This window comes from Pseudopodoces humilis, chromosome 4 (genome assembly GCF_049639895.1).
Source record: "Pseudopodoces humilis isolate 2021_Gansu_Grassland_sample_001 chromosome 4, ASM4963989v1, whole genome shotgun sequence".
Lineage (NCBI taxonomy): Eukaryota > Metazoa > Chordata > Aves > Passeriformes > Paridae > Pseudopodoces > Pseudopodoces humilis.
The window spans coordinates 23704040-23776128 of NC_142203.1; the positions used below are offsets into that span (position 1 = coordinate 23704040).

General features: G+C 41.6%; 1 protein-coding gene across 1 annotated transcript; it reads left to right on the top strand.

The window, feature by feature from the left end:
* The first annotated feature begins 16159 nt into the window (after positions 1-16159).
* On the top strand, positions 16160-53749 carry FEM1C (fem-1 homolog C). The gene is made up of 3 exons (XM_005528109.3): positions 16160-16263; positions 16809-17537; positions 31294-53749. Exons 2-3 carry the CDS (start codon positions 16994-16996, stop codon positions 32601-32603), a joined length of 1854 nt encoding a protein of 617 aa, XP_005528166.2. The 5' UTR covers positions 16160-16263; positions 16809-16993; the 3' UTR covers positions 32604-53749.
* Positions 53750-72089: the final 18340 nt, after the last annotated feature.

Below are 72089 nucleotides of genomic sequence, written 5' to 3' on the forward strand. Positions count from 1 at the left end.
TACAAAAGGAAAAACAGGCTTGGACCAAATCTCAGCAACCCAGAGACTCCTGTTCTTGGGCTCCTGAGCTGTTGCTCTACTCTTGCTAGTTATTTCTTCCACCTCTATAAAATCATTCCTTCTGTGTGATCCCAGAATGTACCAGCTGTTTTTCTGGTGAGAAGCCCATACTTGCAGGTAGTATCCTAGGGTGCAGCTCTCAGCCAATGTTTGGCAGTTAAAGTCCTCAGGTCATATACACTTTAATGTAACTCTCTTTCAACAGCTAGTTCAGAAAAAGTGTTACCATAAGTGTAACTGTCTGCTCGTATCACTGCATAGTGCCTTCAAGAACCATACCGACAGCTATCTTGAGCACTAAGAGCCTGCAAATAAAAATTACCATTGAATTTCAGTGCTGAGATGTGTTCCTTGCCACTGCCCATCTCCCTTCCACACTTACCAGGACACTTAGTGTGCTGACCTGCTGGCTGACTACTGCTGCAATTCCAGCCAAATTAAGCTCTGGTTACTTGTCTGAGGCTGTACTCACTGATGACTGCAGTTCTGCCATACCTCTCCCAGGCAGCTGCCTTCATGCTACATGCAGAGTTTCCTCAGCACTGCAGCAGAATGCAGCACTAAAAGGGTATGCAGGCATAATCTGGCAAAGGGTGGAAATTTGTGTCCTTCTACAAGAAAAATTTAAGAAATGAGCATTTCATCCTGTGACCTGATCCTGCTCTTGCAGTCATTAATGCTAGGGGAAAGCAAGGTAAGAAACCCTCCCCTGTGTTTGGAATGGTGAAAGAAAAAGAGTTCCAGAGTTTTGACTACAAATCAAATATATGGAATTGTGTCTAAAGCTGAATTACTGTTCTGCAGGAAAAGCTGAAGAAAACCGTTGCCATGACTATTGCATTTGCAAAGGAGACTCTTTTCTGCATCTCAGAGTACTCTGCAACCAGTAGCCTACACATTGTCTCCTCTCTCTGGAGGTTCCAAATGTTACCTTGATAACACCTGTTTGTATCCTGGCGGGAGTGAACAAAGAGTCAGAGATAGGGAGAGACCTTGGGAATGCTGAGCATCATGTGGACTTAAGTGAAAGGATACGGGCCATGGCTGGCACAGGCAAGGCATGGTAGTCACCTGGTTCAACAGCAGTGTTTGAAGCAGGTGCTTTATTAATGGTTGGAAATCCAAAGCGCCCAAACAGATGAGGAAAGGTAGTGGTCACGACAAAAGAGATGGGCCAACAAGGCAATACAGTGGAAAAATGCTCTCTGGCTTCAGTCTCAGCCCCCTCTCCCCAAAGCAGGTTAGGTGTTCAGAGACATCCCCATGCTTTGCTATGCTCAGCTTTTAAGTGAATACAATGATCTTTATTAGCCACAGAAGGCCACACATATTTTATTTGAAAGTCTTGTAAGCATTGTACAATGGAAAGCAGAGTTAACACACTCCATATGCATGATGGTTTGTCTTTCTCTGCAGCTGAATATGTGTGATCTAAATTTTTTCTTTGTTCTGCCTGAAGGCCTATATGGATTTCTGCAAAAGTGCTGAGATATATTAACTGGAATAGACCATTTTCTGGGATTTTTTTTTCTCTTAAGAATGCAATCCTATTGCAAAATTTCTGGCATTCATTTTACATGTTTCTTTCTCTATCAATTTGACCTGTGAAAAATGTGAAGTCTTGCAGCTGCCACCTCTCTCCTCACTGTATTTATCCCTTGCCCTAGAGAAAGGGCAAAGTTAAAGCAGCATGTCTTCCATCTCAGTCTTGTTTGGTGTAATCACTAAATTGGAGAAAAAAAGGCAAAACCCAAAGCAGAGATAAGGTAGCTTCTCCTCAGATTTCACTGCTAGAGTTCAGGGCACCCCAGGCACCAAGGACAGTTCCTGGGTACTCAAGGTGCTAGCGGCCTATATCCCAGTGTTTTATTATTCTTAAATACATGAAGGCAATCTGTGGGGTACAGCTTTAATGAGATCAGAATAGTTAGCATTAAAAGCTAAGCAAACATCTCCACTCTGCTCTGCTCGATTCTGCTGAGGCATGCTTGCAAGAAGCCCCGGTAAAATGCATCTAGCTTGCAGAAGAGAATGGAGCACATGCTTATACCCTACAGCAATGGAACTGGAAACCTAAATAAGGATGGAATTGGTTACATGAGTACTTCCAGTAGACTAATGCAGACCCATTACTAATGTGTAACCCATTGTCAAAGGCAAGTGCTAAGAGCTTGTGGACTTTCCTCAAGCAGGCTGGTTGTCTGGACAGGAGGATGTGAGAAAATGCCAAGGGGATGTCTGGGATCAACAGCAGCTCCACAAAAAGAAGAACTACCAGAACTACAAGAAATGAGACCGGTCTTATGAGAAAATAACCAGACAGGCAGAGACACCCCTGCACAAGGGAACTGAGAAACTCAGTAGCTGAACCCCAAGTCATTTAAAAAAAAACACCAACCCTCTGCCTCCTAACATAGACTTAAGCCAGGTTTGGAAATAGTTTTCCTGTTAGTCCATGCCCTGTCCCTCTTCATGGTCAAGCAAGAGTTGTCAATCAGAGATAGACTAATGAGAGAGTCCCTAGTCATGATTTAATAGGAAGCTACCTCTAGAGAACTCCTCACTAAAAGGCCACACGTTTGACTCTGACCAGCTGCTTATGGAAATGGTTAGAAGGCAGAAAATGAGAGCAGAATTTTCCAAAGCATATAACCATGTGATGGTGTGCATGCATACTCACACACACACACCCCCACGTGGCCAGAAACCACTGGGAACCGGGATTCTTTCTGACAGACAGAATGGTTTCAGGATATATATGGCAGTGTAAAAGGTCATGGCTAGTCTGAACAGCTTGATGCCTCTGCAGACTTCCAGTGACAGTTACAGCTGCAGACGACTAAAATGCAGGGATGGTTACAGCTCTCACATCTGAAGCCAAGGACTGAAATACTACCCGCCTGCTCCCTTCTTCTTGAAGGAAGCTTCTGTGAGAGCTGCAGCGCGTGGCGTGCCACAGTCCAGACGGTTGCCTAGCACTCATACTCTGTTTTGTTTGCTCTCTCTGATTGTGCTGGCTGAGGCTTAGGATAAATGGGGTATTCATCCAATTAGCCCTCGGCACCCCTTTCTACTGACATCTATTTGAGGAAAAGTAGCTTTACCACATGGATGTTTGCTTTTCTGACCCCCCAGGAGACTTTAGAACATTCCATTAATCCAGAGTGCCTACTTAGCTGATCAGCTCTGTAGTTTGTCTCTGCAATGAATTAGTAGAGAGGTCTGTGCAAATGGTTGGGAGTTAAGTACACATATTCCCAAGTATCATGGTTAGCCTAGTAGATTTCATTGTAGGTGAAATGTCTGTTCTATACTTGGAAAGCAGAGGATGTAAAGTATTTTTTGTTCCACCCACTGTGGAAATCTTGCAAATTCAATAGCTAAAATTCTGTTTATCAACACTGTTGGGTCCATCCTTTCCTTGGCCTGGGAGTTAAGAAAGGAAAATAAGAGGGGAATAATTTGTGTTGTTTCAAAAAAGGGCAGCAAGGAGACTGTGAGCAGTCTGTTCTGAAAGTTTCAGAATGGGTACAGACTGAGGGACACCAGAGGCTCCAGGTGCCAGAAGGGCATAGGTATTAGTCAAAACAATCAACTGTAAAAGAAATCACAGTACATTCCTAACATGTCCCTGGTAGAAGATCACAGCTTGGCAGAGCACTGTTCAACCCCCAGAATGACTAGCAAAATGAACACCCCTGGCTTTACCTAATAATGGCACAGTTAAAGCATCATGAGCTAAGCCAAATAATTTGTAAAGCTAGGCACTAATTTTTTTTTTTATCTCTATCTTAGACAATTGTCAACTTTAAACCACAGTTCTGGTGAATCTGAGACTATCTTATATTTTGCAAATGTTACTTTTGGTAGTGAAATTTACTCTCGTAGTTGATTTTGCTACATTTAAATTCTACTTTGTAAATTTACAAGTCTTACTGCTCAAGATCTGCTATGGAGTCTAGGGCAGCTTCTACTAGAATGCCATACTGAAGAGGCAGTGTATGGTCATGCACTGGTTAGCAGGAATGTCTTAGGGTATATGAATTCAGACGTGCAGGTCTTTTGTTATGCATTCCAGGGATTGCCAGGAGAGGGAGAAAATTTTGTCTTCTGGGAGAGAAATTCAGTTTTCACAAGCTTAACCAATACTGCTTTAAAAGCTAGGTGCATCACTGCTGCTGATTTGAAAGACATAAATGTTGAACATCTGAAAATTGCAATCTCTTTTCAATGTACTTTCAACCTCTTGAAATAACACTAGGGCAATGTAGAGAGGAAAGGAAATTTTGCAACTTGCACGTCAAACAACAAAATAATGTGGAAAGCTGTAGGTTAATTAGAATGTATAAAACCTCTGAATTCATTTAAAATTTCCTTATTTATGCCTATTAGAAATCCTTGCATCATTTGAAATAGCATCTGTGTCCTGTAGCATATTTCCATTACTAAACTACTGTGTGTATTTGAGGGAAGTTAATCTATAAATTATTGTATGAAAATGTATATGTATAGGCATACAGCTATACAAATGCATAATTTAAAAGCTATAAAATAAGTATTATTTGTAAAACTTTTTACATATTGTGAACAAAACTAGACCATTATCTTCTTATTTCCCTGTTTTCATAGTATACAAAAAAAATTAGAGAGACAAATACTGTTACGGATAGTTGGGACAAAACCCTGATTGCCCTGGGTTCATCCTTACACCTCAGGGTGAATAGGCAGAGATATTAATTTCCTCATAGAAAAGAGGCTTCTCTCAAGATCAGACTTCTCTGTCCCAGCCTGTATCCACAGGCACACTGCAGACAGTTTCTGGTGTCAGCTGTGAGTTGAACACCAAGGGACAGGAAAAGCTCTCAGCTTGCAGGAGTTCAGCAAACATGCCAAAACTTCAAATCCTGCCGACTCACATCTCCAGCCATCTCATAATTTCTCACGACTTTAACACCAATCTGCACAAGTCTGTTTGCTGATATAAGAACTAATATTCAGCTCCCAAAATTTTACCATCAGGAAGATAGAAAAAAGAGTTTCCAGTTAAAGAAACTTTGTCATCTGGCTGGTCCAGAGTGCACTTCCATATGAAGGGCTCGATTTTTAGACCAGAACTTGAACATGTAGATCATTGATGTTATGTAATGTGAGCAAACACAGTTTAGGAGACTAAGCCCATATATGGAACTACCTCATGCATACAATCTCTCCAGCCTGAGGGAGAGATGTGCCTAAGGCACATGGTGCTTGCTGTCCTGAGGGAGAGAGGGGTATTTTGTGGTACAGATACAGCAACACAGATGCTGCTCAGGCATAGGCAAGGTGAGATGGTTCTTTGAGCCCTCATCCTGGCCCTAGTCCAGGGGTGCAGATTTGCATCCTTGGTCAGCCAATGCAGGGATCTCCCTGCTGTGTCTCAGCCCCTGGCAACAGACATTTCCAGCACAGGTGTCTCTGCCCTCACAAAACTCTTCTTCTTTATATGAAAATACATAAATACTCATGGTTAAGAGCAGGTTCAGTGATTTCATGTAGTACCAGTGGTGGTATTTGTGGTACCACTGGGGCTGCCAGAGTTGTGGGTAAGTACTGGCAATCAGGAAAGGGCTTTACTAAGGTAAGTTTGGCAGCAGTTGACAGGCATTTGCCATCCTTCCCTTGTTGCACAGCAGTTAGGCTACCTCAGGGAAGACCTAGGATTCAGGCTATGCTTGAACAGGTGCTTTAATTTATTGAACAATTTAGCCATAGCTCACATGCAGGCAGTTGCTCAAATGCTCAAAGCTGTCTGCTCAGCTTGCCATTTTCTCTAGCTCCCCTTTTTGGGGACCTGCTTGATGTAATATCCTGTATTGTCTTCCTGACCCTACACTGAGCCAGGTCTGTGTAGGCAACTGGGTGCCAATTTAAGGAAGACACAGAATGCAGACATAACACAGGAGTGCTTGTCTGCCTTGCAAAATGTAACACTGATTTTTCTGAGTTAGCTTGGAGCCTGACAGAAGTATAGTCATGCTAGGGATACCAACCATTACATGAACAAAAGTAGGATAAAGAATTTGAAGAAATCACTGGATTAATGAATATATATGCCTTCTAGTGCCAAAGCTAACAACTGAGATGTGGACTAGATTAGATTTCTCTTTGCTGTATTGCTGAGCATAGTCTGCCTTGAGGATGCAGAAACCTCTGCACCTTGTATCATAGGGATAAGGAAGTGAAGGGTTGAAACTGAATACAGCACTTTATAACCACATCTCTTGCTGAAGTTGCAATCTGACTTCCAAAATATTATCAACAACTATCTTGAAAACCCTTCAGCTGGTTCAGACTAAGAACTGCCAAAAACTATTTAGTGACCTGTGACTTTATTCTTATGGTATTACCATTTGTACACAAAATGAGTATCAAGTATCTGGAATGAGGGATGTAAGTAAAACAGTAAAGCACAGTTGTATGAGACACAGAGCTGCAGGGCTGTGATCCAGACACTGAGGGGACAACTGCTGCACCAGATGAAACCAGAGGTGCCTGCAAGGTGGGTAGCATGTTAGGCCTTTGTGTATGTAACAATCCCTTCTGCTGTCTACTGTGGACAGCTGTGAGGACAAGAAAACCCTGAGGTGAGAACTAAGTAATCGCAACACTATTATATCACTTAACATCATTCTCCATTCACAGCTTTCAAAACCAGAGTGTTTTGTGGAGGGAAACTGCAAAACTGAACAAGCACCAAGACTGACTTGTTCTTTTCAATGTCATGCATTGCGTTTGTGGCACCACCAAAGATCCCAGCCTGACATCAAAACCCCTCTTCCCCATGGGGGAAGACAGGGGGAGGTAAGACAAATGAAACTGTTGGTGGCACTGTGTGCCCATGACAGATTGACTAATTATGAATGATTGAAGCTGAAACCTTAAAGCGTGGATTGCTATCTCTTATTTTTCATGGTGCTTCTGTACAGTGGGTCAAAATATTTGCTTTTTACCTCTGGGGAGTAGGGCTTAAGTTAATTCTGGGAGCCAGACAATAACTGCAGTAGGGCAAGCTGAGGCCCTACTGTGCTGGCTCTCAAGGCTCCCAGAGCCAGGTACTGCCAAGCAAGTGCTTCCTCCACAAGGCAGTATGAAAGTGTGGAACTCATAGAACAGCAGTCAGGAGGCAGCCACATTGTCAGAGCTCCTAGGACATAGTCCACTTATGTAATGAGAATGGCCTTCTTAAAATATGATTAAGTTATTCTTGAAGCTGTATATATAATGAGATATGAAAGAGAAAAATGGCAGCAGGACACTGTCCTGGGGTGACTTTATGATACTGGTATCCCCAATCGTCTGGTTTATGTTATATATTAAGTTCTGCACCTTTAAGACTGGCTTTGAGAGCAAGAGAGGGGGAAGAAGAAGCGTGCAGTTTGTGTTAAGGAAAAACATCACTCCCACACATCCCACTCCTGGACTGTGGTGTCTGCAGCACGGACAGACAGCGGGACAGAGCTTCTCTCTGGCTTTTAGTTAGTTTTAGCTAGCTGAGGCAGAGGAGTTCCCTGGACCTTTGTTTGTTTTTTTCCCAATTTTCTTGGATCTGTGCAAGCCTGCTCTGGACTGAACACCCAGCCAAACCCCGGGAGCTCACGCCTGTGGCCCACCGGGGCCTGGGCCTCAGCACTTTCCAGCGCCGGAGGGACTGATAAGAACCTGAGCGAGCCGAGCTACACCACATGAAAAGGACTTTTCTTCCTAGACTTGCCATCCCATCAAACAGCAAGAAGTTTTATTATTTAATATTACTCAATTTCTGTTAAATAAACAGCTTTTTCCACTTCTCTCTAAGGAATTTTTTTTTCTTTTCCCGGACCAGTTAGTGGGGAGGGGCATTTCCCTGGGGAAATCCCCATTTGGAGTTTTCCTTCCTAATTTGCCCTAAACTAAGACAAATACAGTTTTTTGGCGCCTGAACAGGGGCAAGAGAAAGTGGAAAAACCTGTACTGAGTGTTGGTTGTATTTATTCTGTATTGGGATAAAGCAGTCAGTAGCCATGTTGTTTGGATACATAATGTCTCTTGGGGTGGAGGCCTTCATGTGGACCTGGTCCCTAAAAGTTTTTGAAGTTTTAATACCTGTCTTTGCCCTCTTTCACAGTAGAGGGGCACGGATTAGAATGGTTATTGTGCTGGGCTCGGTGATAATGATTTATAAGAAGTTTATAGAACTACTGAAGTTTCTGTCAGGTATGTTTGGTTTATGGTTTCTTCGCCCGACCCTGCCTCCCAGTCCCAGTAGCACATTTTGGGAGTTTATTGGTAATTGCACACAGTTTGTTAGAGGAAGACCAGGGGATGAGGCTTTTCAGCCTTTTCTTTCCTTCTTCTCCTTTGAATCTGTTATGTCCCTCTTTGAGAATATCCAGTTTCCCCTGAGTGTTAAAGATACCACATTCCTGGTCACTTTCCTGGTAGTTCAGCTGTTGAGCTTCCTCTATATAGTCTGCAACTTCTCTAAAGTGAGGGCTGAGATATCCAGAAGAGCCAACGAGACCCCTGCCCCAGAAGTAGACTCAAGTGTGGAAAATCCTGAGTAGTGTAGAGAATGAGAGAGAATGGGCCGGACTCTGAAAAAATTTTCTGATCCCCCAGCCTGGGAATTTTCACGTGAACAAATTCAGAACCCAGATGAAGTAGAGAAATATCTAGAAGATAATTGCTGTGATGATTCTAAGAAGAAAAATATCATTGCAATAAGCTGGGCCCTAGCGTATGCTTATCGCACGCTGCTAGATACTGTAGGGCAGGCAGATAAATCAGCAGCTACCCCAGTCACTCAGGCTGCAGCCAAACCAGACAGTGAGCCTAAGCCAGTGTCTGTTGCTCCTGCCACGAGAAGCATGAAATTCAAAACCAAAACCGATCGGCCAGTAGATGATGATAATGGTGATGCGAGGGAAGGACCCTCAAGACCAGCAACTGATCAAAAATCAGAAGGCACTGGTGAACCTTTCTCCCTGAAAGACCTTCGTGGCCTGAGAAAAGATTACACTCGACGACCTGATGAATCTATAATTAGTTGGTTAGTCCGTCTGTGAGATGCTGCAGGTGAGACTACAGTTCTGGATGGCACTGAAGCGAGGCATCTGGGGTCCCTGTCACACGATCCAGTTATTGACCAGGAGATGATGAGGGGGGCTGACCCTTATAGTCTCTGGGAACGGGTCCTAAGAAGCGTGGCACAAAGATATCTGTGTGCAGACGATCTCTATATACAGCAAACTCGTTGAAAAACCATAGAACAAGGCATTCAGCGTTTGAGAGAAATAGCAATAGTAGAGATTGTCTTTGTAGGTGACTTAGGTACTAGAAATCCAAACTTGGTGCCATGTACATCTGTGATGTGGCGAAAACTTGTTCGACTTGGGCCACAAGAATACGCTTCTGCTTTAGCAGCAATGAAGCGGGATGACCGGGAGGAGACTGTGCTGGATATGGCGAAAAAGCTTCGAGCATATGCAGATACCGTGCATGGCCCCATGCAGGCAACAATTGCAACTGTGAGAACAGATATGCAAAACTTCCAAAACAAAATAGAGGAGAATCTCAAGAAACTCAGGGAGGACCTTCTTCCAGTCTCGGCAGTACAGACCAGGAGCCCTGGTACTCAACGCAGAAGTTCCCCAGATAGAGAGAAAAAGCTACGAGCTGAGCTGTGGTTTTTCCTACGTGACTGTGGAGAAAACATGAAAAGATGGGATGGAAAATCTACTGCTGCTCTGGCAAAACAGATGCTTGAATTAGAAGACAGCAAGACTCAAGGGAGATACTCTACCAAAAAGAAAGCCGCTCCAGTAGCCTGTAGTCAAACTGACAAGTATGATGATGACATGTCTGACTCCCTTGAAGAAACCTCCAAGACATATACCCAAGAAAAGAAAAATAACCAAGCTTAGAGGGGCCCTGCCTCTAGCCAGGTAGAGGCTAGGGAAAACCGTGTCTTTTGGACTGTGTGGATTCGTTGGCCTGGCACATCAGAACCACGAAAATATGAGGCCTTGGTTGACACTGGTGCACAGTGCACCCTAATCCCATCAAGATATGTAGGGGCAGAATCTGTTTCTATTGCTGGTGTGACAGGGAGATCACAGGACTTTACTTTAGTAGAAGCTGATGTGAGCCTGACTGGGAATGAGTGGAAGAAACACCCCATTGTGACTGGCCCAGAGGCCCCATGCATTTTAGGCATAGACTACCTCCGAAGTGGGTATTTTAAGGACCCAAAGGAGCTTAAGTGGACATTTGGGATAGCAGCTGTAGAGACAGAGGGCATCAAACAATTGAACACTTTGCCTGGACTGTCAGAGAACCCATCTGCAGTAAGACTCCTAAAAGTGGAAGAACAGCGAGTACCAATTGCCACCTCAACGGTGCACCGCCGACAATATAGAACAACTCGAGATGCTGTAATTCCCGTCCACAAAATGATCCGAGAGCTGGAGAGCCAAGAGGTGGTCAGCAAAACCCACTCACCCTTCAACAGCCCCATCTGGCCTGTGCGTAAATCTGAAGGAGAATAGAGATTAACTGTGGACTATCGTACATTAAATGAAGTGACTCCACCTCTGAGCGCTGCCGTGCCAGACATGCTGGAGCTCCAGTACGAGCTGGAGTCCAAGGCAGCGAAGTGGTACGCCACTATTGACATTGCCAATGCATTTTTCTCCATTCCTCTGGCAGCAGAATGCAGGCCTCAGTTTGCCTTCACGTGGAGGGGAGTGCAGTACACCTGGAACTGACTGCCCCAGGGGTGGAAGCACAGCCCCACCATCTGCCATAGACTGATCCAGGCTGCCCTGGAAAAGGGTGAGGCTCCAGAACATCTGCAGTACATTGATGACATCATTGTCTGGGGAAAGACGGCTGAAAAGGTCTTTGAGAAAGGAGAGAAAATCATCCAGGTTCTCCTGAAAGCCAGTTTTGCCATCAAGAAGAGCAAAGTTAAGAGACCAGCTCGTGAAATTCAGTTCCTGGGGGTAAAGTGGCAAAATGAACGGCGTCAGATTCCTACTGATGTCATCAACAAGATCACAGCAATGTCTCCACCAGCCAACAAGAAAGAAACGCAAGCTTTCCTAGGTGCCATAAGTTTTTAGAGGATGCACATTCCTGAGTACAGCCAGATTGTGAGCCCTCTTTACCTGGTCACCCGCAAAAAGAACACTTTCCAGTGGGGCCCTGAACAACAAAAAGCCTTTGCTCAGATCAAACAGGAGATCGCCCATGCAGTAGCCCTTGGCCCAGTCAGAACAAGACCAGACGTGAAGAACGTGCTCTACTCTGCAGCCGGGAGCCACGGTCTGTCCTGGAGCCTTTGGCAGAAAGTGCCTGAGGAGACTCAAGGCCGACCACTGGGATTCTGGAGCCGAAGCTACAGAAGGTCCGAAGCCAACTACACTCCCACAGAGAAGGAAATCTTAGCTGCCTATGAAAGAGTTCAAGCCGCCTCAGAAGTGATTGGCACAGAAGCACAACTCCTCCTGGCACCCCGACTGCCAGTGCTGGGGTGGATGTTCAAAGCAAAAGTTCCCTCTACCCACCACGCCACCGACGCTACATGGAGCAAGTGGATCGCCCTCATCACGCAGCGCGCCCGTATAGGAAACCCAAATCGCCCTGGGATTTTAGAGATAATTACAAACTGGCCGGAAAGTGAAAACTTTGGTCTCATTGATGAAGAGGAGCAAGAACAAGTGACACGAGCTGAAGAAGCTCCACCGTACAACCAACTGCCAGCAGAAGAAACACGCTATGCTCTGTTCACTGATAGTTCCTGTCGCGTCGTAGGGATGAACCGGAAGTAGAAAGCAGCCGTATAAAGCCCCACACGACAAGTCGCAGAGGCCACTGAAAGAGAAGGTGGATCAAGCCAACTTGCTAAACTCAAAGCTGTTCAACTGGCCCTGGACATTGCTGAAAGAGAGAAGTGGCCAAAACTCTACCTCTACACTGATTCATGGATAGTAGCCAATGCTCTGTGAGGATGGCTGGAAAAGTAGAAAAAGGCCGACTGGCAACGCAGAAGAAAGCCAATCTGGGCTGCTGATGAGTAGAAGGACATCACCACCAGGGTAGAGAAACTGTCTGTGAGGGTCCGTCATGTAGATGCCCATGTCCCCAAGAGTAGAGCTAATAAAGAGCACCAAAACAATGAGCAAGTAGATGAAGCTGCAAAGATAGAGGTGTCAAAGATAGACTTAGATTGGCAACACAAAGGAAAGTTGTTCCTAGCTCAATAGGCCCATAATGCCTCAGGCCATCAGGGTAGAGATGCCACCTATAAGTGGGCACGAGACCGAGGGGTGGATCTAACCATGGACAGTATTTCCCAGGTTATCCATGACTGTGAGACGTGTGCCACGATCAAGCAGGCCAAGAGGTTGAAGCCGCTATGGTACAGTGGGCGGTGGTCCAAATATAGATATGGGGAAGCCTGGCAGATTGACTACATCACACTGCCCCAAACCCGCCAAAGCAAGCACTACGTGCTCACAATGGTAGAAGCCACCACTGGATAGTTGGAAACCTACCCTGTGCCTCATGCCACTGCCCGGAACACCATCCTGAGACTTGAAAAGCAGGTCCTTTGGAGGCATGGCACCCCTGAGAGGATTGAGTCAGACAATGAGACTCATTTCAAGAATAACCTTATAAACAGCTGGGCTAGGGAACATGGCATTGAGTGAGTGTACCATATCCCCTACCATGCACCTGCTGCGAGAAAAGTAGAGAGGTACAATGGACTGTTAAAGACTACCTTGAAAGCGTTAAGTAGGGGATCTTTCAAAAATTGAGAGCAACATCTAGCAAAGGCCACCTGGATAGTTAATACCCGAGGTTCCACCAATCGAGCAGGCCCAGCCCAATCCGAGCCCCTGCATAAAGTAAACGGAGACAAAGTCCCAGCAGTACATCTCAGAGGTTTGTTAGGAAAGACAGTTTGGATCAATTCTACTTCAAGTACAGACAAACCCATTCGTGGAGTTGTTTTTGCTCAAGGACCGAGTTGCACATAGTGGATAATGCGAAAAGATAAAACAACACAATGTGTACCTCAGAGAGATCTGATGGTTAAGTGAAAATCATGAATAAATGCCCTTGTCTGTATATAATGTATGTGTTGTAGGGTTAAAATATATATATATTAATTTTGATAATAAGTTGACGATATGAGGATAAGGGGTGGAATGTCCTGGGGTGACTTTATGATACTGGTATCCCCAATCGTCTGGTTTATGTTATATATTAAGTTCTGCACCTTTAAGACTGGCTTTGAGAGCAAGAGAGGGGGAAGAAGAAGCGCGCAGTTTGTGTTAAGGAAAAACATCACTCCCACACATCCCGCTCCTGGACTGTGGTGTCTGCAGCACGGACAGACAGCGGGACAGAGCTTCTCTCTGGCTTTTAGTTAGTTTTAGCTAGCTGAGGCAGAGGAGTTCCCTGGACCTTTGTTTGTTTTTTTCCCAATTTTCTTGGATCTGTGCAAGCCTGCTCTGGACTGAACACCCAGCCAAACCCCGGGAGCTCACGCCTGTGGCCCACCGGGGCCTGGGCCTCGGCACTTTCCAGCGCCGGAGGGACTGATAAGAACCTGAGCGAGCTGAGCTACACCACATGAAAAGGACTTTTCTTCCTAGACTTGCCATCCCATCGAACAGCAAGAAGTTTTATTATTTAATATTACTCAATTTCTGTTAAATAAACAGCTTTTTCCACTTCTCTCTAAGGAATTTTTTTTCTTTTCCCGGACCAGTTAGTGGGGAGGGGCATTTCCCTGGGGAAATCCCCATTTGGAGTTTTCCTTCCTAATTTGCCCTAAACTAAGACAGACACTTAGAGAAGTATAACTCCTATAAAATTTTCCTTAATAATTAATTTCTCTGCTTAATTCATAGATGACTGCACCTAGTTACTCTAAGGTAGATTTTGGAACTATCAAGGCAGACTTATTATTTGTCACAGGAGTATGATATTTTTATATAAAGAAGAGGCCCAGTAGTCTGACAGGTAGTGTCTAAACTCCCCACCAGTGTGCCTTGCAGTTGCATGGAAGGATTTATCTTTCACAGTGGTCCAGAAGCCTCTCTGCATAAGCCATTCCTGTTCCCCTCTGGCATACTTGACCAATATTCCTCCCCTGGGCCTGTCCCAGGACCTTGGCCTAATTCAGAACTGGGAGGGGTGGGGACAGGCTGTGTTTGACACCCACAAACACATTACTGTGCCCACTGCCCTGTAGTTTGCAAGCTCATCAGTGCTGACTGCTTTGCTTACTGCCTGTCCCAAAAACTTCGGAGATTGAAGGGGGAAGGTCAGTTAGGTTATCATCTCCGTGCTCCCTCCAACACAGAACTGTTCCCTATAGTACCTTATTTTCGTGTGCTATGATTTACACAGCCCACCATGACTATCAATTAGCTCCCACAACTTTCAAATTATTTTTCTGGCTTGGCAGAGCCTCCCTACCAGCATGTTATTTTTGATGCTAAGTATGCCCTTTCATCTGTTCATTTTGTTTCCAATTGCTGTTGACTCCACCTGACAAAGCTCTTCAAATAAAGCCTCCATTCCACTGACATTTCTTGAAAATGTTCTCTTTTCTTCTTTCCCCCACTTCCTTTTAATTTAGCATTTTCACGAAGTTAGGTCTTTTAATGCCTATCCCTAAATGAATACCACCACTTCCTTAAAAATTGTAATGGCTTTACTCTAAATTCCCATCAGTTTCTTATGACCTTTCTTCTTCTGAATCTTGCAGACAAAAAAACCAGCCTGTGAGCCATCTTTCCAGCACTGGGTACAAAGGGACAAAAGGCCACCCAGTCTTTGATACATTGCTTTTGTACATAAAATGACAAGTTGAACTGTTTTCTCTCTCTCTCCCCCCCCCCTTTTTTTTTTCCTTTTTTTGAAGTGGGGAAGTGACTAGATTGCTTTTCAAATATATGTCCAAATTACTGCCATCTCATACCAAGAAGGTATGCTTACATACCTTCTCCGAGTTTGTTTCTGCATGTGCTTCCTTTCTGAAATTTCCAGGTAACATACTTGGTCGTGACAGAATTTACAATCCCTTGCTCAGGTGCAGCTCTTTTAGGATGTTTTTCACTTTCTATTATCATAGAAGCACAGCAAATGCCACATCCTAAACCCATAGCAAGCCACGTGCAATCTCATTCAAGCAAAGCAAATTTTGCACCAAACAGCAACGCTGTCCAAGAGCCAGAGCACCCTCTGTGCTGTAAAAATTTGGCTTTTAATCCATTTTTTTTTTAATTCATGAAGCATGTATGTACAGAATTGCAGAATCATAAAATAGTTAGGGATGGAAAGGATCTCTGGAGATTATCCAAATCCAATTCCCGGCCAAAGCAGGATCATCTCCAGCAGGTTACACAGGAATGCATCCAGGTAGGTTTTGAAGGTCTCCAGAGTAGGAGAACCCACAACCTCTCTGGCCAGCCTGTTCCAGTGCTCTGCCTCCCTCAGTGTAAAGTTCCTCCTCAGGCTGAGTTGGAATTACTTGTGTTGTAGTTTACGGCTATTACTCCTCGTACTACCGCTGGGCACGACTTGCCACCATCCTCTTGGCACCCGCCTTTGAGATATCTGTGTGCACTGATGAGATCCCCTCTCAGTGTTCTCTACTCTGGACTACACAAGCCCAGTTCCCGCAGTGTCTCCTCGTAAGGGAGATGCTCCTGATCCCAAATCATCGCTGCGGTCTCCGCCGGCGGTCTCCCGCAGCTCCTTGTCCCCCTTGTGCTGCGGAGCACAGGACGCAGCAGTGCCGGCATGCAGCACAGATGTGTCCGTACACAGCCCACGGCGTGCCTGTGAAGTGCATTCCCAAAACGTCTCTGTGGGATTCTGTGGGATTCCCTGGGACCTTTCTGCTCCCCGCGCTGCTGCTCTGCGGCGCCCCCTAGCGGCCGGCTGCGTCCTCACGGCGCCCTCGAGCGGCGGCGTAGTCCCGCCCCCGGGCGCTCGAGGCGTGGTTCTGATTGGCCGCGGAGGAGCCGCCCCGCCCCCTGCGCAGGGCCGGCCCTGGCGGCGGGGCCCGGCTGTCATGGAGGCGCCGGACGGAGCGGCGGTGGACGCGTCCCTGTCCCTCTGAGGGTGGCGGCGGCGGGAGACGGCTCGAAGCGGTCCGGGAAGGTAACGCGCTGCCTGGCGGGCTTTTCCGTCTGGCTCTGAGCAAGGCGGCCGTGGGGGTTGGGTGCCGTGAGGGAAAGGAGGGGCGGGGGGATGGGGCCGCGGCGCTCTGGGTGCAGCGGGTCCGATCGTGAGGCGAGAGGAGGGCTTGGGCTTTCCCGGGCGCCCGGGGCTTGGCCGGAGTGCGACCGTCGCCTTCCCCGCCCGACTGCCCTGAAGGTGCGTGTCTGCGGGTTTTCTGGCGGGAGCCGGGGGCTCTGTACTTGGGATATGCCCCGAAACGAGTCGGGAGTGCAGCTCACGGAGGAATAAGGGAGAAGAGGATCGTTCTGTGTCCTGGTATGGATAACGCCCTGGTAGGATCAGCCCCCTCCTCCCCGTAGCTTTCCTTCAGAGGTTACTGTGCGGCCCGGGAGAGTCCCAAAGAATGCAGCTGGACACCGGCGCACCACAACAGCGACTTGTTTGGGTGTAGCTGTGGGAAAATACAATGCGGTTGCTTGTTTGCGAAGTAGGAGGTGAAAACATCGAGAATTCTCCTTTTGCAGATTTGTGATAAGCATAGCCTGCGCTTCGTTAGGAGCCTGTTCGGAGTCTCCATGTTGTCCTATGTGGATGAAACTGATCTGAGAAGAAGCTGGGGACATTCTGTTTGGGCTAAGCACTTCCAGTAAACTCTTGGCTGAAAAGAATCAGGTGTGTATCCATCGGGAAGTAGAAAGGTACAGACTAAATGGATCTAAAGACAGCAGTCTTCAATGCAGCTCGTGATGGCAAGCTGCGTCTCCTTTCCAAGTTACTGGCAAGCAAAACCAGAGAAGAGGTGGCCTTACTAATGTCAGAAAAAACCAACGGTGCCACACCACTTTTGATAGCAGCTCGTTATGGGCACGTTGACATGGTCGAATACTTGTTGGATTATTGCTCTGCTTCTATAGAGATTGGTGGTTCCGTTAATTTTGATGGTGAGATCATTGAGGGAGCTCCACCATTATGGGCAGCATCAGCTGCTGGACACTTGAAGGTGGTTCAGTGTCTGTTGGATCATGGTGCATCTGTCAACAACACAACTCTAACAAATTCAACTCCGCTTAGAGCAGCCTGTTTTGATGGCCACTTGGAAATAGTAAAATACCTTGTGGAGCACAAAGCAGACTTGGAAGTATCAAACCGTCATGGGCATACATGCTTGATGATCTCATGTTACAAAGGTCACAAAGAAATTGCTCAGTATTTACTTGAAAAAGGAGCTGATGTGAACAGAAAAAGTGTTAAAGGTAAGTTAGTTTTTTCACTTCCATTGTGGTAAACAGAGGTAAAGTTACTCATTTACTTCTTTAGGAGTCTGACTGAAAAAAAATTTTCTGTTCTCATAAAGATGTAAAGTGTTTATAGCTAGGCTTTTACTTTTTAGTTTGCTCTTTTTTAACGTGGATTATAAAATTTTGTTTTAAACTGATACATTTTAATCTTGAAGCCCTAATTCTTAAAAGACTTAGTCATATGAAATGTCACTTTATGCATGTTGAAAGCTAATAAACTTGCTTACTACACCCTGTGTAGTAGGTTGGTTTAGCAACGTACTCAAACACATGAGCATATATTCTTGGTTTTCATACGATTTCTTAACAAATCAGGTATGCTGTATACATAACTGATCTGTGCCAGTAAGGCTGGTCTGAGGAAATACTCATATAGTAGAAAAATTACTTTCTGCACTGGAAAATGTGTAGCCACTTTGCTCTTCACCTACTCCCTCCAAACTACTGAGTAATTTTGTACCCTTCTAAGTTTTAGTAAATAAACATATATATTAGGATTAAAGAAGTGAAGATGCAGGTGACTGTGATCTCAACAGAGGGACTTCCAGTGGCTCACAGATCTCAAACCCGTTTGCCCCTGTTTACAGTTGCCCTTGTGTTGCCACTCAAAGTGAAGATTTCTGGGTTTTTTTCCTCTGATCATAATTAGTTGGACCTCTACATTTTTTGTTAAATTTCAGACTTGTGTTTAGTCGTGATATTAGCCTGAAAAGCACACCAGTTACTGCAAGTTACAGTTAATTTTTTATCTCACTAAAGCAGGATTATATTTCAGCAGGTTTTGGGCTTTTTAATATATATCTATATATATAAAAACTAATCTGCTAGCAATTCTTTTTGTAGCATACTTCTGCCTTTTTCAGACTAATTACATTTGTAACTGTATACTGTACTTTCCAGCTATTTGTGTTAAAATATCTTTTGCGTCTAGATTATTGTGTGATACTGGTAAATACGAAATGTGAGAGTAATCTTTAGAAAAGCTGCTTGGTTAATTATGCCTTTTTACAGCAAATCATGCAAATATGTGGGTTTAGCGTAAAGAAAGCTGAACTACAGATTTGTCATGGAGGTGGGCAGAGCAAAATAAATCTTCCTTTGTAAGGGTTTGAGGTTGCTTATGAATCATCATGGACTTGTGGTAGGATAAAAATGACATTTTTCTAAATAACGTTCTGGGAATAGCAAGCTAAATATAAAGAGTGTAAGCAGCTGAAAATTTGGGGTTTAGTTTAAACCTATCCCTTTATGTGATAGGTGTGAACCAAGCAATGCTGTTAAATATTTGATTTAATAGGGAAAAAGATGTAATTCTGCAGCTCTTTTTCTCCCTCATTTTGTGTTGGTGGAGTAGGTTTTACCTTACTCATTCTTTTTATTCACTTTATTAGTGAATTAGCACTATTTGTCTTTGTTTAAATGACTGAGGATTTTCCCAGTGGTGTCAATTATTATCTTAATTCTTTTCTACTTCCTTTAGTTTTTGTGTGACTTGCATCTAGGCACATGAGCAAAGGTTCTTAAGGTAGATAAATGATCCTTAATTAAAGAAGTTAGAACAGTTATGGTTCAGTTCATTAAAACTCATTTTATACTTCAAATTGTTACGTGTATGTAATGGCTATCTGTTGGTGATGTGTGGAAATCCCCTCTGGTAGGACAGGAGCATACTTTTTGGTATCTGAAAGAAGTCTGATCTCTGAAGTTACTGAATAATCAGTGATGAGGTGAAGCAAGCAAGTACTATAAACTCTGAAAGTTATCTGTGGAAAGGCAGAGCTGGGAAAAATTGGTAGCCATAAGTATTTTAACAGTGGCTAAGATTCAGCAGGTAACCTCCTCAGTTTTGTTTTGCAGAAATGCTATTGATTTTAAAATCTGTCCAACAGGATTAATTCTACATTGTCACCTCCCCTTCAAAGAGTCTTGTGTATTACTTTCAGTTTCTACTCCTCCCTGCTATGTACTAAATAGCTGACAGTGTGTCCTGTGCTTGTAGCAGGAAGATAACAGGGCACCTGAGTGTTCTGCTTCTGCGTAGTAGAAGTTGTTGCTGCCCTTGAATGCGAGTTCTTTTTAGACAGGTCCCTTCCTGAGTCATGTATTGAGAAGCCTATTGTTCCGTGAAGGATGTAAAAAAACCCCAAATTGTTGCATGTAAACTTACAATGCTCCTTGCATTGCATCTCCTCTCTACATAGCAGAACTATGGAACTCCAGTAGAGTTGCTGTTGTGGGAGATCACTATGGATCCTTTTTCAGATATTATTCTTACTTGTGTGAGGGTGGGAGGCAGAATTAATTGAACTATGTTTTGTGGTTTTCCAGTGGATTTTCATATTGCAAAATAGAAATAGAATAGAAACTTGATACACATTTTAAATCTTATGAACATTTAGATATGAAAATGTTTCAAAGTGTTGACAGTTCCAGGGAAAAATCTTGAACTTTGATAGGAAAAAATAGGTACATTCACATGCGTCTAAATGTATGAAAGAGTAGGTGAAAACCTGTGGTAAAATCCTGCTTCTAAAATTCAGAATCCCACAGCTGTGTTTTGGACTATGGAAATTCAGAATTCAGAGGTTCTTAAAAAGATACAGAAGTACAGAAATACAGCCAGTAAATTGAGTTTCTAAAGATTTCAGAGTGTGTCAGGTTAAGATGCTACACTGAGGTGAAGTGTAGATCTGGCAGTGTCGCATGGTAGATGGTGCTGAAGAAGGATATTTGGGGAGATGAATCGTCAACTGTGAAAGATGGCAAATGATTCTGAGTTTAAGGTATGAGCCTTTAGTGGTATTTGTTTCTACTGTTTTGCAGATCTGAAATTTCTCACAGTTCCCCTGAACTTCTGTGTAGGACTTAGGCCATAGGACTGTGAGCAAAGTATTTTTAAAAAAGTATTGTAGGTTACGTGAATAGTGTAAGCAATGGGGACAGATTGGTAGTCGGGGTAATGTGGGATGTGGGGTTACAATTGTTGAAGTTGTTAAGGCTTACACTTACCAGAAGGCCCCGTAGGGAAGGCACAGCTGCAGGCTGGACGGTTGGAGATCTGTTGAGGGCTGAGACAGCTACGTGGGGACAGCAGACTGCAGCTGAGCCAGCCGGTGAGCACCCTTCTGTCAAGTTTGGGTTTTGTCTGGTTGAGATTAAAGGTGTAAAAGGGAGCTGATTTCTACAGTAAAGTGATCTCCTTCGGATGCAATAAGGGGTCCCTGTCTCTTTGTTCCCCACAACTACAGGGTAAGAAGGGTGGATAGGTTTTATTATTTTGTAATTGTGGAAAACAGCAAAGATATCTGTAAATAGGAAGCAGCTTAAGCAATGCTTCACAAAGTGAATTAATATACCACTGTCTCTGATTCATAGCTTTCTCCAGCGTATTACTGTCATGGTTTAACGCCAGCCAGCAGCCAAGCCCCAGGCAGCTGCTTGCTCACTTCCCCACCAGTGAGACCAGGGAGAGAATACTTGTGGGTTGAGATATAGACAGTTTAATAGGGAAAACAAAAGCAGCACACACAAGCAAAGCAAAACAAGGAATTAATTCACCACTTCCCATGGGCAGGCAGGTGTTCAGCCATCTCCGTGAGAGCAGGGCCCTATCACATGTAGTGCTTACTTGAGAAGACAAATGCCAAATGTCCCCCTTTTTCTTCCACTCAGCTTTATGTACAGAGCATGATGTCACATGGTCTGGAATATCCCTGGTCAGTTGGGATCACCTGTCCCAGCTGTGTCTCCTCCCAGCGTCCCATGAACCCCCAACTTCTTCCCCAGCATGGAAGTACAAACAGCGGAGAAGGCCTTGGCTCTGTTTGCCCTGCTCAGCAATAACAAAAACATCTCTGTGTCATCAACCCTGTGTTCAGCACAAATCCAGAACACATCCCCATACCAGCCACTGTGAAGAAAATTAACTCTACCCCAGCTGAAACCAGCAGAATAACTCCTCGTTTAAGAAGCTGCAAATTAAAAATAAAGTTGAGCGAGTTTCACTTGTAGTTAATGGTCTCTCAGATGGCAATTTTTTTTACTGTTCCTAAAAGTAGGAAGAGTGTGGATAATGTTAGAGTAGCAGAAACACTATTTTTTTCAGAAGGTGGAATCCTAGAACTAAAACCTCAGATGAAGCAGTTTTGTTTCTGTGCCAGATGAGGAGCATGTTCTGTGTCAGCTGCATGTTGCTTTTTGTTCTGCTGCATTATGATGCCTGCCAGTGATTTGTTGTTAGAGTGGTGCTACCTTGCTATTACCTTCTGAACAGACCATTGTATTTTCAAATATAGTGCTTCACTGACGTGTTTCTGTGCACAGTCTTCATTTGGTGATGTGTATACAGGGGAATGTTTTACTCTTTTAATACAAGTGTCAGTTGTTTTAGACATTCTAAATTACAAATTTGGGCTCTTTAGAGCTGTCTTTGTTTGATTTTTTATTTAAGGTACAATATTTCATGTAAGTTCCCCAATAGAACTATTTTTCTTTCAGACTGATTGGAATACAGCCTGATTTCAGACTGTAAGGAAATCTTACATTTCTGCTTCAGTTCCAGACAGGACAATTAAGATCTCGCATTTTGAAAATTTGCAGTGCACATTTTAATAGTTTGTGTTATACTTTATTCTCTTCTGCCAGATTTACAGAAAGGAAAAGAAAAAAATCCATTACTGCAGCAATTAATGAGTTAGATTATAGATATAGTACGCATGTGCTGGTGGCCAGGATGGGACAAATGAAGGGAATTGTGACCTTTTTTCAAAATACGTGCTTGAAAGGCAGGTGTTTCACCTGAACATGGCTGATAAGTCTTTCCATTGCTCAGTGGCTTGATACGTGGTCTGTCTCTTCAAAGTGTTTTCTGTGGTTTTGTTAGTTTTCACCAACTGTACCTGCCTTCTGTAGTTAACATACTCATCAGCTAGCCTAAAAGTTAAAAAGAAAAAACAAAAAAACAAACCTGGTTTTCCTCCTCCAGACTGTTAGAAAAATCAAAATTTCTTCCTAAGAAATGCTGGACTAGGCATTCTTTTAGTTGTCTCTTGAGATATGCGCAGGAGTGTTTGATTGCATTTAAAAAAAAAGAATACCGTGATTCTTAAATTACACTGGCACAGTATTTGATAGTTTTGTAAAATAATATGGTAGACAAGGTTTTGACTTTGTGTCTTCATGTTGGGAAGTATGGAAGCATACAAACCTCTGTCTCTGTGGGTAGTGTATCAAGGGCTGGTGCTATTTCAGTATTGTTGTTTATAGGGGGTACTGGAAGGTGTAACACTCAAACATGCTGGTAAGGGAAAAAGTCTTTTACAGACTTGGCTGACCCAGAAGTAGGGGATTATAGAGAGCCATGTTCTTTCCTTTATGACAAATGTGGTCTAGTATGGGTTAAAAATAATTAATTTTCTCGTACAGTAAACATTTAGGGGTCTTGAAAGGTTTGTTTGCTTCTGAGGGTCTTCGTCTTCTCTGGTTGCCACAGCTCATAGAATCATTGAGGGGGCTGGCAGGGGTAAAAAAAGCCCCAAAACAAAGGTCCTTGGTTTTTATTTCTGCTTGTTTATTTCGGTTGTTGTTGCGCTTTTTTTTTTTTTTTTTTTAATTCTCCCTGGGGATAAACACTTCACTTGCTCTAAAAGTGGGCTGTGTATTTTTTGGGGGGGGGGAAGGTTGCTTTTTTCCCTTTTTTGGTTTGTGTTACATGGTACAGGGCACTGAAACTTGTAGATATTTTGTATGTGACTGTGTGTGGAAACTGAACATCAGGAGAAATGTCTGTAAGTTAAATAAGGAAGATGCAGATACAATTTAAGTTTAATTCTGACTAAAATGTTTTGGTTGAAATTAGATTATTAACAGCATGCTGTTATTCATTTAATAATTGGTAATCTTGATAATACAGTTTCTCAGGAAGTACTTCAGTGAGCAAGATGGTAGTTTTTCCCCTACAGAGTATGGAAGTCAGATTAAAATAAATTGTTGAGATTAGCAGTTCTTTGCATTTTTAGTTAGTTTCTTGAAGGAAAGACATCTAGTTTTTATTCATTGTGCGTACTAAGCATTAGGATGTATAACAGTTTTTTGTTCGCTGTCCACGTTTGTATCTATCTGGCAATACTTTTAAATCAGTAAAGAGTCTTGGAAGACTGAATTACTTCAAGTACTGTGATAGAAAAAGAAATGAATGTTACATAAAAAATTTCACTTTATAAAAGTGATCAATTCATTTGTAAGCGTGCAAAAATATATACAGGTGGTTAATTTTACACACTGGTCAGTCATTTAAGTTAAATACTTTTTTTTTCTTTTGTTTTTAATGACCTTCAATAGATTAGATTGGTGTTAAGTTTTAATTTAAGTTTTACAACATGGGAATTTGATAAAGCATTTTGGAAGTCTTAGGAAGTGGATGCACTTAATTCGTTGCAAATCAAGTCAAATCACTTTCTATGTCATGGCTTCATTTTCTTTCATTCCCTTGTCACAAGCTATCAGTCTATTCTGGGATTTACTTGCTTCTGACATAGAAAGGCCTGTCCTCCTTATGAATTTGAATACCCACCCCCATTCTAGTAAGCTTTTGGAAACACTGGGTAGGTAAATCTGTGAAACATTAAGTGTTTCTGAAATGTCCATAACTACTTTTAAAGGAGCCCGTTAACAAAAGAGTAAAATGTGAAGATACAATGCTAGCTAGCCATGTCTTTATCTGTACTTTTTATCTGCAAGATTGGGAAGGACTGGAGTTGGGGTTATTCTGTTTCTTCTCACTATTTTAATAAGAGGAAGTTATTAGGTAATGTGAATAGTAAAGGTTTATACAGATAGAAACAGTTTTGTAAGCAGTATTAGCGATACAATATAGTGACACTCAATATTTAGCAGAGAAGTATCAAGTCTACCAGAGCCATCTGCAGTCCCGTTTATTGGTCTGTGCAAAGAGGAGCCATTTATGTTATGGTAACACTAGCTATCTTTGATATGTGATTAAATTCTGGCAGGTCATTTTACAATTAAAAATTGATTAAAAAATTAAATTAAACCTACTTGGAAATAATCATTCCCATATTTAAAAAATTACTTTGACCAACACCATCATACATGTCTCTTGGAAGAGACTTATCAAAGAGATTTGCTTTCAAATTACTTTTGCTTTTTTTTGGCCTTTTTCCTTCATACTGAAGCAATAGCTATAACACTGGTTTTTATTTCATTACTGAATAGATAATGTTACAAAAATTGAATTAACTGCTGAATTGTGTTTAGTCACTATTTATCACTACACATGATGTGGTCATTATAGTGACAGTACAGACAATGTACTGTTTTGAAATGGATGAGTTAATTCACAGAATAGTCATCAATTGATGGCCAATGTGTAGCCTTTGATTTACACATGAAGGCTGCTTCCATGTTTTCTTTCAGATTCTTCCTCTGATTTAGCAGTTGATACTTGCTAGGTGTAGATGGCTGGCAGTGTTATTTCTTAAACTTGGGGTTTGTGTTTGGGGTTTTTTTTAAGTTGGCAGCTCTCACCTATCTCTCTACTTCTATCTGTACCATCCAGTCAAACCTCAGTGATGTGCAGCCACTAAAAATTAGTGGTGATGGCCTGGCATTATTAGTTATATGTGGCATAATTTAAGATGTGGTTATTTAAATTCTAAGGGCTACTACAGTATAAATAACTGGAAAATTCCACTACTTCTGATAGGCTGTTTAAATTGAAATCAGTAACTGTAATACAAATTAAAAAACCCCTAAATTGTTTTAAATTTAGAGCATTTAGTTGGAAAGAGCAGTGAAATTCCTTGGAGTCTTAAGCATATTTCAACATATTCTACATAACTGCATTGTAAATTAATGGCATACAGACTGCTGGATAGAGTTTACCTGGACAATGGCCAAGCTTATTTTGTGTGTATCTTGTATAGTCATGGTGTGTATGTCTGGAGATTGATAAAAGAGTGTCAAAAGCAGCATTGTGTGGTGATGGATCTGCAGTATGTAACATGCATAGGTGGCACTGCTGTGGTTGTCAAAGCCAGCAAAATATATATTAATAGTTGTGAAACAATAGCAAGAACTTAGAAGATGCCTTTTGGCTTATTTGTCTTTAATATGCTACTTATGACTTTACTATTTTTAAAATATATTAAAAATATTTACTTGAAGGTAGAAACAGCTCCCAGTTGCAGATCTCTGCTGTGAAAGATAGTGTACGGATTTGAGTACACTCTGAAACAGCTGTGTTAACTGCTGGCTTAGTCAACACCTATGTGCGTCTGGTTTTGCCTTTATCAATAAATACAAAACTGAAGATGGTCTGAGGGACCAGCCATTCTTTAATTCTGGATTGACTGCTGTAGTTCCCTTTCAACTAGACTTTGAACAGCATAGCAAGAAGAATAAAGTGTATATCTATTGGTAAGTTTGTATATAGGTCTGCATTTGACATCTTCCTCTCTTAGGGATGTCAAGGTCTTGTCCTTTCTCAATTGGCATATTGATGTCTGTGATATCAGATAAAGACAGAGGGAATTAGTTGATAAGATATTTATTCAAAATTTGCCACCTTTAAATCCACTTAAATTTGCTTAAATATCTGCTTGTGCAATGAAAATTTTATTAGTCTTGCTAGAGATTATAGTGTGGCCAGACCTATAACTGACTTAGTGCTATTAATGTTAAAAATTGCCTGAGGTATAAGAAAGGTGGAAAATCACTTCCCTTTGTATGAACTAGATTTAACTTTATGAATCTTTATATATCAGGTAGTTTCATGTGCCACTTTGCATTGGGATGTCTTCCTCAGTTTACTTGTTAGTAAATGATTGTAAAATCACTGGCCACTATTCAGAAATGTTTCAGAAAACTAATATTTTGAAAGTTAAATTCACTGTCAATAAATGAAGCAATCTAGTATTTTTTATGGATTTTTCTTAAAATGTTTGAATTTTGCACTTAAAATATGATTCAGGGGACAAAGTATGTTCATAACTCTGGTATAATTGCAAAAAACCTGAGTCAGAAACTTTAGAAAATAACTTCTTACTCATCTTTTGTATGAATTTGATTAGTGTGTCATGTAAATTTTGGCATCTGCTGGGCCTGGATTGAGACTCAGTTTGTTCTGGATAACATCATTCTTGTTCTGTTGATATTTTTGTAGTTGCTGGAATTGAGACTGTCAAAGAGGCTTTAAAATGTGCTGTGAGTTCTTTTTCAGGTGGTTCACGAAACAGTTTGAGCAAGAAGCAGGAGTTCAATTTGCAATTTAAGTTTTGAGAACTGAAAGATAATGAGAGAAAGTGAGGACTGATGTTTTGGGTACTAGTGAGGAAACCACGGCAAAATGCCCAGTGCCCATTAGAAAATATTAATCTAAACAGTCTTTAAGAGTCTACATCCTTTTTCTGCATACCTAAATTTTCAAAGCATTAGATAAACATTTTCTGTCTTGGTGGCTTGACAAAAGAAGATAAAAACAAGCTGCTATGCGATGAACTGCTAATATAAAACACAGAATAGAGGTCTACATTGTGGACTTAAGGTGTCTGGATCTGCTGCTGAAAGAGGATATTAAGTTTAGAGGGGAGTAATTATGGTTTGACCAGATACTTCTGAATTTTCCTTTCCTTTCCTGTTGTTTTTTTTTCTTCAACTTTATGTGATTTGTTTTTATTTTTACTGTGCCTTGTTAGAAAGGAGGTAAATGTGCTATGAAGTCACATATGAAAAAGCTACAAAGTGTCAAAATTTTTTGGGTAGACCTACATTAAGTTCTTATAATTGAATTGGAAATGAGACATATTTACTGTATCTAAAGTGTTTTTAATAAGTATGAAATACTGTTTCTTATAAACTTAAGTATGTATGAATTCCTCATGTTTTGCTTTGGAATTCTCCATATTTAAGTCAGTGTAAACAATACATTTTTGGCAGAAAAAATGTATTAGTGGAAAGACTTCACCTTTAGTTTTAATTTCTGTACAGTGTTGGCTTTTAAAGCAGATCTCAGGCATCTTTTGACTGAGTTTCATTAATGAAATACTTTAGTATGAAGAGTGAAGTGTGCATTCTAGACATCAGAGTCTGGAAAAAAAATTAAAGTGTATGAAGATAAATAGGAGCTGTAGACTGTACAAATACACTCTTATCCCTCACATAACCTGAAGATTTCTAGTGCTTTATTTCCTAATCCACAGTAGTTTACTTAGAGACTAGAAATAGAACAGCAAGGCCCACTGTGTATCACTGTCTTGTTGGCATTTAAAACAAAAGTCTACCAAAAATACAAGTAAGGAAGTTTCCTCAAAATGTCTTAATTTTTAAAAGCCAGTCTTATTACTAGGAATGGGCTATTAGAATCCATTAGAATAGATGGAATAGAAACCATTAGAATAGGAGGTATGAGTTCCACTTTTTGATTGTGGAAACTTGCTAGCAATGTAACAGAAACTAGTGATCTGATGAGCAGTTAACTGAATTTTCCAAGCTATTAATATAGGAAATTTTAATCAGGTTGCAGGGTAGATATTCACTTGAACTTTCTGTTAATTAATTTTATGTGGAGCTGAGAAGCTTGTGTACCTGAGTCTGTAATATGTATAATATATTGTAAAGAAAACAGTAGATGTAAATTGTGTGGTTTTAAAGGCAGTCAACCACATAAGAGACTTTAAGTTAGGAGGGGGCCTGGAGAGTTTGGCTTGACTTTTTCCTTCTGCTCCAGAAGTACACACATCTGAAATTAAGTTAAACCTTCATCTAGTTGCAGCCAAATAGTTAGATATTTAGCTGTGGTGTCCAATAATTGCTTTCTAATTTTCTGTGAATATTTTCAAGCAGGTGACACTAGAAATAGTGTCACTAGACATTACTAGAAATTTACTTAGAAATTTCCCCACATGGTATTGGAACCGGAATGCCATTAAATATAAAAGACTATGCAATTTTTCATGCTAATGAAAAATAATCTGCATGTAAATCAAAAGTTGCTTATAACATAGAAGTCTGCATATCATATGTTGAGAGCATTTTTTTTCTACTTGTCTTTTGGAATCGTAACAAGAAGAGCAGAGGGGTTAAGATGGAACTTAAGGTAAAAGCCTAAGAAAGTATTAAGAATAGATTGTCTGGGTTTATACATTCCCTTGACAAAATATCCTGCTCCTTTAGAATATACTGTCAGTCTCAAAGATCCCAGCTGAGATGAAGGGTCTTTTGTGATGGATCATGTTTTCCATTGTGTAAAGTCGTTTCTTCAAGACATAAAAATCAAAGGAGATGGCAGGTGAAGAGAGGAAGAACTGTAGGGTAGGTGAAAAAAAAGCCAGTGTTGGGTTAATGAAGCTTTAATTTTCATACAGATCCCACTATCTTTTAATAATTGCTGGAGATTGAGAGGAAGGGAAATTTAACAAGGGAAGTGGGAAAAGTGAAGCAATGTGGAGGTAGCCAGCTTAAGTTTATGTTTCATACTTGAAAGCAGATACAAAATCCCTTACAGAATCGATTATTCCAGTTGGAATATGAACAGTGAGCATCTAGTCCAACTGCTTGACCAGTTTTTAGCTAAATTAAACCAAATTAGTGAGGACACTGACCAAAGGCATCTGAAACACTGGCAGGCTTGGGGAATCAGCCACCTCTGGAGATAGCCACTTCAGTGTTTGAGTACCTCTCAGCACAGTTTTGAGCCATTCCCATGTGTCCTGTGGATACTGAGGGACCCCCCTCTCTGCTTCTCCTCAGAAAGCTGTAGATAACTCTTCAAACTTGATGTATGCAAAGTCCTTAGCAGCTCCTTGCAGAACATTCCTTCTAGCCCTGTCACCAGCTTAGCTGCTGTCTTCTGGGTGCATGCAAAGACTTCCACATCCTTCTTAAATTGTGGGGCTCACAATGCTCTGAGGGAGGCAGTGCCAGTGCTGAGAACAGCAAAATATTCACCTCTGTGAGCTGGCTCGCTGTGTTGTGTTTGATGCAGCTCTTGGTGGGGTTTGCCGTGGCACACTGCTGACTCACACTGAGCCTGCTGCCAATCAGCACCCCTGGGTCCCTTTCTGCAGGGCAGCTCTCCAGCCACTCTCAGTTCCTATTTGTGCCAGGTGTTACTCAATGCCAGGGGCAGTGTCCAGTGTCTGTTCTTGTTAAATTTCATGCCTTTGATGATCGCTCAGTGCACCAATCTATCTAGATCCTTCTGGAAGGCCTCTTGTCCCATCAGAGAGTCAACGGCACCTCCCAGTTTGGACTCAACATCAAGCTCTCTGCCAGTGCATTCAACTCCTGCATCCAGGTCATGGACAAATACATTGAGCAGCACTGGCCCTAGAATTGAGCCCTGAGGAACACCTCTGGTGACCTGTCTCCAGCCACTGGTGGCCCCATTCACTGCAATCCTTTGAGCTCTGTCCTTCAGACCGTCCTACACCAATGCACCATGACCCTACTCATCCCACATTTGGATAACACACGCGTATCCAGAGGGATGCTGTGAGGGAAAATATAAAAGACAAAAAGTCAAAACTCACTAAAAGGCAAAAATCCTACATCCACTGTCTTCCCTTCATCTGCTGGATGGGGGACCTTATTCTAGAAGAATATCAAACGAGTTAAAACAGGACTTTACCCTTGTCAGCCCAAGCTGATGGTTTGCATTGCTAATGTTTGCATTGTCCTTTAAATGCCTTACAGTAGCATTCAGTATAATCTTCTCCATAATTTTTCCAAGTGTTGAGACTACCAGGTCTGTAGGTTCCTAGGTAATCCCTCTTTCCCTTCTTATAAAATGAAATAACATTGGTTAGCTTCTATACAGTGGAGACCTCCCCAGACTCCCAAGACATTTAGTAGCTGATGGAGACAGGTACTACTGTAACAAACATCATCTTCATCAGTACTCGGGTAAATCCCAACAGGTCCTGTGGACTTGTGAGCTCTGAACTGCTACAGCTAGTCCCTGAGAAATGTCTAAACAAATGGGAAAACACTATTCCCGAAGTCATCCTCTAAATCCAGGGATGGGCCTGATGATAGTTTATCTGTATTATTAAAGACTGAGGCAAAGGAAAGCACTGAATGTCTCCACACTTCTTCACCCTTAATAGTCAGATGACCATCTTCAATAACTATCAATTTGGTATTTACTTTAGACCTCCTCTTGCTACTAGTGTACTTTAAAAACCCTTCTTGTTGTCTGACACAATACCAGTAATTTTCAATTCTAATTGAGCTTTGGCCTTTTGCATCTTGTCCCCTGCATATATGAACCACAGCTCTGTCAAATTCCTGCAAAGACTGACCTTGTTTCCGGAGAACATGTAATTTCTTTTCCCTCCTGAGCTTCCAAGCTCTGTCCAGTCAAACTGGTCTCCTCTTCTGTTTGCTTGACTTTTGATACAGTGGAATTGCTGACTCCTGTGCTTTTATGTAGTGAAGAATTCCATTTTAATTCTAGTTTAGGGTTTTTTCTTAAACCTGTTTAATTTTTTCAAATAATAATAATAATATCAAGCATTTTAATTATTATAACTGCCTGGCAGCCTTTCTTTCGTATACATAAATGTGGAAACAAAAGCTATTTTAAAATCATTAATATTTGGGGGGTTTCAGCGGGGTTTTTTTAACTATTAGCATGGTGAGATCTGGACTGTAATTTGATATAATTTGTGTAATTGTGTTCGTTCTCTTGCAGGAAATACAGCACTACATGACTGTGCAGAATCTGGAAGTTTGGAGATCATGAAGATGCTCCTCAAGTATTGTGCTAAGATGGAAAAGGACGGCTTTGGAATGACTCCTCTTTTGTCAGCCAGTGTGACAGGCCACACAAATATTGTGGACTTTCTGACCCAACATGAACAGAGTAGTAAGGCTGAGCGCATAAATGCTCTGGAACTTCTAGGAGCAACATTTGTGGACAAAAAGAGAGATCTGCTAGGTGCTTTGAAATACTGGAAAAGAGCTATGGAAATGAGATACAATGATAACATTAGTATCCTGAAAAAAACTGTGCCACAAACACTAATTATGGCCTATGATTATGCTAAAGAGGTAAACAGCTTTGAAGAGCTAGAAAATCTTATTGCAGACCCAGATGAAATGAGAATGCAGGCATTATTAATTAGAGAACGTATTCTTGGTCCTTCTCACCCAGATACATCCTACTATATTAGATACAGAGGTGCTGTCTATGCAGACTCTGGAAACTTTAGAAGATGCATCAACTTATGGAAATATGCTTTGGACATGCAGCAGAGCAATCTAGATCCACTGAGCCCTATGACAGCCAGCAGTTTACTATCATTTGCTGAACTTTTCTCCTTCATGCTGCAGGACAAGGCAAAAGGCCTGCTAGGCACTACTGTCACTTTTGATGATCTGATGGGTATACTATGCAAAAGCGTTCTTGAAATAGAGCGGGCCATGAAACAAATCCAGTGTCCTCCTGATCCAATACAGCTGAACAAAGCCCTTTCCATCATTTTGCATTTAATTTGCTTGTTGGAGAAAGTACCTTGCAGCTCAGAACAGGAACATTTTAAGAAACAAACTATTTACAAGTTTCTTAAACTTCAGCCTAGAGGAAAGAATAACTTTAGTCCGCTTCACCTTGCTGTTGACAAGAATACTACATGTGTGGGTCGTTACCCAGTTTGTAAATTCCCCTCTCTACAAGTTACTGCTATCCTGGTGGAATGTGGTGCTAATATAAATGTCAGAGACTCGGATAACAACAGTCCATTACACATTGCTGCGCTGAACAACCATCCAGACATCATGAATCTTCTTATCAAGTCAGGTTCACATTTCGATGCCACAAACTCATGTAAACAAACAGCTAGTGATCTGCTGGATGAGAAGGAAATAGCAAAGAATTTAATCCAGCCCATAAATCATACTACTTTGCAGTGTCTTGCTGCTCGTGTAATAGTGAATCATAACATATCCTATGCAGGGCATATCCCTGAAAAATTAGAGAACTTTGTTTTACTCCATAGATGATAGTGTGGCGTTCCAGAGTACTGTTTTGAAGCACGACATGGTGATATTTTCCTTGAGCACTGTTGTGATACACCAGCGTTCCCTTAGCTTGCTCCATTTTGCTCTCATTGGCTAGTGTTAGCATCAGATCTGCAGAGTTGGTTACCCAGTATTTAATATGAATATGCCATATAATATATTTTGTGGATTATTTAGAAATGTAATGCCATATTTAGACTTTTTAAACTGTCTGCCAAAGGCTTGTCTTTTCTGGTCTTACTTGCCTGTTGGGTGTTTGGGACTGAGTTGAGCATTTTCCACTGATGTCTTTTTACTATAACTGTTATGTGGATTTTATACGGTTGGAAGGTCATCTTTTTTTGGTTTTGCTTGAGCGTTTCTACTCTTACTCTCTTCTTTTTCTATGGACTCATTGCTAAACTGTGTAAGTTGTATGGACTTGTTAACATTTGCAACTACCATAAGTGCTTTTATCTTCTCTATGCACTGGCTTAAACATGACTGTTGTGTGTGAGCATATTTCTATGCAGTACTTGGCCAGTTTCAACTTAAATGCCAATCTTGTTTTGCAGCTCTTTGTTTAAAGCTCTCTTGAGAATGCTGTCTTCATAGCATGATGAATTTTGGAGTTATTTATCAGCTCTCCAAGCTTGGGTTTGACTTTTTTGACTGCTGTAACTGAGATTGTTTTCATTTTGATCCTCTGGAAATTTTTCCTAAATAGGGGAGAAGAAAATCTTACTTTTTCTGATTGTAGTCCACTTGAACTTTAAATCTGAAAATTGTTCTGTTGCATCATGCAGCTGGGGGAAGAGTCCTCATGATGTACAACTGACACCTTCCCCTCTGCACTAATGTCTTGCTTATGCCAGTTATGTGACTAGATGTGAAGTTTGCTCTAAGTTTAACCTCAAACCTTAATGATACACTTCTATGAGAAATAGATAAAATATATGCTCTGCTTTAATATCTGCAAATCAGCTTTAGCTACAAAAGAAAACTAAAGCATGTTGATGGCATGATGTTTATCAGTCCAGATCTAGACATCGTATAGTATAGTAAGTGGCTGTCTGCGAGGATATTGAAAGTTCTATAGCAGTGTCCTTTTTTCTTCATTTTAAGTAATTTTTAAGTATCTTTATAAATACTTGCATGGGTTTCTCATCTCTGTCAGTTATACTTAACAAAAGCAGAAGTTCTGTTGTGTATATAGCTCCTATTAAAGTACCTATTTTTTATAATATTTGCACAACAGCTTAGCTTTTGCAAATGAAAGGGCTCTTTTGACTTGATAAGAAGTCTATAAATGAAGATCATAAATGTGAGTGCGATTCAGGTAATTAATATAATTCAGCACTTTACTGTTGATTAATAGTAGGATTTATTATGGCACATTAGCCCTACAGATGTCTTAAAGTGAAATAAATTTCTGTTGGATAGGATACAGTTTACTTGCAAATTTAGTTGTCTAGCATATTGGGTATTTTTGACTTAATGTTTCATCTCAGTTGTGGGCAGTAAGTGTATCTATGGGGTTCTGGCTCCAGAAATCCAACAACTTGTTTTATGCCTTTGTCAGAGTTAAGAGATATTTAGAATCCAAATTAATTAGGTTAGGAGGGTCTTTTTAATACTTTAAGTTGATGTTAGAACATTTTTGTCATTTGTGATTGAACTTAAGGAAGAAAATGTCTTGGGAGCACATAAGAATAGCCCTTCCTTGTTTTTGTTCTGTTTTGGCATTCCTGCCAGTGTATGGCAGTGTACAGGTGCCTACTAGCTTAGCCATTTTTGCAAAAAATATGGGGATGTTTTTAAGCAAATATATGTTGAAAGCAGTGCTGTTTGTGTATTGTCGCTATTGGAATTGCTGTTTTGAAGCAATTTTCACTGGTTTGTCCCTTGCTGTGTCTATGTTGTATACTATTACGATAATCATAGAATCATTTAGGGTGGAAAAGATCCTTAAGATCATTGAGTCCAACCCTTAACCCAACACTGCCAAGTCCAGCACTAAACCATGTCCTTAAGTGCCACATCTGCATGCTCCGATACCTCCAGCTATGGTGTCTCAGCTGCTTCCTTTGGGCAGCCTGTTACACTGTTTAACTACTTTTTCCATGGAGAAGTTTTTCCTAATATCCAATCTGTATCTCCCCTCATTCAACTTGAGGCTATTTCTCCTTGTTTTATCATTTGTTACTTGGGAGAAGAGGCCAACCCTCACCTTATCACAACCTCCTTTCAAGTAACTGTAGAGTTGTAAGTTCTCCACTGAAGCTCATTTTCTCCAGGCTGAACAACCCCAGCTCTCTCAGCTGCTCCTCATCAGATTTGTGCTCCAAACCCTTCCCCAGCTCCACTGCCCTTCTCTGGACATGCTTTGGTACCTGTCATGGGGTGACTTTTAAAACCACAACAGTACCTCAATATCTTTTGTGTAGTGAGAGACCCAAAACTGAACACAGCACTCGAGGCATGGCTTCACTGGTGCCCTGTACAGGGAGACAATCACTGTCCTGATCCTTCTGGCCACACTGTTGCTGATACAGGCCAGGATGCAGGTTTCTCTTGCATTACACAAGACTAAACTCTAGTCAGTTGAATGAATTGCTGGGATTTGTAATGCTTAGGACACATACCACTCAGCTTTTCATTTGTGAGGACGTGTAGTTTAGTTTTTGAATTTATACATTGTAATGCTTTTCTGCTGCTCTGTAAATGGGGATAATCAACAAATCATACCATGCTGGAAATACATTATACATCAAGTCATAAAAGTAATTCTTTTTGTATAGATCACAGAGAAAAGGATTTTTAGAATCTGTTTTGGAATCTGTTCTGCTCTTTGGTGGTTTTAGTTTAAATTTCTGACTTTTTAACTGACAGTTGCCCTGTTTAAAATTAGATGGACATTATTAGTTGGTTGTTCAGCCTGAGGAAGAGAAGGCTACAGGGAGACCTTATAGGACCTTCCATTAACTAAAGGGGGCTACAAAAGAGCTGGAGAGGGACATTTTACAAAGTCATGAGGTGAAATGACAAGGGGAAATGGCTTTAAACTGAAAAGGGTGAGATTTAGCTTAGATACAAGAAGAAACTGTTTACTGTGAGGGTAGTGAGACACTTGTACAGGTTGCATGTAGAAGCTGTGGGTGCCCCATGCCTGGAAGTGTTCAAGGCCAGGCTGGATGGGGCATTGGTGCAGTGGAAGGTGTCTGTGCACATGGCAGAGAGGTTGGAACTAGGTGATCTTTAAGGTCCCTTCCAACCCAAATAATTCTATGATTAATAATCAGTAGTCCAGAAATATAATGTAAAAGTTGTTAATTGTTAGCAATCTTTTAAATGGAAAGCATTCACAAAAGTGAAAGCGTATCATTATTAGTTCTGTGTAAATCTAGTGAATATTGCTACAAGAAAGGCTTACTGTGTTAGCTGCTCTTTAGAAGCAAACCAGGCTATTAGTACATGCTGATTTATTGCACGAATCTCTGTCTAAATATCTACTGATGTGCATCAGTCTGAAGGATTTAACACCTCCATGCTGAATTTAATTTTTCATGGTGAAGCTCTCTGCTGAAGAGAATACTTATCTTGACAGATAACTTGGACTTAGGTGTCCTGGCAGATGAGTTCATGCATTTATGGCCACTTTGCATTTAGACCTGTGTGTTTACACTACTCCGTTTTATTTATCTTAATTTTAATTTTGTAATATTTTTAATTAATTATTTTACTATTTTTCTCCTTTCTTCCTATTTGGCCTTTTTTTCTGATGAAACATACTGTTTCTGAGCTACTGACACAGAAAAATGTGGAGAACACTGCTGAAATAATTATATGCCCTGCAGGGATAAAACAAATTTTAAATTGATTAAACAGCTTACAGTTACCACTCCTCTAAAGACAAAGGAACTGATACCTCCTTGCTTGTTGAGATGTCTAAGTTACATTTTTTGGAGAAAGGGATAAATGCATAAAGCAGCTTTTCTTCTAATAGTTCTGGGTTTCAACTGAAGTATTTCAACAAGATGAAAAATAATCTCATTTAAAAAATCTAAAATTATATTCCTATTTTTGTATCACTTAGGCTGGTAACAAGATTCCAGCTGCCTGCAGTGTCTCTGTTCTGTTTGTTAAGTGCAGTGTAAAGACACTCTCTGAAATGCAAGGCAACATTGGTTTGTTTTCTATATATACTTCACAACACTCCCTGTGTAGGAAGTAGTCTGATGTATTTCCTAGGTCCACAGAGTTGTCTTTTAACAACTGTTTTGCAACTGGTTAAAATTAACCTCTTTCTATTTTTACAAACACTACTTTAAAGAAAGTAATGCAGTCCTATAGCAAAATCTTTAAAGGAGGATTTGTAATTAGATAAAAACTTTTTGGGGAAAAGTGTGCCTCTCCTCAGTTTTGTATCAGCTGCAAAGTGACAGTGGCAGGATATGGCTGCTCTTGAAATAGCTTCCTCATGCTTTGAAATACAGAGTGGAATGACTGTTAGACTCTAAAACATTGAGAAGCATGAAAAAGTAGACTAAACAGTAATTTTACCTTCTGTGACTGCAATGATGCCAACTGCTATTTAACGCTTCAAAGTAATTTTGGTGAGAGACACACGAGACTCCTCATATTTCTTGGTTTTGAGTGTTAAAGTAACTGTTGAGCCCTCAGTGAGGGCAGGGGGAAAAGCTGTTGTTGGTTTGGTTTTAAATAATGTTGTATTTGTGTTCCATTCTATCACAAAGACTTCCTATGCAGGGCTAGCTCTGTGTTCGGAAATACTACAGTTTCTTTTTTACGTGAAGTAATTTAGCTTTAACAGTAATGTAAAAAAGGAATAATAAGCATATTTCTTTGCTCCTACTCTCTTTAGGCTCCAAATGCAGATTACATTAAAAATATGTTTTGGAGAACACCTGTCCGAGTGTATATATCTGTTTTCTATAAGATATTGCAGTTACTGGTTGGTAAACTACTTTTACTGTTGAGTAGCTAAATCTGAATGCTGCAGCTTCAACCTTCCTGTCATTAAGAATAGTACCTTAAGCAAAAGATCATGTTTCATGCTCTTTCCTTCTGTGAAACTGTGGTCTGGCAAAGCCTTTAAATTTTGATAGTAGATAGTAGTAAAGAAAAGGTTTGAACTGAATGATACAGAAGTTATTTTCCCACTTTCTAGAAAAAGCAGTTAGTCATACTGTTAAGTGGGGGGAAACGTAGTACTTCCAGTTTATAACCTAAAAGTAGATAGCAATGCCTTGTGAGAAGTAGGCAGCAGACAGTTTTCAGGAAGGCTGGACAAATTAATTCTCTTCTTCAGGCTTATGAAGGATCTTCCATATTGCCTGAACAATTTGAAAAGCAGAGAAATAGAACATTTCAAGGTTGAAAGAAGCAGAAGATTCTTATTTAGAGGAACTTAAAGAATTGAAGACTTTAAAGAACATTACCACTGTGATTTCAAAATATCTTGGTAGTTAGGCATAGTAGTCACAAACCTACCCTACGAGGGAGTGTATGTTTCAGAGACATGGAACTGTCATTAACAATAGGATGAAAAAATACGAGGTTTTAAATTAGGAAGACTGCTCCAGAACTTTCCGGTAGGATAATTGTCACACAGATGGCTTCAGTGAATTGAATGTAGTCTCTTAATAATTAGGAAAGGGAAAAACTGGAAAGGATAATTTACATTATTATTCATCCTTCTGCAGTTGCAGATGATGAAAGATGTCTGCTGTTACCTAAACTGTGTAATCATCCAAAAATGCTTCTTGGCAGTAGCAAGTGCTGGCCAGTGCTTGAAGACCAAAAATCATCATACAAAGTAGTGCAGGATTAGGGCAAAAGAGACCAAGTGTGAGGTGTGTTGCTCTGACAAAGGCAATACTTTGGTTTGTTTCGCAGATAATATCCAGAGGGCCAAATGTCATCCACAGTGAATAGCAAAAGGTCCTTCTCCCTACACTCCAAGGTCTTACCTTGCTGTTGATCTCCAACATTCAGAAAAATTGAGAACAGGCTATACTCAGAAGTTGAGTTGTGCACACAGGGGAAAAAAAAATAATTGCTTTCTTATTCATATAAGTGTGTCAGAAGCCAGTGAGTGTGAGGCAGTTTAAATTATAAAAATGGCAAGCACATCACCCATCAGATCATAAGACATGATCATGAGACATGATCTGGGTTCCTCTCTGAAATTTAAAGGGTTGCTTTTATCATATCTCTTGAAGATTTATCAAGTTAAAAGTTCCTTAACAAAACTTCTCTTTACAAGGTTATTTGGAATGCCCATCTATCAGTAATTAGAAACCTAATTCCCATTTGAAATACACATTTTCCTAGCTTTGTATGTGTGATCTTCTTACAGTTTCAGCACTTGTCAGTCCTTCAGCGAGTTGTCTTCTCTCAGCCTTTATGTGGTCAGGCTAAACCAAACAACCAAAATTACTCCCAAGCTGTAAGAATGAGCAAAAACCAGAATAATCTAGAGTCAAATAAGCTGACAGAATGGTTTGGTTTTCCTTTTTCCCCTCCTTTGATTGTATGCTACCAAAAAAAGCCCAGGATCCACTGGTTCACTAAACACTTTTTGCTGCTGAAGCTGCAATTGAAATTGCCAGTTCATTCCTTTTTACAATGGGAGGGATTTTTTTTACAGTAAACAGTTGATTGTTTCCTCTTCTCCTAATATTTTGGGTGTCTGCATACTGCTTTGTTCCATTCACACACAATGTTAGCCTAACTGGAATGTGAGGCAAAACATGCAGTGAATGAGCCAGACTTGGATTATTTTTTGTTTCCATCCCATAGTTTCAAAATAGTGGGCTTGCCTTTTTCTCCATTCTTCTTGCATGTGTGGCTACTAGGCATAAAACTACTTTTTTATTTACTAGCTGTAAAATGGGGTCCCCTCCTAGGATGACTGTCTTACTGGTTTTCTATCTAAGGGAAGCACATCTCCTGCTGTATCATGCTTTGTTTTTCCATAATGCATGAAGTGGAAACTTCAGGGAGTTAAAAACCAAGAGAAACAAGCAAAAAATCCCCAAAAGAAAACCCAACAAAAACCCCCCAAACAAACAAAAAACAACAGAAAAAAAGCCTGAAAAACAACAAAAAAAATTCCCAACAAAACCCTCAAAACCAAACCAGAAAACATGACCTGCTGTTAAATAACAAAATACACTGTGTGAGGCAGATGCCCCATGAGTTGCTACAAGGAGTGTGGATGGCTTACTTCCAGTCCCACCTTGTGGTAACCTTAGGGCCAGATGGCAGATAGTTCTGTGAGAAGGCTGCTCCCACCCCAGCACTGCTGTTCAGATCAGGGATGTACTTTTCAAGTGAGTCTCCCCATTGTCCATCCTTTGCTTGTTTGGGTTCATGTCACTGAATTTTCTTAATGCACAACCAGTGTTGCTTTTGAATTCACCTGAGCTCAAAGAAGTGTTCCAAAGGCTCACCTAACAGGCTTTGACCACTGGTGGCTGTCCAGTTCATGGGAGCAGACTATAAGTTGTTCTGAAATAATCCCTTTATCTTCTCTCATTACTCTTCTACTCCCATGGAGTGTCACAGACTTATGATCCTTGGCATCAACTCCTCCTTTCTACAGATCTCCTTTCTAGTACGAGTGTATTCTAATACAAGTGTAACCGTAGCTTTCTTCTGATGTTAAACATAAGTTGACACGTACACTGTCTTGTTTTTCCTCTTGCTTGTAGGTGGTTACTGCCTATAGTGCATAACATCCGTAACCCATGTTCTGCTTTGAGCTGGGTCACGAAAATGAGATAATGTAATTGATTGCTAAAGGTGGATCTACCACATCATTAACTGTTGGAAAATGACTCAGCTGTGCCACATGCAATGCTGATACTTCCTCCTGACAGCATGACTGACCGTAGTACAAAGTGCTGTTGATGAGTTGTAAAGAAATATTTGCTCCATTATACAAAGGCAGAACCTAAGGCAAAGACTCAGTGACCTCTTAAAATGACTAGAGGAAGTATGGGCTGTAGCAAGAAAAAGGGTTCAGATCATCTGGCTCCAGGGACTTGAGAGACACTTCGCTCCAGGTAGGTGTAACATCAGTAATTTCATGAACAAAGACTGCTATAAAACAAAACAGAAACACCAAGAATTTCTTAGGGAAATCAGGCAAATGTTATTGCACAGTTTTAATGCATGTGTCTATTCTTCCTCTCCCTAATTTTTGAACACATTAGGCCAGTTTAATAAACTCAACAGAAATAGAGCAACCTATGTGTGTCTGTAACTTCCATCTGTAACTTCCTTGAGAGCTCTCCAGAGAGAGCAGATGGCAGAGTCCATACTAACAGTTCCCGCTGAAGAAGAGGATTTGGCAGGAGCTTGACTCTTATTAGGTATGAGAGAATCCACACAGGAATTGAAATACTTAGGGCCATGTAAAAGCCTTTGATCACAGCCCAGGCTTTTCTAGAGAGCAGAGCTGGTCACTGTTCAGGATATGCCATACATGTAGTCAGTGCACCTGTTCACCAAGGTGGTAGCCTCTGAGCATCAGATTATCCTGCTTTGTGTAGTCTAATCTCCCTCCATTAGGCACTCGGTGTCCTGAGTTTGCTGTAATGTCACAGAATGTAAATGAAAATTGGCCAAGCTGCACAAAAATGAGAAACTCTAGGACTTTCTATGGCTATATGCTGACTATATTACTATACATGCCAAAATGGTCTGAAGGTAATTATGTTGAGTAGTTATTGCTTCTTGCTAAGCAGGCTGGGGGAAACCATGACTCCCAGTTCATCTATGAGTTCTGACCTTGTTTGAATTGTTATTTCTGTTGACCTTGGTACAAGTAATGAGCAAGACCAGACTGTGTGATTACCCTTTTTCAAAATCCTTCATTTCAGTTCTCAAGTCTGGCAACTGTTTTATTAAAAAATATCAAAGTGACATGAAATCTTTAAGAGGAGACATGTATCTGGTGGAGAACTGTTCTGTGGAAAAACAGATCCGGCACTTTTGCCCAATGATGTCTACTCTCCGCTGAGCCTCCAGTGGAAATTTTCCTGAGATCCCTGCTTCTCTTCATGCCTTGACCTAATTTTCCAGCTCTCATGAATTCTTTGCAGCAGTGTTTCTCCAGCTATGCTGTCTTGTCCTCATGCCCCTCTGAAAGCTGCAGTGCAGCTGCAGTCAGTTGCTCACTCACTCACTCACTGCAGGTGACTGCCCTTGCCCTGGGCTGCCACTGAGAGCCAACTGCTGAGCTAGTCAGCCCTTCTCTGACAGTGATGCCTGGGAAAGTCCAGTGCATGCAATGCACTGGTGGTACGCAATGACAGTTATTTAAAAATAAAATGTAGAACTAAATGCTCAGATTTCCCTCCATCCTTTGTGACCCTTTGTAAATGTGCCGTCATTGCTTATCATCATCATCATCATTGTGTTCTCTACTGCCTGCCTTTATTGTTCCCAGTTGTTCTGTTGAGCTTCTTACTTCCCACTGTTCCCCTGCTGCCAGCAGCTGAGTCAAGTCTGCATTGAAATGGGAAATGCTTGGGGAGATTTGGTGCTTGCTGTGCCTTAGGCCACTTGTTCTATTTCTGAGCTGTATCAGTTGGAAAATGGAAAGGCTGGAAGAAATTCAGGATTCAGCTTGCTTGTCCTTTCTTCATCTTCCTGGTGAGGGTGCTTAGCCTCTTGTCATGGTTTCACCCCAGCCAGCAGCCAAAAACCAGGCAGCTGCTCACTCACTCCTCCACCAGTGGGACCGGGGGAGAGAAATGAAGGGTAAAAGCCAGAAAACACATCACATGGGCTGAGATAAAGACAGGTTAACAGGGAAAGCAAAAGCCACACATACACAGGCAAAACAAAACAAATAATTAATTCACTGCTTCCCATGGGCAGGCAGGTGTTCAACCATCTCCAGGAGAGCAGAGCCCCATCACATGCAATGATAACTTGGGAGGACAAACACCATTACTCCTAATGTCCACCTTCTTCCTCCTTCTGCCCAACTTTACATACTGGTCATCTGGTCTGGAATGTCCCTTAGGTCAGTTTGCGTCACCTGTCCCAGCTCTGTCATTTCCCAACCTCTCATGCACTCTCAACTCCCTCGCCAGAGTGCCAGTGAGAACAGCAGGAAAGGCCTTGGCTCTGTGTAAGCCCTGCTGAGCAACGACAGAAATATCTCTGCATTATCAACCCTGTGTTCAGCACAAATTCAAAACACAGTCCCATACTAGCCACTGAAGAAAACTGTACCCCACCTGAAACCAGCACAGCTCCTCATTAATGTGCAATGGGGCTCTGTTAATCGCACTGCACAGTGGGTTTTGTTTCACATGATGTTGCAGATGTACTCTGCAGGTATTGCTGGTGTAAGCTGTTAAAGATTCTGTAAGCAGATCTCATCCTGGAATCAGTAATAACTGAATTTCCTCACATTCAGAAGGTACTTGAAAAGCTTTGTGCCTGATTAAACCCTGGTTCTGATTCCTAGCTTGCTGATTTTTTGCTCTTGAAATCTGCCTTAAAAAATTGTCACTCTCTCAGTGTCTTTCCAGATCCCACTATTTTGTCCACCATTATGTTATAATGTCCTGGATTATGATTATTTTGCCCTTCTCTGCCGCAGAAATATGTGGTAGTATTAGGAATGTGACATTTAATGTGTTTATTTTGAAGATGTTTATTGACTCTGCAAAAGTGGAAAGTGCATTAAAATTAAAATTACAAGTGTTCTGTCTTGTTTTGTCTTGCCATTAACAAGGGTCATTTACCTGAGAGGATAAGTTCTAGTAGACTAAAAAGAAAATTTTAAATTTGTGATAATGAAAATTTGTATATTCCTACTGTACAAACATGTTTCAACTTGTTTTTTTCACATTTTTGAATTGAATATGGAACTGTTTTCTTAAATCCAAAATGGAGAAAATAAAAGGAAGCTGGACATACTTGTAGTAAATGAAAAACCAAACATCCTATGGTACTAGTGGAACTGGAGAAGCAAGCTAATCCCCTTCTGGCCCTGTTTGCAGCCAGGCTACTGATAACTTAGATAATTAGACCTTCTTGTACTTAGAGCATATAATGCTAAATGCACAGATCTGACTGAGGGTTTCTTGGCGAAGTAGTCAAACTAATCTTGCACTGAGGAGGAAAGGCTCAGAAGGAGGAAGATGTAGTGGCCAGTTGGACTTCACCAGGCTCTATGTAACTTAATGGTACCACAGAGGGATCTCTGTCAACCCCATTTACCAGCTCCTCACAGCAGTCTTTGCTTTCCATCTTGTGTGATGGGCTATGGTTTGAGCTCATTTCTGTTGCAGCAAGTGTGAAGAATGAGGCTGAAGAATGCACATTCTGCTCTTCTCTGGCAGCCAGCAATGGTGCAACGGGGATAGCAATGGATGCTGTTGGAAGCCCCTTTAATTGACAAGTTCACTGAACATGGCAGCTGTCCCCCTATTCTCCAGAACAGGGAGACGTGAAGGAGTTGGTCTAGGCAGCCCCCTTCTTTGAATTGCACTGTGATCTGGAGCTGGATAACATTGCCGGCCAAGGTATCTGAACATGCTGTTCTAAAAACAGTATGAAGAAAAGCTGGGGCAGTACCACTCTTTCCTAATAAATCCTTACACCCTGCTTCAGTCTTTGGCTGTGTGACATTGATCTGATATCAGCAGAAAATGGCCAAGAAGAAAAGTGAGAGATGGACATGCAGCTACTGCAAAGCCAGTCTGATTTAGCAGGCAATAGTAAATTTTATTTGGGGCTTGAGAAGGTGCTGGAACACTCAGTGAGAAAATTAAGTACTGCTACTGTACTAACAGTGCAAGGCACTAGACACAGAACACTACAGAGAGAATAGGGACTGTACTCACATACTGTGAACTGTCAGTCTTGAAATCTGAAATATCACCTCAGTAATTTTAGCAAGGTTTGATCCCAGAAAAAGAAATATAAGTAGAAATGTAGCTTTATGTCTTTTCTAAGCAGTTCAGATTTTGTGCGTAGTCATAGAACCATTCTGTGACATGATACTAAAAATTCCTCAAATTTCCACTGTGATTGATGCAAAGTGACTGCAACATCTTCTGTAAAGGATTTCTCAGCAATGAGCACTTTACCTTCTAGGCAAAGTTGTCTACATAGTCAACTGTTGAGCAATCTGCTCAGCTGAAAAAACACTTTTGAAATGAGGAAATGTTCTATGAGACACAGAGACAGAAATATTCTAAGAATTCTGTAAAAGCATTCAAAACATAAAAAGCCCCTACGTCCTGAAAAAGTTAGTGTTCAAAAGAGAAATTTCAGAAGGTGGGTAGAAATGTAAAAATTTTCTTCAATCCAGGAAATCTGTCTATTCACAGCTAAAACAACATTTGTTTTATCTGTAGAAGTTGGATAAAGACTTCTAAAGGAGAAAGATTAAGTAATGTTATCCAGATCTTTTCTTGTAAGTTCTCTGGAAGATGGCTGATGATGCTTCGTCCAAGAAGAACTTACTTTTATTCAAATCAGTGAAATAATTTGCTTTCATACAGAAGTGGGATTTTTAAGCAAGGGTTTTAGAAAGAATTACAAATCAAACAATTTAACAGAATTTTTAGTTTCTCTTTCCGCAGAGTATTTGAACCACACACGTTGCTGAAAGGTGTCCCAGATTTAGCACCTGGGATTGAGCTCCTGTGTGATGAACAACTGTGAAAGAGGGTCAGACATTCCATCCTTGTAAACCAGGCAAGGCCCAGCAAGCATGCCTGCATTGTGTCAACATGTGTGTGTATATTTCATGGCATAATTATGTATGTGTATGTCTAGCAAAACAGAGTTCATAGGCATGCACGTATTTAGAGACCTGTGAACTTTCTTTAGTCATTGTGCTTTTAACATATCCCTTCATCTGACTGAAGTAGCAAAGACAAAGCAGAGTGACTTGGTCTTGAGTCCAGTGCAGAGGTATGGATAGCAAAACAAGCATTAAGAAAACCAGAGTGCTAACAGTCATTGGTTTATGGCTTGTGTGGCTTGATGTGGTACTTGTCTTGGGGAAAAATATGCACTTGGAGAAAGCACTGAGCAGAACACTAATTCTTATAGATATTACCGTATTTTGTATACTTAATGGCATATGATGCAACTGCATATATGGATAAGGAGACACTTTTTTCTGGTTCAGCATGGTTAGAAAAATGAGTGACAGCCTAGTGTAAAAGGGAAGACAAATCCAAAACTGTCTTGATTTCCTTTTCTGCTGTGAGCATTCCACAATCAATTGCAAGCCTCCACATACACTTTTGCCCTGATGCCTGGGCAGGTGTCTCTTGGATTAAATCTGGAAGGTATTCACAGAACATCTCCGTTGAGGCAGTTTATTGAATGGAAGAAAGACGAAGGGTGTTTTCCATAAGTTGTCTTGTTTTTCTTTCTCCAAATGGAGTTACTGCATGTAGAAGAGAGCTGCAATAAAACAACTGTTTTACCTCAAAATGGTCATACTATCTGCAAAGTGGAAATGCTGTTTGCTTAAGTATCTCACTTGCAAAACTACTTAACTAGGAATTTGTCTGGATCTACACAGAAATGAAGATTAGAAATATATTTTTCTTGCCTGCAGTATCTGAGAGACATCAAAGTACAGAAATGCTTCATTATGCCCAGTGACATGCGGCAATAGAGAGAGATCATTCAGTTGGCATTTATCTCAGTATGTAACTGCTATTTCCAGAATATGTCCCTAGCTGTTTTGTGCTGCAGAACATGTACTGGGAACAGGCATCTTTGAAACAGTGCAAATTGCAAGTGTGAATTATCAACAGCAGGAAAGAACAGAGGCAGCAATTTGCAGAAGTAGCAACTCTCCCTTTTGCTCCCTCCCTAACTCCTGACCTTTGTGTTTTAAAATCAAACGAAGAACATTATTGTTTGTGGCTGTGATGCTAGCATTAAGGATGGAACCAATGATAGAGTTCTCATGTTTGGAGACAGCCTGAAGCTTTGGCATTTGGAAACAAGTTGTTTTACAGCCTTCTTTCCAGGATGATGATGGTGAAAGCTCACAATGATACACATCATTATTAGCTATGCAAATACCAGCTAAAACTCCTAGGAAAGACAAAGAAATGTCAAGATTATTAATAGTGTTGCACTGACTCCCAAGACTTAGTGAAGCTTAGGACGTTGCCATCACATTCCTAGTTTTTCCTGATTTCTGCTGCCTCCATCCTGGTGCTGTGTGCACGCCCGATGCAGTTGCCACAGCAGTCTGCATTTGGCTCACGTGCAATCCCTCTACAGTATTTCTTCAGACTTCCTTCAGCTTGCACCATTTAAGATGAGCTGTGAGGGTAATGTCTCCCTTGGAAGGGCAGCACCTCTCATGGAAGGATACCTGGGCTGCTTTCTTATTCCCTTCTGGTACAGAAGCCACTGGTTTACTAGTGGCAATGTGTTCATCCAGCTAAAATAGGCATTTTGCTGCCCTTTGAGTCTGAGAGATTTCTCTGGGAGGAAGTCTAAGTCGTATTAAGGGCTTGCCAACACAGGAAGTTTGTGCCGTCAAAACACTCCTGCAAATAAAGCACTGCAATGGCAGGCTGCTGGGACTCTCCCTGTCCTTCAGGAATTCAGTGTATTTCTTAATGTTTCAAGGCACTCTGGAGTCAAATTTGATAAGTTTTTCCAAATCAAATACAGACAGTATTCAAAACTGCAATGAAGGGCTGAAGGGCAGAGGAGGAAAGAGATACAGTGTTTTAGCAGAAGGGAATCTGTCTTCCATCAATGAGATTTAGGCTTCATAAATCAGGGAGGGACCTTTGGGGCAACTGTTTGACACAGGTCCTCTGGAAAGTTAAATATTTCCCAAGTCAAAATGGGTGGAAAGCTGCTGAATTGTTTTGGTTTTTTTTCTGACTATATTATAGCTTGTGTATGAGGTGTATAATAGAGAGAGTAATAGCATCACTGTGGACATAGGAAATCAGGAAACGTTTCTACAGGAGTCTTCCTCTTCTCAGTCCCAAAGGGTGTTCTTGTAAAGCGCACAGGGGTGAGGACATGTGATTACTTTGCTTCTTTCTTGTTCCTGGAAAGATATTAAATCTACTAGGTTCTGAATTATTGGTGTTCTCACATCTTATCAAGCTACAATATGTTGAAATAGGATTAAACAGTTAATACAGGAATAGGAGTTCACTGTGTACACAGCTGTGCAAAGTGAAATTTTGCCAGGCATGTTAAGTCAATTAATACTAATATTTTCAAGGGGTGCAGGGGACTTCTGATTAAGCTAACAGTAGTTGTGTTTTCAAACATGTATTTTATGTTTCAAAACCTTTCAAAAATGTATTTGCAATGTGCTTTGGCAAATAACCTGGTTTTGATGGTCTCATGCTTTTCAGGCAACTTTAATTCTTGTGAAGCTGTTGTAAGCTCACATATCAGAGTGGTTTTCGAACAGTGTGTTTTAGAGTATCACAGCCCATCAAACCAGACATATCTAAGCATGAGTTTCTGCTCAACTTCCTGTGAGTAGCTTCACTGCTGTCAAGGAGATTGGAGATGTACTTCATCTGTGGCTGTCAGCCAAATGTTAAGCACGTATAGGACACTACATTCTTTCTAGCTGTTAGTGCCATTAGTTAGTCTTTCACAGGATCGTCCAGGTTGGCTGGGAGCTCAGGATATCTCTTATCCAATCTCCATCTGAAAGCATGGTCAGCTATGAATCCAAGTCAAGTTACCTCAGTATTTTATCTGGTTCAGTCTTGAAAATCTTGATGTATTTTCTCATAGAATCATCTAGCTTCTCTGCTGCTTATTTGGAGAAAAAGAATTCTGTTTAAAAGTCAGACCAGTGTATGAGGTATTTCTGCTTTTTGTCTTGGCTGGTTCAATGCACCAGCCTCTGGAAAGTAAGCTCAATGAACATAACATCTGTAAATTGTATACATTATTTGAGAATCCTAGAATAGAATAAGTTGGGCTGGAAGAGACCTTAAAGATCATCTAGTTCCAAACTCCTTGCCATGGGCAGAGGTGCCACCCCCTAGATCATGTTGTCTGGGCCACATAATCTATTTGGATTTGTGCTTTTCTTTTCCTATTATTAATTTAATAGATCAGCAAGCTGCAGGTTTCCTTCCTCTGCCTTTTCCAATTGTCCATAGGGGTCTCATTTCTCTTTTATGCTTCCCTGTTGCTGACTATTCTTCAGCCAACAGCTGTATTCGAGGTACCCTTGTCCTCACCCCTCTAATTCTACACTTCTCCCAGCATCTTCTAGTCCTTGTTTCTAAATTTCTGTGTAATTTTTCTGTGTAATTTTTCCATGTGGGTAGACAAGGGTGTATATAATTATGCAGAAGAGTAAGGTTAACAGAAAAATATGATGACAAAATGAAACAATTAAAAATTCAGTAATGACTGGCAGCAGTCTCATTCTCTATTCCCACATGCACATGGCTGATCAAGCTGCTGGTAATTATATGATCAAGTTATTTTTTTCCCAAAACCCTTCCTTGTTCCTTGGACAGGATGTGATTCTCAATGTGAGTCAGTGCTGTGCTTTGAAGGAAGCTGTTTGCTGTTGCAGGAGCTGAGATATTTGTAGCAAAAGGGCCCAACAATTGCAAGAAAAGCAAAAGGATAGCCTTGTGTTTAAGAGGAATGACCCTTGCCCTGGCCATTTGGATGACTCTGGTCCAGGATTTTGGTGATGCAAAGCAAGTGACTTCCACCCAAATTCTCAAAGGCAGTTACAGGAGGCATTTCACACTTTCCAGGTGCTTACCTGCTTGTTAGCTGTTGGAAACTCTCTCTTCACAGATATAAACGAAGTAAATAGGAAAGGTTTGTATATACATTTAAATGTATAAAGAAATATGTTTTCTGTTAAAAATTTTCTGTATTCTTGAAAAATAATCTCCCTCACATTTCAAATATGAAATCAAAAGCTTAAAAAGAAAGTGCGGCACAGCTCGTTTAAGACAGCATTTGGAATGTTTCTCAAGCTCTAAATTAAAAGAAAGCCACAATCAGATATGATAGACATGCTAATGCAAATGATAGGTTCTCTATTCATTTTCATTTTGCTAGGCTTGGGCTTTTTTATGTTTCGTGAGTGACAAGCTGAAGTGAGGACAACACGTGAGCATGGATATCGGTGACTCTTAAGTTCCCATCTTTTTGGTGTCATTCACTGTGTTATTATAGACACATGAAACCTTATTATATAAATCTGTTACTCATTTAATATTTACTAACGTTTCAGCTAATTTTGGAGGTGTGTGTAAGTAGAAATAAGCCAATATCCCCTTCATCTACCCCAGAGCTTGCACTATCTGCCACAGACCTCCAACCCCCACTCATAACCCTTGGGTGCACCATGTAACCTTCAGCCTTGGAATATGAAGTATGGCCTTTTCAGGACAGAACCCTTCCACTACATGAGTGGGACTCCGGTGCTCAGCCTCTGTTGTCCGTGTGTGGGGTGATCTGACAATGCAGGGCAATCTGCTGGTGGGAAGCACTCTTCCCCAGATACAGCCCCATGTCCTTGTTCACATGCAACTGGGTGGTATATTTGGATAGGAAGTATACAATATACCTTCAGCTTTCACCAGGGGTGAACAAATAAGAAACAAATGTGTCAGCTGCCAGGAGTCTGAGAAAGGCAGTGCTTTATTGACTCTTCTGCAGTCAGTCTGACGACTTGCACGTTGAAGTGTGATTTAACCAGCGCTGATGCGAGATGAGTCAGAGAGGATTACACATATGTTGCACGACTTCCTTAGAAAAAAGTGTTAACCAGCTGGAGTACAACATCAAGCTTGTCATTTCAGGACAGAAATTTCAAGCATTCAAGAAACAGGTGTCCCCACGAAATGCTGGGCCCTTCAGGAAAGGCTGCTCTTTAAATATACAAGTGAATGCATTTGTTTTGGTGGCAGGTCACTAAGCAACCTGCACTGCACCAAGAAAATACAATCTCAGCAGTGCTTCTCAGTACAGTCGGCATCTTATGCATTGAATCGCCATGCCATGAATTAGCACTGACAGTTGCTGCAGGATCTTGTCCACAGCAAAATACTGGGGGCAGATACCCAGCTGCATCAGTGGTTTCAAGTATAAATTAAAAAGCAGGTTTAGAGTAAAGTAGTAGTTGGTGTTTAAATCTTATATGGTATTGTCAGTTCTTCTAGATAGTATGAAAATGGATCAATAGTTAGATTAGTCTATAATCAAATGTGGTGGTTTGAGCATAAAGATTACTCTTACCTGAACACTGTCAAAGAGCAAATTTTTGTCACAAAAATTGGGGGCAACTAAATAGGCTGAAGGAGTGTTGGAGAGGGAGAAAGGGACAAGACCTTTTAGAGTTTGGGTGTATGTGAAATACAGTAGTGCATACCATTGTGACTGAAACTCAAATAAACTAGATGGCCTCACCCAGTTGTTCCTCAGTAAACTCATCATCCTCACCTGTCATACCTAACCATGGCAGTCCGTCACATGAAGTTTAGTTTAGTGAAGCAAACAAGTGGGTTATTCGTCATTGAGAGTAGCCATCTTTTTGCAACATCTTGTTGGGCTTTATGTGGCATGTCCCCTAAAATAAAAATCTCCATAGCCTCTGCCCCAGACGTTAGAGAGGTCTGTCTGTAGGTTGGGACAGAACATAGAGGATGTAGTTACACCTTGCCTATGTCTTACAAACTTTATGATCAGTGAAACTTGTAGCTGGATAATCTACAGCACAGCTTAGTGCCAGACCACAGGAGGAAAGACAGGAACCATTTGCTGTCCATAGAGAAGCCACCTTCTTGGGAAGCCAGCAGCTATGGGGTGCTCTGTCATGCTGTAATGCAGACTGGGGAATGCCCTTATTTTGTTGGTACAAAACCTGTCAATGCTTCTAGAAAGCAAAGTAGTGAGAAGTGCGAGGTCTGCATAATACTGATTTCTAGCTCTCCTTTGCTGTTGGGAGTGAGCTGCTCAGGGACTGATCTAGTTTGAGGCTATATGGGAAATGGAGGGAGGGAGTAAACCATAAGATTGAAAATTATCCTAGGAAACCAGGTGACAAAGCATTACACAGCCACTAAATAGCACTTACACAGTAAAATGGACTGGCATGAGTGGGACATCTGCGTGTTGGAACTGATGGTATGCCCAGTCACAGCCTCATGGTTTTCTTTTGTAACAGGAGGAGTGGCCTGTCTGTCATCCTTAATGCTGAATTTACTGTTTCACTTCCTCTATGTCACCACCTCAGTGTTGCTGTAGCATTTTAGCATGTCTGTATTTACTAAAATGTAATTTGTTCGAGCACGGGGACATTTAAATGGGAAAGATTTACTTGATGCTCTCTCCTCCCTGAGGACAATGGCAGGACATGAGATCCCTGTGAAGTGTGTAATTGATGTGAAATGAATGTGGTGCTAATCCTGTACAGAGGCTTGTGAGGAAGCAATGCCAGTTTAATTTCCGAAGAAATGTTTCATTTTAAAGGGAGGTTAAAATCAGATGTTAATTGGAAATACTCTGCAGTTTTTTAAGAAAACTCCAGAAGGATGAATTTGTTGGACAGCTGTTTATCTTGCATTCGCTGCATTTCAATATTGTTTTAAGACCAGTTCCTAAAATGTATTTCTTACTGCTTGCCTCATCTTCTAACATCACAGTCACAATTTAAAGAGAAGGACTAACAGTTTTGGGATGATACAAGGGATCAAAGATTATAACAAACTTCTTCTGACAGTGCAGCTGCTTGGTTATGTCACCTGCCTCTCCCTCCTACCATGATTTTATTTATATGAACTCCCTGGTTTATATTATATATTTGTTGATACCAAACATCTTAATATTGCCAACAGCCCACTTGACTCAAATCTCTGTGGGCTGTTCTGCAGATCATTTGTCTGGTCATGACTTAATTGATACTCATCCTCAGGAGGAGATAAATGCAACTAACTGCAACAAATACAGAACACAGAGAGGTTTTATCTTTGTCCCCTTCTCTTTTCCCTATCTCTCTCCTGGTTTTAAATTTCCTTTAAAAGGGTTTGGGAACAAGGACTCACCACGGGTAGGGAAGAAGCAGACCCTCCTTTTGCTCTGGGACAGGCACACACTGCTTGTAACATGACATGTAAAGGGAACTTATCTCCCAGGCTTATCTCTATGGACTGCTGGCTGAGCAGCGGGTGTGACTGATGTGACTTGGTGGAAGATCTGGATGCCTCCTGCCTGCCACCTGCTCAGCAGACAGGTCTGGTGGACCAGACTGCTCAGCTGGGGCTATTTTGAGGGAGGTTTTTTATTTTGGGGAGATGTTGATGAAAGGAACTGCTGGTGTGCTCCTCTGGCAGCTGACCTGCAGTGGGAGATGCCAAGTGGCAGCAGGATCTCCATATGTGAGTCCCCTCTGGTGCCTGCTGAAGTGGCTGGTGAGCTGTCAGGACTCCTCCACTACCAGATAATGAAGAGGGATGCAGGGGGATGCTCTGTAGTAGCAGCCTCAGCAGCCCAGCTGGGAGGATTTGGCTCCGCAATGTGCATATGGATACTGGCAATGCCAGTGCAATTCATGGTCTCTCACCTTTAGAAGCAAAGGTGGTCCCAGTCCCAGCTGCCCTCCTGGACACTTCTCAGAGGGATGTAATCTGAGAACTGCTGATTTATATAACATGGAATCATATGGAGTCATAAATCATGTCTGAGGCCATGGGAGGGAACCACCCTGCTTCTGAAAACATCATATATGTTTATAATTATCTGTATGGAAATACCTGAGAGGCAAAGTGGCTATCATGCTAGCACTATGATCCATCAGCTTCTAAGAAGTTACTCAAGTCTATTAATTTCAAATGCATCTAGTTATTTTTCATGTCTCGGTTCCTGCATCCCCAGGCTGGAAAAGTGAAGCACTCAGGAGGCAGCAGGGGGAAGTCAGGTTGTTCCATAGCTTTGGAAGGACAGCCTCAGACATTGCAGGCTGGGCAGAGGAAAAAAAGAGATCCTTGAGAATGATAAACTAAGTTGATGTCTTAAAAAAACTCAAAGATATTAGCAGTCAGAAAAATTCTAGTGTTCACTTTGCTTACTCTTGATGCTATTCTTCGATTAATTAGTGCTAAGGGTCAATAATCCTTGCTATCATTGTTCTTCATAAAAAGAAATAAAATAGCTGACTTTTAAAATAAATGTGAGTCAAGGTTCATTTGCTGAAGAAATCAAACTATTATCTTTTAAATTTGACATGATCTTTTCTTCAGAGTTCCTTGCAAATCTGTTTACATTTCTTTAATAGATGTGCTTGTTCAATAGTTTTGCAAGGAATAATGCTGAGAATGAAATGAGAAAACATTTTATTACCTTCAGCATGAATAAACTTTCCTCTAAAGGAAAAATCCCACCATTAATGCACATTTGATGTTCTGCTAAGTGTAGCAAAGGAGCAAAGATTAATGAGTGAAATATTACAAGGGCTAAGGAGCACACCTATAGCTGTGTGGCTTTAATAGTTTAGGTAGAGATGCTGTTACCAATTTCTAGCAGGTGCTGAACTGTGTGGATTGTTACACCCAGGCAAGATACAACTAAATACTCAAAACAACTCAATGCAACTGGAGATCCCCACTGTTTTCCCTAAGTCTGTGCCTCCTCCTTGTGTGAGGTGGGTGCTGCCATGGGAAAGTTGGTGACATTGCCCCATTCCTCACTTCCCCTTGCGTGCTCTGCTCTGCTTGGCGCAGCAGCTGGACCTCACATGGCCTGTGGGACCCAGAGGGATGCGAGGACAGACTTTGCTGCCACTGGGGTTTAGCTTTGAGGGACCCAGCTGCAGCTTCTGAGATCCCTGAGAAAGCTGCTTCTGATTTGTTGGGTGTCTCAAATCAGCTCTGGAGTCTCAAGTGAAGAAGGATCTGCTCTGTATGACATGCGTGTGCCGGGGAGGGCAAGGCTTGGGATGGCAGCACCTAGCATGGCAGAACAGGAGCAGCTGTGTTCAGCTGTGGCACAATTAGGATGTGGGAATCCATGAGCCCAAAGCAGGGGCTGAGGTCCCACAGAAAGAAATACTAATATCATTCTGACTATTGGGGTTCCAGTTTCCTTGAGCATGGTGTCTTGACAAAAAGAACATCTAGTTAGTGGTCTTGCGTACTGTGTGTTCAAGGGTGTTACAGAAAAAAATCTGACAGTAAAACAGAAAGGAACTATGCATATCTGGGGTCAGTCCTATTTTCTGTGTACTACTATTACTTTGCAATGTAGAGGGTTTTCCACTTGCAAATTCACTTCTGAGGAGCTCAATTACTTTTCCTAAAGAAGTATACTAGAGAATTACTTAATTTCTTGTTAAAGTGGATAGAATATTGCATTGTAAAAACCTTTACTAATGCATTTCTTGAACTTTAAGCAAGAAAGGATCTTCCAGCAAGGTGTGATCTTACTAATGGTTTTGCTTTTCAGTTTGAAATTTCCCATTCTCTTTGAAGATAGAAACAAGTAGTTTTAACCCAGAGGAAGGTGACTTTGCTAGCAGACTCTTGATTTTAGGCTGGGCACAGAAGCTAACAGATGATGTATGAATGCAGATGAAATATTGCTGAGATGGATAAAACCTCTGAATACAGACACTGAAGTATGAAACAACAGCTCAGCACATGGTGCTACCAAGTATGACGCTGCTTTTAGAAATTAATATTAATATCTTGCTGAATAGAAAACAAACCAAAAATCTAAACAATCTGACCAAAGAACCCCAAAGAAACTGTTAGTTGGATTATTCTTTGTTTTACTATTTAACACCAACTGACTGTAATCCAAAAGAATTAGCTCAACTAAATTAAGAAATTTATGGGCTTAAGGGCCTCAGAATAAATGGAATAAATGATATAAATATATATATATAATAGAAACATAATAAATTGAGTCTGAGAGCTACATTATCGAAAGATGTTTGTTTAGGTACGCTGGTTCAGTGTGAAAAAAAGTACCCATTTCAGAAGAGCCAAGTGTTGGAAACTCTCCAGGAAAATGCTTCTGCTGTGTTGAAGAGCAGAATGCACTTGCTGAAAGTCAGATCAAACAACTGGAGCCCCTGCACTGGCTGGGAGAGGGGATGCTAAAGCTGTGGCCAAAGCTGCGCCATCGCTAGGAAGCGACCAATAAGCTCCCACTGTAAGCAGTACCAGTGCTGGCTGCTGCCTAGCTGTGCTATTTTGCCTGCAGTTTGCACTTTTTGCTGCAACTTTGCCACAGGACAGAAGTGACTGAGAGTACCAGGAGGTCTAGAAAGGGATTAGATTGTTAAATTGGCATTTCAAGGAAGCACTGCATAGCCTGCATGTACCTGAAACCCTCAGCTAGGGGGAAAATCTGTTGATTTCCAGATTGCATTCTAGGGGAAGGACTGCTTTATATTTGTCCTTTATGCTCCTGCTGTAAGCAGTTATTGCTGGTTGACATCTGACTGAAATATGGGACCAGACTGATCTCATGCTTGTGAGCTGTTCCTGTTTTGCTTCATCTTGTTGCTGAGTGCATGCTGCCATTCTGCAGCTCTGCCTTTTTCACCCAGGATCCTGAACCTGCTACCTGTGTGTCCTGCCTGTCAGTGGGGATCTGGCCTGTGTCACTGTACATACTGCTTGCTTAAGTGCCTAAGAAGGGGTTTTTTCACCCTATGTTCCTTTTTCTAAAATCAGGACCAGCAAAATCCCTCCCTGGGCTTGCGCACTTTCTTCCTGCTGTACCTCTTGGAACACATTTTGCAGCTGTCTGGGTTGGCACTGAAAAGTGCTGATAACATCTGTGGATAATGAGCCTGAGAAGAGCAGTTAATGAAGATCTTGTTTCAGAAACTGTGCTTCTCTCAACCCTAGAATAGCCAGAGACATGTAGTACATGAGCACGGTGTTCATTGCACCAAGCTATTTTCGTCCCTTTCCCTTCTAACTACCTTTTCACAGCTTGCTGTGTGGAACCCCCACCTCATCTTGGTCTGATAGGGTACAACACTTGTCTCCAAAGTGGAGGGGTATGAACCCTAGGTGGTGTGCAAGACAACTCACTAGGGTGCAGGAAGAAAATATCTTTTGAACCATTAATAAACAAGATAAAGTTATAGTTTTAAAACAGTGTTTACATAATCCTTTTTTAAATTTTTATTTTTATGTTGGTTTTATAATATAAGTACTATTTAGCTCAAAGACTTTTTATACTCAGAGGGGTGAGCAACCAAAAAAATTTGGAGGACAGAAGCTTTAAAAGACGTGTCAGAAAGCTGACATCTGCAGCCCCTTCTGTCCCACGAAGATCTAGTCTGGTTTTCCTCTCCAAATCAGTCAGCCCCACCAGGGCTGTCATTTCCCTGATTGTCATCTACACAGGTATTTCAGGACTTCCTGCCATGTAATTTTCAGTCCCACCTGGAGTCTGTACAAACAGTGGTGTAATCACCAGTTAGGCTGGGGTGAATTTGTTGCATGTCACCAGCAGAGCAGGAAGTCAAACCAACATAATAGAATTTATGAGGGGCTTCAAAAGCCTGGATGGAGAGATATGTAATAACTCTGCACAGAAAGAGCAACTAAATTTCAAGTACCAATCTGCCAGCTGGAGATTTGCTGGGAAATCAAAATCTTTTGTTAGAAAATTATACTGATAGCTAAATGGTAAACCAGTACAGTGCTAGAGCAGACCTGGTGTACTGTCTGTCCTGAGCCACAGGCTTGGGAAGGATGCATTCTCTCCTTCTCATTTTGTGCAATGCAGATCACTTTTCTTTTACATGCTGTTTGTGGCAACCTTAAGGCCTTTGTGACAGTGATTGTAGCTTACTGAGAGGTCAGTGAGATTAATCTCACCCTCCTTAGGCTGACAGAGATCTTGGGTAGAAGGTTTAGACCCTACAGCAGTTCTCCCCTGGTGAGTGCAGCTCAGTGTAGCCACAGACACTTAACAAGGTTGGGTTTGTACAGAAGGAGGGCAGTAACTAAATTCAGAATGACCTACTTAGACTATGTGCATTGAGTTAGTAGGTACTGATGAAATTCAGTCTAAGACCTACCAGGCAATAGGAAAAGAAAATTATGGTGATCTGTGTAGGGTCACCTTCAGCTGTACTCTTTCAGAACAAGCAACTTAATGGGTAAAGGTTGGAAATTGGTGTATCTGAACCATCTGTGTGAAATTTCAAATTGATACATGCAGGGGTTATGCCTGCCTTTCAAAATATGACTGTAAAAGTACGTGAGAAAGTCTACCTCTACTGATAACAATAAAAAAGTTCTTCCCTGCCCCCTATTTTGAAGTGTTCATCTCTGCCAACTCATGTACCGCTGTGAATCATGAAGAAGGAATCTGTGAGAAAATAGAGGGGGGGTTAATGTGCTCCCCTTAGTAATGTGCATGTGGGTTTTTCTGAGTAACAATTGGCATTTGATGCACTTTGACATGATAGCAGTCACACTGGGACATAAGTATGTCTCCCTGGAAGGAAATGCAAAATTTGTTCTCAGAAGTTTCTTCCTAGCTTTTGAGAACAGAAACTTAGATGTGGATGTTTAGTATGAACTGTGGCTGGCAAGGGCTGCCATGAAGAGATGAGCTGGGGCCCAAGTAGTATGCCATATCTTAGGCCCTTAAGAGCTTTGCAGGTGAAGACTTTGATGGATTTTATGAAGTGGATTAGTAGGTGATGGGAGCCTGCAGACCAGAGGTGATTTAGAGTGATGGGATTGTTTCCACCTGTGAAACCTGAATGATGTAGAGTCCTGGGGCTGCTAGGTTAGTTGCTGTAAAAAATTAAAGTATGAAAACTGAAAAAATACCTGGGTGATGTGTGTGAATATGGAAGGGTTTTATGTAGCAAGTAACAATGTGATCAAAACATTGACACAGGTTGATTTATTTCAAGAGGAAAGAAACTCCACTACTGTCTGTGTTTCTAAGTTTGAAATCAACAGCTTCTGGTGTGGATAGAGCCCGGTTCTCAGTAAAGGAGGCTCTTGACATTGCACACATCCTTGGACCAACAGTATATGCATTTTAGAGCACTTCAGAGTCTGAGGCCTGCTGTAAATATTTAGGACATTCCAAACTAAAAGCAAGAACCTCATCAAAATTAATTAAACTATCATTAGTAGGCAGAAAATTATTTGTAGTCAAAGATTTGTGTGCTCCCTAGTCTATTCTCAGCCTTTTGGTTCTTACCTATAACATCTAAGCTAACTAGAAAGACCTCTTGAAGTGAAACACATCTGTCTCTGCAAAGGGGAGGGGCACTGGAGTAGCCAGAACATGACAGCTGTTATTAGTGATCCAGGCTGTGTGGCCTGTTTGTTGGTCTGGGGGTAAAACTGCTGAACTCAACCCATTTTTTCTCATTTTTCATCAAGTCAATGGTGAAGTCAGTAAATGTGAGATGAGTCACTGTGGCCATGGATTTTCCATAAGCCAAAGGCCACTCATTGCCCCCACATTAGTGCCAGGCAGTGCAATGTGTAGAAGGTACATCACAGAATGTGTAGACACAGCTTTGCCCTGAACCAAGACCAGTTCTGCACTTGATCATTGTCTTCTGAGTTATATTTCTAGAGGAACTAATATAGAACATATTTAGGACCATACATGTAAAACTGAGCACAGAATATTCAAAGCATTTATTTTAATCTTTGCAACTTGGGTGTAACATCTTCTTAAATCAAAAGCAGTGTGTTCAGCAGACTTTTGTGCCCCTGTGCTCTGGTGAAATGGGCCCACTTGGAGCTCTGCATCCAGTTCCGAGGTCTCCATCACAAGAAATGCACAGATCTGTTCCAGCAAGTTGGGAGGAGGACCATGAAGGATGGAACACCTCTTCTATGAAGACAGGCTGAGACAGCTGGGGATTGTTCAGCCTGAGGAAGAAAAGGCTCCAGGAAGACATTATTGCATCAATACTTAGAGTGGACCTACAAGAGAGCTGGAGAAAGCCTTTTTTCAGGGCATGTAGTGATAGGACAAGGGATGCTTTAAATTGAAAGAGGAAAGATTTAGGTTGGATACTAGAATTCCTTACTACAAGTGTGGTGGAGCACTGGAGCAGGTTGCCCAGAAATGCTGTAGTTGCCTCATTGCTGGAAATGGTGTCCAAGGCCAGGTTGGAGGGAGATCTGAGCAACCTGGTCTAGTAAAAGATATCCTTGCAACTAGATGATCTCTAAGGTGCCTTCCAACCCAAACCATTCTGTGATTCTGTTTCTCCCTTCTGTCCCTGGTATGGACACTCTTCTCCATGCCTGGATTACATTTTAAAGGAAGTGGTTTAAATACGTCTTTCTATATGCTGAATAACAAGTGAATGGTGATGTCTATTCCAGAATAAACATCAGCAGGTTTGGGGACTTTTTTGGTTTGTGTTAATGTCTTTTTTATAAAACCATGGGTCTGATGAAAAGAATTCACACAGTTGTTAAGTATAGCTATTATGAATTTCTTTCCAACAGAGGATGTAAGAAGAGACTGAAAACTGAAGAAAAGTTCCCAAGAGCACAAAATCTTGCTAATTTATTGAGAGAGAAATTTCAAAAAGACCACAAAGAACATCTGGTATATGCTTATATTTCTTCCCTAAATATTTCTCTACATAATTGGAGGACTTTAATTAAATTGCAGTCTTGACTGTATTTATCACTGGACTTTTATGGAACCTTTCATCCTCTGGCCTAGGGCAAATTATTTAAGTCATAAAACACACTCAAGAGATATACTTTCATGTTACTATTAGGCAAAGAAACAGAGAAAACAAAACAGAAATAGTCCACTGACAAGATAACTCAGGAAACTTGTAGCAGAAGGAGAAAGGAAGCCTGGGGTCTCCTGGGGTCTCAGGCAGTGTGCTGTAAACCAAGCTTGACCAAAATATAATATTTCTGCTTTTTATTATTTCAAAGCCCTTTTACAGGAAAAGATGATTAATAACATAGGAACTAATGGCTAAAATATGCATGTACCTTTCCAAGGGCAAAAATAATTCTCTAACCTTCTGCAAATGTGATGCTTTTGTGAGGCAAGGTCACTGTACAGTTTATTCTCCTCTGCTTAAAAATATCTCACAAATATCAAGTAAACATATTGCCAGATCCCAGAATGAGCCTCTTAAGTGCTCTTGACATCACAAATAAAGTTGCCTCTAAATAAATAAACAAGTAATGTCATGTTGACCCTCCTGAAAATTAAAAGCTTGCATTTTTCCCATCTCTCTCATTGAAATTACCATGATTTTATTTCAGCTGTTTTCAGAGAGCTGTTCTCTGTGTAATATCGACTTTAACAAGAGCCCTAGTGAAGCTGCCTCCGTGAGAAGCTCTAAAAATCACTCTAGCCTTCTTATGAGCCTCCCATAATGCTGTCTGTGCTACCCTTTAGCACCACTGAACTAATTGCTTACCTTTGTGACTTTTTAATTGCTTCCTTTGTGACTAGCATTTTTCTGCCTTAGAGTTCACACAGAAAAACAGCTGCACTTCAAGTGGCATGACTGTACTATTCCTTTGCAAACAGTACATCTACATTTAAGTTTAGAGTGAAATTTAATTTTAGTGGTGCTTAAAGCAGTCTTGTTCTTACCCAAAGTGAAACTTTCTCAAAGTGGAAGGTCAGCAATTTCATCAGAGCCCTCTCCAGAATGCTTTTCTTAATGAAAAGGGAGAAATACGCCCCTTTCTTACCTACAAGTCAATTATACATTGGATAAAAAGAAAAGGGGAAAAAACATTCCTCACCTGCCTTTCCATGAGGAGTCAGTAATCCCTGTATTATGCAAAATACTCCTGAGCATAGAATTGCATCTGTTATTGAGCCTCATGTATCATTTCATAACTAGCATGATTATACTTGCAGGGAGGGGGTCAAGTGTAGTTAATACACACACCTGCAAGAGCTTTTCCAGCAGGTACTGCTGGGACTTGCTATGTTATGTTTTGATTAGCTTAACTCTCCCCTATCCACTGTTCCTCACTCAGAGGCTGTTGGAACACAAAAGAGAATCTCTTTAAACTAACCAGGGATAAAAAGCCAGCTTGAGAATGTCATGCATTTCTCCTTCAAAGTGCCATATTTTTGTGTACTTGTTGTGGTGCCGCTGGCACTATTAAGAGTGCTCCAAAGGGGTATTACCCCTGGGCTACAGCTTGAGCAGTGGCATGTTTCTGCGACAGTACTGTCACCTTCAGAGCACTGGTGCAGAGGAGAGTCTGGGCCTTGAGGGTCCTTCCTCCAGCCATGGTCAGTGATGTTGCCACAGCATACTGTGCCCAAGAAAGCCATTTAAAAGTCATCTTGTCCTTTCAAACTCCAACTTCTAAAGCAAGGAATGGAAGTCTGGAAGTGTCTTGTTTCCTCCCTGCTCTCCCACTAGGGACTAGTCAAGGACATTTCTATACCTGTTGTTGCTTTATAGTTGATTTTTCCTCTGGTTACTCATCACCTGAAGCCAATTTATGTTGTATGTGTTTCAGCAGTTTTTTCTGGGAGAGGCATTGAGATCCAGGGGACCGATGATGTGTTGAATCCATAAGGTGGATTTGGTCTCTCTGCCTCATGGGATACAGAGTGCTGGGTGCATGCAGTCTCTCTTTTCTGATCATGATCTGAATCAAGCACTCATCTCAGATGTATGGAATGGGAAATCTCAGCTGTAGTGCAGTCATATTGAGGGTATAGGGTATAGCACAGAATGTATCTAGACAGACAGACGTGCATGCACACATAAGCACAGCACTTCATTTGTGTGGAAGAGAAGAACCTTTTTCTCTTCCTAAAACCTTTCTTTTCCTAAAACATTAGGAAAGTCACTGAACGTGCAAAACTTACCTTCGTGTGTAACATCAGCTGTGCTAGGATCTGCTGCTCAGAAAAGTTCGTTTTGCTGCTGGAAGCTACCACAGAAAGTGACCTACCACAAGAAAGAGACTTTATTTTCTACAAAAGGGCTTGTAAGCAAGGAGGCAAAAAGAAAAAAAATATTAGAAAGGAGCATATTTTGCTCTATCATTTCACATAATAGCATGGCAAGAGGTTTTACCTGGCAAGCAATGGTAAATGACTTCAGTAAAAAAAACCAAACAACAAACTCAGGCTATGATTAAAATGTAACATTTTTGTTCATAAATCAATCCTAAATGACAAAACTATGCATGCATTAGAGAGGAAAGAGAAATGGAATAATAGGTGGATGGAGGAAAGAGACTGGTATTGTTAAGCTAACATCAAGCATGTTTTTTTCCTATTCCTTTTTATTATCTTAGCCAGTGTCAAAAACCTAAATAATCAAAACTAAGAAGAATTTCAGCAATAAGGTCCAGAACTGAATAACTTGCACTGTGACTATCCCAGGATTATTTAAAATAACTTGACGAACAGATGTTAAGGAGCACCAGTGAGGAGTACGAATGATAAATGGCTCTGCAGCCTGTGTTGAATGCGGGGGCAGTGGCAGTGCCAGACCACAACTTCCACCTCCACACTACTACTTGAGTCCTGCTACAATTAACAATAATCACTGCTTTATCCCTTTTAAAGTTTAGCCAGGGACATATGTGAAATCACTTAGTTGCTAATGAGGGATAATTTAATGGCTGGTCAATTTAAGCCCCAGTGGAGCACTTGCATTTCCCGTCCCATGCTGTCACCAGTGGCTGGTGGCCTCAGAAGAAAGGCTGCTCACTGAGCAGCAGAGAGCTAACTCAGGCTCTGAGCACCTCTCCACTGCTCCTGGTCAGCACAGAGCTAGAAGGAGCAGAGGTTGTCCCTGCTGTGTTATAGTTCCTGTCTGCCCTTCCTATAAAGGAGTAGGATCTCGCAGTCCCCTCCAGCGATCTGCCGGCATCACTTCTCCCGGCCACTTGTCACCTCTCCTGCAGCGCCTGGCTGGGCAGCCCAGCTCGTCCCGATACGGATGTGGCAGGGCAGCAGCAGCCAGCCGTGTGGGGCAGGTATCCAGAGAAACCCACTGGTGACGGGTGAGGAGACAAAGCTGTCTCTGTTCCTGCCCTGGGAGCCTGCCACACTCTGTGCAGAGCTGTTTCTGACAGCTGGGTGACAGAGTGTCTGTGGCACTGGGGAGGGGACCATGTGTCCCAGGACACCATGGAGTGCCAGGCTTGCAGAGCTGGCTTTGAGGAGCAGCTCTTCTCTCGCTTAAGCTGCTGGGGTCTAAAATCCCACTGGCACAGAAACAAATGCACAACCAGCCCTTTGTTCACATCCACATTATCAAGGAAGTGTTCATCCAGAGGGACCTGGACAGGCTTGAGGGGCAGCCCCTTGTATCAGTGCAGGCTGGGGGATGAAGGCATTGAGAGCAGAGAAGGATTTGGGGGTACTGGTGCTTAGAAAGCTGGGCATGTCTCAGAAATGTGCACTGGAAGCCCAAAAGGCCAACCATATCCTGGGCTGCATCAGAAGTAATGTGAGCAGCAGCTTGAGTAAATTTGCCCCTCTGTTCCTCTGTGATGAGACCCCCACCTGGAGTGCTATGTCCAGTCCTGGGGTCCCCAGCACAGAAAGGATGTACTCCTTCTGCAGTGAGTTCAGAGGAGGAACACAAAGATGATCTGGAGACTGGAGCACCTCTCCTAAGAGGAAAGGCTGAAGGAGTTGGTGTTTTTCTTTGTAGAGAAAAGGCTCTGGGGAGACATTACAGCACTTTCCAGTACACAGAGGAGGCCTTTGCTTAGGAAAGCTGGAAAGGTTGTTTTACAAGGGCATTGTAGTGATAGGACAAGGGGAGATGTCTTCAAACTGAAATGGGGTAGATTTAGATTAGCTTTTAGGAAGCTATTCTTTATTCAGAGGGTGGTGAGGCACTGGAACAGGGTGCCCACAGAAGCTGTGGCTGCCCCATCCCTTGTGCTGCAGACCAGGTTGGACGGGGCTTGGAGCAGCCTGGTCTTGTGGGAGGTGTCCCTGACCATGACAGGTGAGTTGCAACTAGATGATCTTTAAGGTCACTTCCTACCCAAACCCTTCTGCTATTCAGGCTGAAGACTGCTTTAAGTGCTCTTTCCTGGCACTAATCAATTAATCATTTTGAAGTGAAATGATGGACTTGTTTCTCCCACTAGTGCCTACACAGCAACTTCTTTCTGCTGATGCATGTAGCACCCTGATGTGGATTCTACAGCCAGATCACACAAATCACACCATCAGCTTGCACTGGGTTTGTGTATGATTAAAGCTTCCTTTTCCATGGCCAGCAGCATCTGTGCCAATCTTGTGAGCAAACTGACAGGCTGGAAAAGTTTGGCCTGACACAGCCTGTGAAAAAGCCCAGCCAGCAGTGGACCTCTGCCTGAGCTGCTGACAATCCCATTCCTTTAGCTCTCCTTAATTAGTTTAAAGCATTAGAAACAAATTTACAAACTGCAAAAAGGCATTTTTTTCTTAAGATACTGAGTTACTATGCTAAAATAGCTAGAACAGCCTGTAATATTTATTTCAGCAAGCAGTGGAAGCACCAGTGACAGTGATTTGGCCATTAAGAGCTCAACCGAACTTCTTGTCAGTGCAGGACAATATGTTCTTCCTGGGATAGTGGCTGATTTCTGAAGATGATTTCCCAAATTGCTAAGTTGCCAGTGTAGACCACATGATGTTACAGCACTTCTCACTGCCTGTGATAGCAGAGGTGAAGTTCTGCGTGGCAATGCAGCAATGACACAGCAAAGAGACAGCTGGTGCTTGGTGGGGAAACTGGAGTTTCCATGGGGCTTGTGTGGGTGGTGTCAGGGCCCTGAGATGCCCCTAGCACTGGCCAGGTATTGCTGGCGTGTGGATGGAGCTAATGCTGCACTTGTTTACTGCATTCAAGCTGCTATTTCCAACTCTGTGACTCTGTCTGTGTTCCTTAGGGAGATTAAGGCTGCCCTTATTTCTGCGAATCCTCAGCTGAGATCATCCACGGCTTTAGTATCTGTGCTTTTGTAGGGCTGAATCCCATCCTGCAAACAGGTTTATAATCAGTGCTGCCATGATGGCAATGATCTATGGCAAGGGCACCCAAGGATATGCTGGGGACTAACACTGACAAAACCTTTTTTTTTCCCCCAACCCCTTTGCAGAGCAAAAGCATGCACTAGGCAGTGGTTTCCTCTCCAGGCAGGAGCCTGGATGGGACTGGGACATCTGCCTATCCATCCCAGAGGACAAATTCCTGGAGGACTCACACAGGGATAACAGCCATGCTCTCTGCTAGCAGCTCTGGCTTGGTTGGAGTTTCCAGCCAAGGTTTCCCAGTGTGGTAGGATTGATCACACATGCAAAAGGCTTGGTGGTGCTGCCACTGGGGTGACATATGACATGGAAGCAAATGGTGCTAATCCATCTGAAAAGTCAAAAATAAATATAAAAACTTCTAGTTACTTTTGTAAGCAGAGAGGCTTCAGTAAATGGGGCTGTGGTGCCTGCGATTATGTGTGAACAGCTGTTCAGTGTGTGATGGCCGTGTCAGCCCATGGAACCACGTGGCTGTTGGTGCTTCTTGTGGTGCCCAGAGCACAGCATCTGCCTGGGGTGCCAAAGCCTTTCCCCCAGGCACATAGGGAAAGGGATGCTGTGGAAAGTGCTGCAGGTGTTCCTTGGTTAACACTCCTGTGGAGCAAAGCAGTAACGGCAGCGTATGTCTCTGCTCTTTTCCGCTAGCCTTTAATAGAGCATTTTGCTTCTACTTCCAAAACCATACTATACAATACTCTGAAAGTACTGTCCCCACTACTTTCAAATAAGTGTATATTTATAGAGTATGAATGGTTATAGTCTATGCATTTTTGTCTCGTTGTATTCCCCTGGTTTTTCCTCCTGTAGAAACCTTTCAAAACCTGTATTTAGGTCTGTCATTAAGTGTTGGTTATTCAAGGGTAAAAGCAGGTACTGTGTCAGCTTGACCCAGGCTGATGACTCTCCTGCTGCTGAGTCATGCTTGAGTCCTTCCATGGTGGAAGGACAGGCTGAAACCGAACTGAAACACAGCTGTGTTTTCTGTTTCCTCTTTAAGTGATACCTTTTCTTCGTCCTAAAACCAAAAATTTAAGACTTTAAATTTTGACTTGAAATGCCATTTCTGGCAAACAGTTTTAGTACTACACCTTGGCAGACCTCCTGTGCCTTTTGCAAAAGAGCAAAAACTAGCATAATCCTGTGTGTTTGGAGAAATACACTTGCTAACCCAGATTGCTTCTGACCCAGATGGCAGGCTCCTGCCTGTCTGGCTTCGTTTCTAACAAGTCAGCTCCCACAGTTTGGGCAGCAGCCATAACCCCCTTTCTCCAGAAAGACATTAGGCACTCAGGTGAAATCTAGGTCAGCCAAATTGGGGGAAAAAAAATCAAAACTTGTGTCTGAATAAAAATGTAGGAACACTGCATTTGAAAATTAAATTTCTCTGTTGAAGAAATCTCTGTTGTGACAATTCTGTTAAAGCAGGACTGGCATTATTTCCCTAATTTTCAAGTTGTTCAAATTTCCTTATTTGTTTGTTGAAAATTGACTAAGCAGTTTGCCAAATGTTATGCCATCCAGGGCTGGAAAGTGTTGCTTGTGTCTATAAACCTTTATTTTCCCATTTCCAGTGGACTACATTTTGAGAGTTCAAGAAGAAAAGTTGTTTGTGGAGAGTCACAAAGGTGCTTTCTTTGATGACTTCAGGGATTTTTTTTCTTTTTAATTGCTCTTCACAGACTACACAAAAAAAATTCCATTAGTATTTTATTTATTTGTCCAAGTATAGAAAAGTAGTACCATCAGATCTTCACATAGGCCACGTTTGCTTTTTGCCCTAAGTGTTGTTCTGTAAATAATATACTTATTATTTAAATATTTATACTTTTATAAAACCACAGGACAAGCCTTCTGTCCATCAGGTATATTTCAGTGATGCTATAACAGAAAACAATGAAGATTTCAATGAACTCACTGTCTCAGCATCTTAACATAATTTAACCAACAGGATATGACAAGAAGATGCAGCTGACTTCTTTCAGTGTGTAACATCTTTAAGGCTGCAGCTGATTTGTGTAAACAGTTATTTACTCAACAGTCTCTTATACAAGGAGACTTCCTATGAATTGCATAATGTGAGGCAGAAAAAACACAGTGAGCAAAAGTATTACTGGGAGAGCCTAAAGCAGGAAAGGAAAACAATATTCTTTTCTCGCCTCTGATAACCGGCAACAGTGTGTGTTGTGAATATTCATCACAGAAGTTTGGTCTCCCAAGGCCATGGCTGCAAATTCAGTTGCTTCCCCCCTGCTGCCTTCAAGTTTAGTAGCTCCCCTGACCGCTAATTCAGCCTGAGGTGTACACAGAAACTGGGAAGGGTGATTGGGAAAAGCAGCAGTGACAAGTGACGGGCATGGAGCTGTTAACTCTGCACATTCCTGAGCAGTGAGAAAGAGCTTGAAAGCAAAGGAGGGAGGAAACAGAGAAGGGAAAACAAGAAAGCACCAGAAAAAGAAAACTGGCTGAGGAGTCAATAGCAAAGATTGACAAGATTGGGAGTATGGCACTCCCATAAAGGCCAAAGTAGCTGGTTACAGGGAAATGAGGTGTGTTGTCTCTGTAATCTGGAGGAAACCTTTATTTTCCCTTCAAGTTCATACATTCATTTGATACCTGAGGATAAAGATGTTTCTCTGTCTTATTATGACTCAAATCCTGTAATTTTTATGGAGGGAGTAAATCAGAATATATGTATCAATAATTGGTAGCATCATCACTACATTTCCTGCAATTTGAGCTTTAGATTTCACGGTCCCATAATCATGTTCACAAAAATTACCTGTAATCTAGAATAAAGTTAGTAAAGCTAAAGTAAAGCTTTTCGTTTCCAGATGGGAAACAAAAAGCCCACAGATAAACCCACCAAATGAAAGGGTGCAGGGGGGACTCTCCAGCTCTCCACTGGAATGTCCCTGTAAGAAGGGCTAGGGCTGGGTCTCCACACATCCCACCCCACCACAGCATCATGGGCAGATGCATTCCAAAGTGATACAGCAAGCCTTGTGTCCCATAGAAAGACAATGTGATAACTTTAAAAATATGTTGGAGAGAATGGCTAAATGGTAGATTTAACATTGGTCTGTAATTTGGGTTTCCCAGCTTTTTCTGGGGATGCTGCATGTCTCCACTCTGAAGCCTTGCAGCACTGAGCAGCACACTGCACTCTGGTGATGCCCAACTCAGCTCAATTCAGTCTAGGCTATGCTGCAGTCAGTGTGAAGTGGATTTACACGTTCCTCACCCTGTCTCACACACAGCTGATGCAAAGATTTTTCTGCAAGGACTTGAATGCTTCCAATGACTTCTCTCTGCCTGCAGTCCTTTGTCCTACAAATGTGTGCTCTGCAGAAGGTTGTGGTTTCAGCCCAGATACAACACCTTTGGAGGAGTGACCCGACTGGATCTGTTTTGTCTTTTTTTTTTTTTTAGTTTTCTATTCCTACCCATATCCTGTGTGCTTGCTCCCAGCTTGTTAAACCTTCATTCTGATTGCAAAGAACTTAATATACTGAGAAGATCAGTTTCTTCACACTCCTACACAGCTTTAAAGATGAACTTTTTATGGGACATTCCAAATAATAAGAAATCCCCACAATGACTGTATCTGCTGACTTCTATTTTAGAGTTGTGCTATCAAAATCATCCTAGCTACATGTCAGCACAAACAGAGTTGTGCATTTCTTGGGACTGGTAAGTTAGGCTGTGCTCAAGAGGAAGACATGTTGTGTGTTTTGCCAGTAGCATATTCTGGGGAGGTTTCTGCCCATGACATTTTCTGGTTTTCTCCCAAGGCCCTCTTTCAGTACACTGAAAATAATTGTCTCAATAAGACAAAAAGACTCAAGTTTGTGTCCATATCCCACTTTGTCTTCTCTTACATGCCCTATGGGAGATCCTTTGGCGTATGTTCCTGGCACTGCAGACCAGCTTATATCAACCCCTAAAATGATGATATATAATTGAATAAAAGGTGAACTGGGATAGAAATGTGTGGGTAAACAGAAAGAGATGCACCACACAGATGTTCATGGAGCAATTACTTACAGTCAGCAAATGTCTTTATGTGAACATCACAGTGACAAAATAAAAAATGTTTCATCATGCTAATGCTGTGGCAAGGTCATGTCACATCAGAAAAGAATATTAAGAAGATATTAGTACATTGGTGAGTTCTGAGAACAGCCTGCAGACTTTCTGTTGGTATTAAGCCCCTGGCCATCACAGTTATTTTACAGATCCTAGCTTTGAAATTATGGTCTTCTGATGGGAGTGGTAGATAAGCAATTAGCAGATACTCTGCACAGAACAAGCTAATTGTTCTGCAGTAGTGCTCAGAGACACAGAATGTATCACCGTATTTCCATAGAGTCTCTGTGTTTAATCAATATTCTCTAAAGACAACAGACTCTAGTGCTTGCCTTTTCGTTCTTTCTCATCCTTTTATTTCATTCTTTGATTTTTCCACTGTGATCACACAGAACTGCTAAAGAGGAGGAAGTATTATCTGCCCGTAGCTTGCCTGTTTCTGCCATAAGTCTCTTGGGTTTAATCAAATGTGTGATTGAGGTGTGAAACTGTGATACTCATAAATGAATACTGTTTTATGTCAGAAGTGTCCTAAGTGAAAAAAGAGGTTATTTTTATGGAGACTGTCATCACATTTTATGCTCCTGCAGGAAGAACAGTCTGAGCTCCACCTTTCAAACACTCTCCATGTCATAAGAGTGCAGTTTGCCCTGATGGTGTGGCCCAGGTGTGCAGCCACATGTGGGCAAGGGAGTGAAGGCAGGTCAACTGCATTGCAGAAGGTCTGTCACAAGCAGTGTGTTTCCCTCTTCAGATTCTGTTTTTCCATTGTGCTGGAAACTATTTTGTTCTGCTCAACACCCTTTTAACTCTGTCTCATAGTTGCTGGGGAAGCAAGGACAGTTCTCATGCTGCATCAATGCACAGTGCAAGCTCAGTGAGGCAACCTGCTCCTAGCTACTGCCTCCAGACTCCTGCTTTGGGACAAGTTAATTCTGTGCTTGAAAGGGGCAGCTGCGTCATGTTGCCCTTCCTCTGCTTCTGACTGGGGTAGCTGGTTTGCCAGCCACATTGGACACAAAAGGACAGACAGAGCCCTGATTTGGGCTCAGAAATCTCTTTTCTGCACCATAAGGAGTGCAGAGAGTTGCCAAGTTCCCTATGAGGGAAAAATCAGTGGATGAGAGGAAAAAAAATTTCAGATTTCTGTTCTATCTCACACATATCCCTCTCTTACAAAATCTGCTTTGATTCACCATCCATGCTCTGTTTCTTTGTGTTCCAGTTAAAGATTCAGTCAACACAGAATGACTACCTTGATTTTTTTGTGGAAGCTCTTGTCAGACAACACATGGCTGTGTCCTAGTTGCCCCAAATGATTCTAGTTTAGGGCTAGGTTGTGTGACTTACCTTATGTGCTTTTCAGCAGTTCTGTACAGGGACCTGCATTTTGGTTGAATTGGCCTTGAAAAAAATCCTCACTCTTATAAATATTTTGACCTGCTGCTGGGCTATAGAAATCTATTCTTAGAGCAAATGATGCTATGGCAAGTGTCCCTGCAATATGACACAGTAGCAAGAATTCTGTCTTCTTTTAATGTGTAGCTCCCAAAATACCTCCTGCACATCCCAAGCCACCTGGCTTTCCCCACCCTCTTCAGAGCCAGGAAAGCAGCTCCTTCTCAATTTATATTTCTAGTTCAGTCTGAGGCAAAACCAAGCCAATTTAAGCAGATCTGAAATAACATATTCAGTCCCAGCTGTCATAACCTATATTGCAGGATATTCCCCTTACTTTTCTATGACACTTTCCCAGTTGCTCTTATGATCTCATTTCCCCTCAGGACTTCCTAAATCCTAATCCTGTGACACGGGCTGTATCATGCCCTATATTCCTCTTTGTATATCCCACCAAAGGTGAGTTGTCAACTTGCAAACGTCTGTTTGCACTTTTTTCAATCAATATGACATGCCATTTATTCAGAGGCTAACATTTTTACACACAGCTTTTTCTGACAAGACTTACCTGTGTTTTATTACTGATTTATGTCCATTACAATAGCTAGGTATTTTTGGAGCCCATATGTCAAGAGCTTGCTTTAGTTGGAATGTACCTATGCCCATCCTAAGAGATGGGCTCTACCTTAAAGAGCTGAAGACATGGCGTTATAAACATGCTCAGAACAAACCATTACACCTTCAGGAACTGTAAGCAACAGACCTAAAAAACATCTGAAATTTTTTACCTCTCTTGATCCACACTTACTACCTACTGATTTCCCGAGTACACTGCGGGCTTGTACATGGCATCCTGCTTGTAATTGGGAGCTGCAAGTGCTGTTTGCTCGAGTACTGAGCCACCTACAAGTTTCACAGCATTTGGTGAATAACTGG

Bases quoted from the DNA above. Each gene is read 5' to 3' on its own strand.
- FEM1C (XM_005528109.3), top strand. From the start codon at position 16,994: ATGGATCTAAAGACAGCAGTCTTCAATGCAGCTCGTGATGGCAAGCTG. The intron at 17,538-31,293 runs GTAAGTTAGTTT...GTTCTCTTGCAG, and splicing joins GAACAGAAAAAGTGTTAAAG to GAAATACAGCACTACATGAC.